Below are 64,445 nucleotides of genomic sequence, written 5' to 3' on the forward strand. Positions count from 1 at the left end.
TTTGGAGTATTGGAGTTTTGGAGTTTTGGAGTTTCGGAGTTTTGGAGTTTTGGAGTTTCGGAGTTTTGGAGTTTTGGAGTTTTGGAGTTTTGGAGTTTCGGAGTTTTGGAGTTTTGGAGTTTCGGAGTTTTGGAGTTTTGGAGTTTTGGAGATTCGGAGTTTTGGAGTTTCGGAGTTTTGGAGTTTCGGAGTTTTGGAGTTTTGGAGCTTTGGAGTTTTGGAGTTTCCGAGTTTTGGAGTTTCGGAGTTTTGGAGTTTCGGAGTTTCGGAGTTTTGGAGTTTTGCAGTTTTGGAGTTTTGGAGTTTTGGAGTTTCGGAGTTTCGGAGTTTTGGAGTATTGGAGTTTTGGAGTTTTGGAGTTTTGGAGTTTTCGAGTTTCGGAGTTTCGGAGTTTTGGAGTTTTGGAGTTTTGGAGTTTCGGAGTTTCGGTGTTTTGGAGTTTTGGAGTTTTGGAGTATTGGAGTTTTGGAGTTTCGGAGTTTTGGAGTTTCGGAGTTTTGGAGTATTGGAGTTTTGGAATTTCGGAGTTTCGGAGTTTTGGAGTTTCGGAGTTTTGGAGTTTTGGAGTTTCGGAGTTTTGGAGTTTTGGAGTTTTGGAGATTCGGAGTTTCGGAGTTTCGGAGTTTTGGAGTTTTGGAGTTTCGGAGTTTCAGAGTTTCGGAGTTTTGGAGTTTTGGAGTTTCGGAGTTTTGGAGTTTCGGAGTTTCGGAGTTTCGGAGTTTCGGAGTTTTGGAGTTTTGGAGTTTCGGAGTTTCGGAGTTTCGGAGTTTTGGAGTTTTGGAGTTTCGGAGTTTCGGAGTTTCGGAGTTTCGGAGTTTTGGAGTTTTGGAGTTTCGGAGTTTTGGAGTTTTGGAGTTTCGGAGTTTTGGAGTATTGGAGTTTTGGAGTTTCGGAGTTTCGGAGTTTTGGAGTATTGGAGTTTTGGAGTTTTGGAGTTTTCGAGTTTTGGAGTTTCGGAGTTTCGGAGTTTCGGAGTTTTGGAGTTTTGGAGTTTCGGAGTTTTGGAGTTTTGGAGTTTTGGAGTTTCGGAGTTTTGGAGTTTTGGAGTATTGGAGTTTTGGAGTTTTGGAGTTTCGGAGTTTTGGAGTTTCGGAGTTTTGGAGTTTCGGAGTTTTGGAGTTTTGGAGTTTTGGAGTTTTTGAGTTTTGGAGTTTTTGAGTTTTGGAGTTTTGGAGCTTTGGAGTTTTGGAGTTTTGGAGTTTCGGAGTTTTGGAGTTTTGGAGTTTTGGAGTTTTGGAGTTTTGGAGTTTTGGAGTTTTGGAGTTTTGGAGTTTCGGAGTTTTGGAGTTTTGGAGTTTTGGAGTTTCGGAGTATTGGAGTTTTGGAGTTTTGGAGTTTTGGAGTTTCCGAGTTTTGGAGATTCGGAGTTTTGGAGTTTTGGAGTTTTGGAGTTTCGGAGTTTCGGAGTTTCGGTGTTTTGGAGTTTTGGAGTTTTGGAGTATTGGAGTTTTGGAGTTTTGGAGTTTCGGAGTTTTGGAGTGTCGGAGTTTTGGAGTTTTGGAGTTTTGGAGTTTCGGAGTTTTGGAGTTTTGGAGTTTTGGAGTTTTGGAGTTTCGGAGTTTTGGAGTTTGGGAGTTTTGGAGTTTTGGAGATTCGGAGTTTTGGAGTTTCGGAGTTTTGGAGTTTCGGAGTTTTGGAGTTTCGGAGTTTTGGAGTTTCGGAGTTTTGGAGTTTCGGAGTTTTGGAGTTTTGGAGTTTTGGAGTTTTTGAGTTTTTGAGTTTTGGAGTTTCGGAGTTTTGGAGTATTGGAGTTTTGGAGTTTCGGAGTTTTGGAGTTTTGGAGTTTTGGAGTTTCGGAGTTTCGGAGTTTCGGTGTTTTGGAGTTTTGGAGTTTTGGAGTATTGGAGTTTTGGAGTTTTGGAGTTTCGGAGTTTTGGAGTTTCGGAGTTTTGGAGTTTTGGAGTTTTGGAGATTCGGAGTTTTGGAGTTTCGGAGTTTTGGAGTTTTGGAGATTCGGAGTTTTGAAGTTTCGGAGTTTTGGAGTTTCGGAGTTTTGGAGTTTCGGAGTTTCGGAGTTTTGGAGTTTCGGAGTTTTGGAGTTTTGGAGTTTCGGAGTTTTGGAGTTTTGGAGTTTCGGAGTTTTGGAGTTTCAGAGTTTTGGAGTATTGGAGTTTTGGAGTATTGGAGTTTTGGAGTTTCGGAGTTTTGGAGTTTCGGAGTTTTGGAGTTTTGGAGTATTGGAGTTTTGGAGTTTTGGAGTTTCGGAGTTTTGGAGTTTTGGAGTTTCGGAGTTTCGGAGTTTTGGAGTTTCGGAGTTTCGGAGTTTCGGCGTTTTGGAGTTTCGGAGTTTTGGAGTTTTGGAGTTTCGGAGTTTTGGAGTTTTGGAGTTTCGGAGTTTTGGAGTTTCGGAGTTTTGGAGTTTTGGAGTTTCGGAGTTTTGGAGTTTTGGAGTTTTGGAGATTCGGAGTTTTGGAGTTTCGGAGTTTTGGAGTTTCGGAGTTTTGGAGTTTTGGAGTTTTGGAGCTTTGGAGTTTTGGAGTTTCCGAGTTTTGGAGTTTCGGAGTTTTGGAGTTTCGGAGTTTCGGAGTTTTGGAGTGTCGGAGTTTTGGAGTTTTGGAGTTTTGGAGTTTCGGAGTTTTGGAGTTTTGGAGTTTTGGAGTTTTGGAGTTTCGGAGTTTTGGAGTTTGGGAGTTTTGGAGTTTTGGAGATTCGGAGTTTTGGAGTTTCGGAGTTTTGGAGTTTCGGAGTTTTGGAGTTTCGGAGTTTTGGAGTTTCGGAGTTTTGGAGTTTCGGAGTTTTGGAGTTTTGGAGTTTTGGAGTTTTTGAGTTTTTGAGTTTTGGAGTTTCGGAGTTTTGGAGTATTGGAGTTTTGGAGTTTCGGAGTTTTGGAGTTTTGGAGTTTTGGAGTTTCGGAGTTTCGGAGTTTCGGTGTTTTGGAGTTTTGGAGTTTTGGAGTATTGGAGTTTTGGAGTTTTGGAGTTTCGGAGTTTTGGAGTTTCGGAGTTTTGGAGTTTTGGAGTTTTGGAGATTCGGAGTTTTGGAGTTTCGGAGTTTTGGAGTTTTGGAGATTCGGAGTTTTGAAGTTTCGGAGTTTTGGAGTTTCGGAGTTTTGGAGTTTCGGAGTTTCGGAGTTTTGGAGTTTCGGAGTTTTGGAGTTTTGGAGTTTCGGAGTTTTGGAGTTTTGGAGTTTCGGAGTTTTGGAGTTTCAGAGTTTTGGAGTATTGGAGTTTTGGAGTATTGGAGTTTTGGAGTTTCGGAGTTTTGGAGTTTCGGAGTTTTGGAGTTTTGGAGTATTGGAGTTTTGGAGTTTTGGAGTTTCGGAGTTTTGGAGTTTTGGAGTTTCGGAGTTTCGGAGTTTTGGAGTTTCGGAGTTTCGGAGTTTCGGCGTTTTGGAGTTTCGGAGTTTTGGAGTTTTGGAGTTTCGGAGTTTTGGAGTTTTGGAGTTTCGGAGTTTTGGAGTTTCGGAGTTTTGGAGTTTTGGAGTTTCGGAGTTTTGGAGTTTTGGAGTTTTGGAGATTCGGAGTTTTGGAGTTTCGGAGTTTTGGAGTTTCGGAGTTTTGGAGTTTTGGAGTTTTGGAGCTTTGGAGTTTTGGAGTTTCCGAGTTTTGGAGTTTCGGAGTTTTGGAGTTTCGGAGTTTCGGAGTTTTGGAGTTTTGCAGTTTTGGAGTTTTGGAGTTTCGGAGTTTCGGAGTTTTGGAGTATTGGAGTTTTGGAGTTTTGGAGTTTTCGAGTTTTGGAGTTTCGGAGTTTTGGAGTTTTGGAGTTTTGGAGTTTTGGAGTTTCGGAGTTTCGGAGTATTGGAGTTTTGGAGTTTCGGAGTTTTGGAGTTTTGGAGTTTTGGAGTTTTGGAGTTTTGGAGTTTCGGAGTTTTGGAGTTTCGGAGTTTTGGAGTTTTGGAGTTTCGGAGTTTCGGAGTTTCGAAGTTTTGGAGTTTCGGAGTTTTGGAGTATTGGAGTTTTGGAATTTCGGAGTTTCGGAGTTTTGGAGTTTCGGAGTTTTGGAGTTTTGGAGTTTCGGAGTTTTGGAGTTTTGGAGTTTTGGAGATTCGGAGTTTCGGAGTTTCGGAGTTTTGGAGTTTTGGAGTTTCGGAGTTTCAGAGTTTCGGAGTTTTGGAGTTTTGGAGTTTCGGAGTTTCGGAGTTTTGGAGTTTTGGAGTTTCGGAGTTTCGGAGTTTCGGAGTTTTGGAGTTTCGGAGTTTCGGAGTTTTGGAGTTTTGGAGTTTTGGAGTTTCGGAGTTTCGGAGTTTCGGAGTTTTGGAGTTTTGGAGTTTCGGAGTTTTGGAGTTTTGGAGTTTCGGAGTTTTGGAGTATTGGAGTTTTGGAGTTTCGGAGTTTCGGAGTTTTGGAGTATTGGAGTTTTGGAGTTTTGGAGTTTTCGAGTTTTGGAGTTTCGGAGTTTCGGAGTTTTGGAGTTTTGGAGTTTTGGAGTTTTGGAGTATTGGAGTTTTGGAGTTTTGGAGATTCGGAGTTTTGAAGTTTTGGAGTATTGGAGTTTCGGAGTTTTGGAGTTTTGGAGTTTCGGAGTATTGGAGTATTGGAGTTTTGGAGTTTCGGAGTTTTGGAGTTTTGGAGTTTTGGAGTTTCGGAGTTTTTGAGTTTCGGAGTTTTGGAGTTTTGGAGTTTTGGAGTTTTGGAGTTTCGGAGTTTCGGTGTTTTGGAGTTTTGGAGTTTTGGAGTATTGGAGTTTTGGAGTTTTGGAGTTTCGGAGTTTTGGAGTTTCGGAGTTTTGGAGTATTGGAGTTTTGGAGTTTCGGAGTTTTGGAGTTTTGGAGTTTTGGAGTATTGGAGTTTTGGAGTTTTGGAGCTTTGGAGTTTTGGAGTTTTGGAGTTTCGGAGTTTTGGAGTTTTGGAGTATTGGAGTTTTGGAGTTTTGGAGTTTCGGAGTTTTGGAGTTTCGGAGTTTTGGAGTTTCGGAGTTTTGGAGTTTTGGAGTTTTGGAGTTTTTGAGTTTTGGAGTTTTTGAGTTTTGGAGTTTTGGAGCTTTGGAGTTTTGGAGTTTTGGAGTTTCGGAGTTTTGGAGTTTTGGAGTTTTGGAGTTTTGGAGTTTTGGAGTTTTGGAGTTTTGGAGTTTCGGAGTTTTGGAGTTTTGGAGTTTTGGAGTTTCGGAGTATTGGAGTTTTGGAGTTTTGGAGTTTCCGAGTTTTGGAGATTCGGAGTTTTGGAGTTTTGGAGTTTTGGAGTTTCGGAGTTTCGGAGTTTCGGTGTTTTGGAGTTTTGGAGTTTTGGAGTATTGGAGTTTTGGAGTTTTGGAGTTTCGGAGTTTTGGAGTGTCGGAGTTTCGGAGTTTCGGAGTTTTGGAGTTTTGGAGTTTCGGAGTTTCGGAGTTTCGGAGTTTCGGAGTTTCGGAGTTTTGGAGTTTTGGAGTTTCGGAGTTTTGGAGTTTTGGAGTTTCGGAGTTTTGGAGTTTTGGAGTTTCGGAGTTTTGGAGTTTTGGAGTTTCGGAGTTTTGGAGTTTTGGAGTTTTGGAGTTTTGGAGTTTTGGAGTTTTGGAGTTTCGGAGTTTTGGAGTTTTGGAGTTTTGGAGTTTTCGAGTTTTGGAGTTTTGGAGATTCGGAGTTTTGGAGTTTCGGAGTTTTGGAGTTTTGGAGATTCGGAGTTTTGAAGTTTTGGAGTATTGGAGTTTCGGAGTTTTGGAGTTTTGGAGTTTCGGAGTATTGGAGTATTGGAGTTTTGGTGTTTTGGAGTTTTGGAGTTTTGGAGTATTGGAGTTTTGGAGTTTCGGAGTTTTGGAGTTTCGGAGTTTTGGAGTATTGGAGTTTTGGAGTTTCGGAGTTTTGGAGTTTTGGAGTTTTGGAGTATTGGAGTTTTGGAGTTTTGGAGCTTTGGAGTTTTGGAGTTTTGGAGTTTCGGAGTTTTGGAGTTTTGGAGTATTGGAGTTTTGGAGTTTTGGAGTTTCGGAGTTTTGGAGTTTCGGAGTTTTGGAGTTTCGGAGTTTTGGAGTTTTGGAGTTTTGGAGTTTTTGAGTTTTGGAGTTTTTGAGTTTTGGAGTTTTGGAGCTTTGGAGTTTTAGAGTTTTGGAGTTTCGGAGTTTTGGAGTTTTGGAGTTTCGGAGTTTTGGAGTTTTGGAGTTTTGGAGATTCGGAGTTTCGGAGTTTCGGAGTTTTGGAGTTTTGGAGTTTCGGAGTTTCAGAGTTTCGGAGTTTTGGAGTTTTGGAGTTTCGGAGTTTTGGAGTTTCGGAGTTTCGGAGTTTCGGAGTTTCGGAGTTTTGGAGTTTTGGAGTTTCGGAGTTTCGGAGTTTCGGAGTTTTGGAGTTTTGGAGTTTTGGAGTTTCGGAGTTTCGGAGTTTCGGAGTTTCGGAGTTTTGGAGTTTTGGAGTTTCGGAGTTTTGGAGTTTTGGAGTTTCGGAGTTTTGGAGTATTGGAGTTTTGGAGTTTCGGAGTTTCGGAGTTTTGGAGTATTGGAGTTTTGGAGTTTTGGAGTTTTCGAGTTTTGCAGTTTCGGAGTTTCGGAGTTTTGGAGTTTTGGAGTTTTGGAGTTTCGGAGTTTCGGAGCTTTGGTGTTTCGGAGTTTTGGAGTTTTGGAGTTTTGGAGTTTCGGAGTTTTGGAGTTTTGGAGTTTTGGAGCTTTGGAGTTTTGGAGTTTTGGAGTTTCGGAGTTTTGGAGTTTTGGAGTATTGGAGTTTTGGAGTTTTGGAGATTCGGAGTTTTGGAGTTTCGGAGTTTCGGAGTTTCGGAGTTTTGGAGTTTTGGAGTTTTGGAGTTTTGTAGTTTTGGAGTTTTGGAGTTTCGGAGTTTCGGAGTTTTGGAGTTTTGGAGATTCGGAGTTTTGAAGTTTTGGAGTATTGGAGTTTCGGAGTTTTGGAGTTTTGGAGTTTCGGAGTATTGGAGTATTGGAGTTTTGGAGTTTCGGAGTTTTGGAGTTTTGGAGTTTTGGAGTTTCGGAGTTTTTGAGTTTCGGAGTTTTGGAGTTTTGGAGTTTTGGAGTTTTGGAGTTTCGGAGTTTCGGTGTTTTGGAGTTTTGGAGTTTTGGAGTATTGGAGTTTTGGAGTTTTGGAGTTTCGGAGTTTTGGAGTTTCGGAGTTTTGGAGTATTGGAGTTTTGGAGTTTCGGAGTTTTGGAGTTTTGGAGTTTTGGAGTATTGGAGTTTTGGAGTTTTGGAGCTTTGGAGTTTTGGAGTTTTGGAGTTTCGGAGTTTTGGAGTTTTGGAGTATTGGAGTTTTGGAGTTTTGGAGTTTCGGAGTTTTGGAGTTTCGGAGTTTTGGAGTTTCGGAGTTTTGGAGTTTTGGAGTTTTGGAGTTTTTGAGTTTTTGAGTTTTTGAGTTTTGGAGTTTTGGAGCTTTGGAGTTTTGGAGTTTTGGAGTTTCGGAGTTTTGGAGTTTTGGAGTTTTGGAGTTTTGGAGTTTTGGAGTTTTGGAGTTTCGGAGTTTTGGAGTTTTGGAGTTTTGGAGTTTCGGAGTATTGGAGTTTTGGAGTTTTGGAGTTTCCGAGTTTTGGAGATTCGGAGTTTTGGAGTTTTGGAGTTTTGGAGTTTCGGAGTTTCGGAGTTTCGGTGTTTTGGAGTTTTGGAGTTTTGGAGTATTGGAGTTTTGGAGTTTTGGAGTTTCGGAGTTTTGGAGTGTCGGAGTTTCGGAGTTTCGGAGTTTTGGAGTTTTGGAGTTTCGGAGTTTCGGAGTTTCGGAGTTTCGGAGTTTTGGAGTTTTGGAGTTTCGGAGTTTTGGAGTTTTGGAGTTTCGGAGTTTTGGAGTTTTGGAGTTTCGGAGTTTTGGAGTTTTGGAGTTTCGGAGTTTTGGAGTTTTGGAGTTTTGGAGTTTTGGAGTTTTGGAGTTTTGGAGTTTCGGAGTTTTGGAGTTTTGGAGTTTTGGAGTTTTCGAGTTTTGGAGTTTTGGAGATTCGGAGTTTTGGAGTTTCGGAGTTTTGGAGTTTTGGAGTTTTGGAGTTTTGTAGTTTTGGAGTTTTGGAGTTTCGGAGTTTCGGAGTTTTGGAGTTTTGGAGATTCGGAGTTTCGGTGTTTTGGAGTTTTGGAGTTTTGGAGTATTGGAGTTTTGGAGTTTCGGAGTTTTTGAGTTTGGGAGTTTTGGAGTTTTGGAGTTTTGGAGTTTCGGAGTTTCGGTGTTTTGGAGTTTTGGAGTTTTGGAGTATTGGAGTTTTGGAGTTTTGGAGTTTCGGAGTTTTGGAGTTTCGGAGTTTTGGAGTATTGGAGTTTTGGAGTTTCGGAGTTTTGGAGTTTTGGAGTTTTGGAGTATTGGAGTTTTGGAGTTTTGGAGCTTTGGAGTTTTGGAGTTTTGGAGTTTCGGAGTTTTGGAGTTTTGGAGTATTGGAGTTTTGGAGTTTTGGAGTTTCGGAGTTTTGGAGTTTCGGAGTTTTGGAGTTTCGGAGTTTTGGAGTTTTGGAGTTTTGGAGTTTTTGAGTTTTGGAGTTTTTGAGTTTTGGAGTTTTGGAGCTTTGGAGTTTTGGAGTTTTGGAGTTTCGGAGTTTTGGAGTTTTGGAGTTTTGGAGTTTTGGAGTTTTGGAGTTTTGGAGTTTTGGAGTTTCGGAGTTTTGGAGTTTTGGAGTTTTGGAGTTTCGGAGTATTGGAGTTTTGGAGTTTTGGAGTTTTGGAGTTTCCGAGTTTTGGAGATTCGGAGTTTTGGAGTTTTGGAGTTTTGGAGTTTCGGAGTTTCGGAGTTTCGGTGTTTTGGAGTTTTGGAGTTTTGGAGTATTGGAGTTTTGGAGTTTTGGAGTTTCGGAGTTTTGGAGTGTCGGAGTTTTGGAGTTTTGGAGTTTTGGAGTTTCGGAGTTTTGGAGTTTTGGAGTTTTGGAGTTTTGGAGTTTCGGAGTTTTGGAGTTTGGGAGTTTTGGAGTTTTGGAGATTCGGAGTTTTGGAGTTTCGGAGTTTTGGAGTTTCGGAGTTTTGGAGTTTCGGAGTTTTGGAGTTTCGGAGTTTTGGAGTTTCGGAGTTTTGGAGTTTTGGAGTTTTGGAGTTTTTGAGTTTTTGAGTTTTGGAGTTTCGGAGTTTTGGAGTATTGGAGTTTTGGAGTTTCGGAGTTTTGGAGTTTTGGAGTTTTGGAGTTTCGGAGTTTCGGAGTTTCGGTGTTTTGGAGTTTTGGAGTTTTGGAGTATTGGAGTTTTGGAGTTTTGGAGTTTCGGAGTTTTGGAGTATCGGAGTTTTGGAGTTTTGGAGTTTTGGAGATTCGGAGTTTTGGAGTTTCGGAGTTTTGGAGTTTTGGAGATTCGGAGTTTTGAAGTTTCGGAGTTTTGGAGTTTCGGAGTTTTGGAGTTTCGGAGTTTCGGAGTTTTGGAGTTTCGGAGTTTTGGAGTTTTGGAGTTTCGGAGTTTTGGAGTTTTGGAGTTTCGGAGTTTTGGAGTTTCAGAGTTTTGGAGTATTGGAGTTTTGGAGTATTGGAGTTTTGGAGTTTCGGAGTTTTGGAGTTTCGGAGTTTTGGAGTTTTGGAGTATTGGAGTTTTGGAGTTTTGGAGTTTCGGAGTTTTGGAGTTTTGGAGTTTCGGAGTTTCGGAGTTTTGGAGTTTCGGAGTTTCGGAGTTTCGGCGTTTTGGAGTTTCGGAGTTTTGGAGTTTTGGAGTTTCGGAGTTTTGGAGTTTTGGAGTTTCGGAGTTTTGGAGTTTCGGAGTTTTGGAGTTTTGGAGTTTCGGAGTTTTGGAGTTTTGGAGTTTTGGAGATTCGGAGTTTTGGAGTTTCGGAGTTTTGGAGTTTCGGAGTTTTGGAGTTTTGGAGTTTTGGAGCTTTGGAGTTTTGGAGTTTCCGAGTTTTGGAGTTTCGGAGTTTTGGAGTTTCGGAGTTTCGGAGTTTTGGAGTTTTGCAGTTTTGGAGTTTTGGAGTTTCGGAGTTTCGGAGTTTTGGAGTATTGGAGTTTTGGAGTTTTGGAGTTTTCGAGTTTTGGAGTTTCGGAGTTTTGGAGTTTTGGAGTTTTGGAGTTTTGGAGTTTCGGAGTTTCGGAGTATTGGAGTTTTGGAGTTTCGGAGTTTTGGAGTTTTGGAGTTTTGGAGTTTTGGAGTTTTGGAGTTTCGGAGTTTTGGAGTTTTGGAGTTTCGGAGTTTTGGAGTTTTGGAGTTTCGGAGTTTCGGAGTTTCGGAGTTTTGGAGTTTCGGAGTTTTGGAGTATTGGAGTTTTGGAATTTCGGAGTTTCGGAGTTTTGGAGTTTCGGAGTTTTGGAGTTTTGGAGTTTCGGAGTTTTGGAGTTTTGGAGTTTTGGAGATTCGGAGTTTCGGAGTTTCGGAGTTTTGGAGTTTTGGAGTTTCGGAGTTTCAGAGTTTCGGAGTTTTGGAGTTTTGGAGTTTCGGAGTTTTGGAGTTTCGGAGTTTCGGAGTTTCGGAGTTTTGGAGTTTTGGAGTTTCGGAGTTTCGGAGTTTCGGAGTTTTGGAGTTTTGGAGTTTTGGAGTTTCGGAGTTTCGGAGTTTCGGAGTTTTGGAGTTTTGGAGTTTCGGAGTTTTGGAGTTTTGGAGTTTCGGAGTTTTGGAGTATTGGAGTTTTGGAGTTTCGGAGTTTCGGAGTTTTGGAGTATTGGAGTTTTGGAGTTTTCGAGTTTTGGAGTTTCGGAGTTTCGGAGTTTTGGAGTTTTGGAGTTTTGGAGTTTCGGAGTTTTGGAGTTTTGGAGTTTTGGAGTTTTTGAGTTTTGGAGTTTTTGAGTTTTGGAGTTTTGGAGCTTTGGAGTTTTGGAGTTTTGGAGTTTCGGAGTTTTGGAGTTTTGGAGTTTTGGAGTTTTGGAGTTTTGGAGTTTTGGAGTTTTGGAGTTTCGGAGTTTTGGAGTTTTGGAGTTTTGGAGTTTCGGAGTATTGGAGTTTTGGAGTTTTGGAGTTTTGGAGTTTCCGAGTTTTGGAGATTCGGAGTTTTGGAGTTTTGGAGTTTTGGAGTTTCGGAGTTTCGGAGTTTCGGTGTTTTGGAGTTTTGGAGTTTTGGAGTATTGGAGTTTTGGAGTTTTGGAGTTTCGGAGTTTTGGAGTGTCGGAGTTTTGGAGTTTTGGAGTTTTGGAGTTTTGGAGTTTCGGAGTTTTGGAGTTTTGGAGTTTTGGAGTTTTGGAGTTTCGGAGTTTTGGAGTTTGGGAGTTTTGGAGTTTTGGAGATTCGGAGTTTTGGAGTTTCGGAGTTTTGGAGTTTCGGAGTTTTGGAGTTTCGGAGTTTTGGAGTTTCGGAGTTTTGGAGTTTCGGAGTTTTGGAGTTTTGGAGTTTTGGAGTTTTTGAGTTTTTGAGTTTTGGAGTTTCGGAGTTTTGGAGTATTGGAGTTTTGGAGTTTCGGAGTTTTGGAGTTTTGGAGTTTTGGAGTTTCGGAGTTTCGGAGTTTCGGTGTTTTGGAGTTTTGGAGTTTTGGAGTATTGGAGTTTTGGAGTTTTGGAGTTTCGGAGTTTTGGAGTTTCGGAGTTTTGGAGTTTTGGAGTTTTGGAGATTCGGAGTTTTGGAGTTTCGGAGTTTTGGAGTTTTGGAGATTCGGAGTTTTGAAGTTTCGGAGTTTTGGAGTTTCGGAGTTTTGGAGTTTCGGAGTTTCGGAGTTTTGGAGTTTCGGAGTTTTGGAGTTTTGGAGTTTCGGAGTTTTGGAGTTTTGGAGTTTCGGAGTTTTGGAGTTTCAGAGTTTTGGAGTATTGGAGTTTTGGAGTATTGGAGTTTTGGAGTTTCGGAGTTTTGGAGTTTCGGAGTTTTGGAGTTTTGGAGTATTGGAGTTTTGGAGTTTTGGAGTTTCGGAGTTTTGGAGTTTTGGAGTTTCGGAGTTTCGGAGTTTTGGAGTTTCGGAGTTTCGGAGTTTCGGCGTTTTGGAGTTTCGGAGTTTTGGAGTTTTGGAGTTTCGGAGTTTTGGAGTTTTGGAGTTTCGGAGTTTTGGAGTTTCGGAGTTTTGGAGTTTTGGAGTTTCGGAGTTTTGGAGTTTTGGAGTTTTGGAGATTCGGAGTTTTGGAGTTTCGGAGTTTTGGAGTTTCGGAGTTTTGGAGTTTTGGAGTTTTGGAGCTTTGGAGTTTTGGAGTTTCCGAGTTTTGGAGTTTCGGAGTTTTGGAGTTTCGGAGTTTCGGAGTTTTGGAGTTTTGCAGTTTTGGAGTTTTGGAGTTTCGGAGTTTCGGAGTTTTGGAGTATTGGAGTTTTGGAGTTTTGGAGTTTTCGAGTTTTGGAGTTTCGGAGTTTTGGAGTTTTGGAGTTTTGGAGTTTTGGAGTTTCGGAGTTTCGGAGTATTGGAGTTTTGGAGTTTCGGAGTTTTGGAGTTTTGGAGTTTTGGAGTTTTGGAGTTTTGGAGTTTCGGAGTTTTGGAGTTTCGGAGTTTTGGAGTTTTGGAGTTTCGGAGTTTCGGAGTTTCGGAGTTTTGGAGTTTCGGAGTTTTGGAGTATTGGAGTTTTGGAATTTCGGAGTTTCGGAGTTTTGGAGTTTCGGAGTTTTGGAGTTTTGGAGTTTCGGAGTTTTGGAGTTTTGGAGTTTTGGAGATTCGGAGTTTCGGAGTTTCGGAGTTTTGGAGTTTTGGAGTTTCGGAGTTTCAGAGTTTCGGAGTTTTGGAGTTTTGGAGTTTCGGAGTTTTGGAGTTTCGGAGTTTCGGAGTTTCGGAGTTTTGGAGTTTTGGAGTTTCGGAGTTTCGGAGTTTCGGAGTTTTGGAGTTTTGGAGTTTTGGAGTTTCGGAGTTTCGGAGTTTCGGAGTTTTGGAGTTTTGGAGTTTCGGAGTTTTGGAGTTTTGGAGTTTCGGAGTTTTGGAGTATTGGAGTTTTGGAGTTTCGGAGTTTCGGAGTTTTGGAGTATTGGAGTTTTGGAGTTTTGGAGTTTTCGAGTTTTGGAGTTTCGGAGTTTCGGAGTTTTGGAGTTTTGGAGTTTTGGAGTTTCGGAGTTTCGGAGTTTTGGTGTTTCGGAGTTTTGGAGTTTTGGAGTTTTGGAGTTTCGGAGTTTTGGAGTTTTGGAGTTTTGGAGCTTTGGAGTTTTGGAGTTTTGGAGTTTCGGAGTTTTGGAGTTTTGGAGTATTGGAGTTTTGGAGTTTTGGAGTTTCGGAGTTTTCGAGTTTTGGAGTTTTGGAGATTCGGAGTTTTGGAGTTTCGGAGTTTCGGAGTTTCGGAGTTTTGGAGTTTTGGAGTTTTGGAGTTTTGTAGTTTTGGAGTTTTGGAGTTTTGGAGTTTCGGAGTTTCGGAGTTTTGGAGTTTTGGAGATTCGGAGTTTTGAAGTTTTGGAGTATTGGAGTTTCGGAGTTTTGGAGTTTTGGAGTTTCGGAGTATTGGAGTATTGGAGTTTTGGAGTTTCGGAGTTTTGGAGTTTTGGAGTTTTGGAGTTTCGGAGTTTTTGAGTTTCGGAGTTTTGGAGTTTTGGAGTTTTGGAGTTTTGGAGTTTCGGAGTTTCGGTGTTTTGGAGTTTTGGAGTTTTGGAGTATTGGAGTTTTGGAGTTTTGGAGTTTCGGAGTTTTGGAGTTTCGGAGTTTTGGAGTATTGGAGTTTTGGAGTTTCGGAGTTTTGGAGTTTTGGAGTTTTGGAGTATTGGAGTTTTGGAGTTTTGGAGCTTTGGAGTTTTTGAGTTTTGGAGTTTTTGAGTTTTGGAGTTTTGGAGCTTTGGAGTTTTGGAGTTTTGGAGTTTCGGAGTTTTGGAGTTTTGGAGTTTTGGAGTTTTGGAGTTTTGGAGTTTTGGAGTTTTGGAGTTTCGGAGTTTTGGAGTTTTGGAGTTTTGGAGTTTCGGAGTATTGGAGTTTTGGAGTTTTGGAGTTTCCGAGTTTTGGAGATTCGGAGTTTTGGAGTTTTGGAGTTTTGGAGTTTCGGAGTTTCGGAGTTTCGGTGTTTTGGAGTTTTGGAGTTTTGGAGTATTGGAGTTTTGGAGTTTTGGAGTTTCGGAGTTTTGGAGTGTCGGAGTTTCGGAGTTTCGGAGTTTTGGAGTTTTGGAGTTTCGGAGTTTCGGAGTTTCGGAGTTTCGGAGTTTCGGAGTTTCGGAGTTTTGGAGTTTTGGAGTTTCGGAGTTTTGGAGTTTTGGAGTTTCGGAGTTTTGGAGTTTTGGAGTTTCGGAGTTTTGGAGTTTTGGAGTTTTGGAGTTTTGGAGTTTTGGAGTTTTGGAGTTTTGGAGTTTCGGAGTTTCGGAGTTTTGGAGTTTTGGAGATTCGGAGTTTTGAAGTTTTGGAGTATTGGAGTTTCGGAGTTTTGGAGTTTTGGAGTTTCGGAGTATTGGAGTATTGGAGTTTTGGAGTTTCGGAGTTTTGGAGTTTTGGAGTTTTGGAGTTTCGGAGTTTTTGAGTTTCGGAGTTTTGGAGTTTTGGAGTTTTGGAGTTTTGGAGTTTCGGAGTTTCGGTGTTTTGGAGTTTTGGAGTTTTGGAGTATTGGAGTTTTGGAGTTTTGGAGTTTCGGAGTTTTGGAGTTTCGGAGTTTTGGAGTATTGGAGTTTTGGAGTTTCGGAGTTTTGGAGTTTTGGAGTTTTGGAGTATTGGAGTTTTGGAGTTTTGGAGCTTTGGAGTTTTTGAGTTTTGGAGTTTTTGAGTTTTGGAGTTTTGGAGCTTTGGAGTTTTGGAGTTTTGGAGTTTCGGAGTTTTGGAGTTTTGGAGTTTTGGAGTTTTGGAGTTTTGGAGTTTTGGAGTTTTGGAGTTTCGGAGTTTTGGAGTTTTGGAGTTTTGGAGTTTCGGAGTATTGGAGTTTTGGAGTTTTGGAGTTTCCGAGTTTTGGAGATTCGGAGTTTTGGAGTTTTGGAGTTTTGGAGTTTCGGAGTTTCGGAGTTTCGGTGTTTTGGAGTTTTGGAGTTTTGGAGTATTGGAGTTTTGGAGTTTTGGAGTTTCGGAGTTTTGGAGTGTCGGAGTTTCGGAGTTTCGGAGTTTTGGAGTTTTGGAGTTTCGGAGTTTCGGAGTTTCGGAGTTTCGGAGTTTCGGAGTTTCGGAGTTTTGGAGTTTTGGAGTTTCGGAGTTTTGGAGTTTTGGAGTTTCGGAGTTTTGGAGTTTTGGAGTTTCGGAGTTTTGGAGTTTTGGAGTTTTGGAGTTTTGGAGTTTTGGAGTTTTGGAGTTTCGGAGTTTTGGAGTTTTGGAGTTTTGGAGTTTTCGAGTTTTGGAGTTTTGGAGATTCGGAGTTTTGGAGTTTCGGAGTTTTGGAGTTTTGGAGTTTTGGAGTTTTGTAGTTTTGGAGTTTTGGAGTTTCGGAGTTTCGGAGTTTTGGAGTTTTGGAGATTCGGAGTTTTGAAGTTTTGGAGTATTGGAGTTTCGGAGTTTTGGAGTTTTGGAGTTTCGGAGTATTGGAGTATTGGAGTTTTGGTGTTTTGGAGTTTTGGAGTTTTGGAGTATTGGAGTTTTGGAGTTTCGGAGTTTTGGAGTTTCGGAGTTTTGGAGTATTGGAGTTTTGGAGTTTCGGAGTTTTGGAGTTTTGGAGTTTTGGAGTATTGGAGTTTTGGAGTTTTGGAGCTTTGGAGTTTTGGAGTTTTGGAGTTTCGGAGTTTTGGAGTTTTGGAGTATTGGAGTTTTGGAGTTTTGGAGTTTCGGAGTTTTGGAGTTTCGGAGTTTTGGAGTTTCGGAGTTTTGGAGTTTTGGAGTTTTGGAGTTTTTGAGTTTTGGAGTTTTTGAGTTTTGGAGTTTTGGAGCTTTGGAGTTTTAGAGTTTTGGAGTTTCGGAGTTTTGGAGTTTTGGAGTTTCGGAGTTTTGGAGTTTTGGAGTTTTGGAGATTCGGAGTTTCGGAGTTTCGGAGTTTTGGAGTTTTGGAGTTTCGGAGTTTCAGAGTTTCGGAGTTTTGGAGTTTTGGAGTTTCGGAGTTTTGGAGTTTCGGAGTTTCGGAGTTTCGGAGTTTCGGAGTTTTGGAGTTTTGGAGTTTCGGAGTTTCGGAGTTTCGGAGTTTTGGAGTTTTGGAGTTTTGGAGTTTCGGAGTTTCGGAGTTTCGGAGTTTCGGAGTTTTGGAGTTTTGGAGTTTCGGAGTTTTGGAGTTTTGGAGTTTCGGAGTTTTGGAGTATTGGAGTTTTGGAGTTTCGGAGTTTCGGAGTTTTGGAGTATTGGAGTTTTGGAGTTTTGGAGTTTTCGAGTTTTGGAGTTTCGGAGTTTCGGAGTTTTGGAGTTTTGGAGTTTTGGAGTTTCGGAGTTTCGGAGTTTTGGTGTTTCGGAGTTTTGGAGTTTTGGAGTTTTGGAGTTTCGGAGTTTTGGAGTTTTGGAGTTTTGGAGCTTTGGAGTTTTGGAGTTTTGGAGTTTCGGAGTTTTGGAGTTTTGGAGTATTGGAGTTTTGGAGTTTTGGAGTTTCGGAGTTTTCGAGTTTTGGAGTTTTGGAGATTCGGAGTTTTGGAGTTTCGGAGTTTCGGAGTTTCGGAGTTTTGGAGTTTTGGAGTTTTGGAGTTTTGTAGTTTTGGAGTTTTGGAGTTTCGGAGTTTCGGAGTTTTGGAGTTTTGGAGATTCGGAGTTTTGAAGTTTTGGAGTATTGGAGTTTCGGAGTTTTGGAGTTTTGGAGTTTCGGAGTATTGGAGTATTGGAGTTTTGGAGTTTCGGAGTTTTGGAGTTTTGGAGTTTTGGAGTTTCGGAGTTTTTGAGTTTCGGAGTTTTGGAGTTTTGGAGTTTTGGAGTTTTGGAGTTTCGGAGTTTCGGTGTTTTGGAGTTTTGGAGTTTTGGAGTATTGGAGTTTTGGAGTTTTGGAGTTTCGGAGTTTTGGAGTTTCGGAGTTTTGGAGTATTGGAGTTTTGGAGTTTCGGAGTTTTGGAGTTTTGGAGTTTTGGAGTATTGGAGTTTTGGAGTTTTGGAGCTTTGGAGTTTTGGAGTTTTGGAGTTTCGGAGTTTTGGAGTTTTGGAGTATTGGAGTTTTGGAGTTTTGGAGTTTCGGAGTTTTGGAGTTTCGGAGTTTTGGAGTTTCGGAGTTTTGGAGTTTTGGAGTTTTGGAGTTTTTGAGTTTTGGAGTTTTTGAGTTTTGGAGTTTTGGAGCTTTGGAGTTTTGGAGTTTTGGAGTTTCGGAGTTTTGGAGTTTTGGAGTTTTGGAGTTTTGGAGTTTTGGAGTTTTGGAGTTTTGGAGTTTCGGAGTTTTGGAGTTTTGGAGTTTTGGAGTTTCGGAGTATTGGAGTTTTGGAGTTTTGGAGTTTCCGAGTTTTGGCGATTCGGAGTTTTGGAGTTTTGGAGTTTTGGAGTTTCGGAGTTTCGGAGTTTCGGTGTTTTGGAGTTTTGGAGTTTTGGAGTATTGGAGTTTTGGAGTTTTGGAGTTTCGGAGTTTTGGAGTGTCGGAGTTTCGGAGTTTCGGAGTTTTGGAGTTTTGGAGTTTCGGAGTTTCGGAGTTTCGGAGTTTCGGAGTTTCGGAGTTTTGGAGTTTTGGAGTTTCGGAGTTTTGGAGTTTTGGAGTTTCGGAGTTTTGGAGTTTTGGAGTTTCGGAGTTTTGGAGTTTTGGAGTTTCGGAGTTTTGGAGTTTTGGAGTTTTGGAGTTTTGGAGTTTTGGAGTTTTGGAGTTTCGGAGTTTTGGAGTTTTGGAGTTTTGGAGTTTTCGAGTTTTGGAGTTTTGGAGATTCGGAGTTTTGGAGTTTCGGAGTTTTGGAGTTTTGGAGTTTTGGAGTTTTGTAGTTTTGGAGTTTTGGAGTTTCGGAGTTTCGGAGTTTTGGAGTTTTGGAGATTCGGAGTTTTGAAGTTTTGGAGTATTGGAGTTTCGGAGTTTTGGAGTTTTGGAGTTTCGGAGTATTGGAGTATTGGAGTTTTGGTGTTTTGGAGTTTTGGAGTTTTGGAGTATTGGAGTTTTGGAGTTTCGGAGTTTTGGAGTTTCGGAGTTTTGGAGTATTGGAGTTTTGGAGTTTCGGAGTTTTGGAGTTTTGGAGTTTTGGAGTATTGGAGTTTTGGAGTTTTGGAGCTTTGGAGTTTTGGAGTTTTGGAGTTTCGGAGTTTTGGAGTTTTGGAGTATTGGAGTTTTGGAGTTTTGGAGTTTCGGAGTTTTGGAGTTTCGGAGTTTTGGAGTTTCGGAGTTTTGGAGTTTTGGAGTTTTGGAGTTTTTGAGTTTTGGAGTTTTTGAGTTTTGGAGTTTTGGAGCTTTGGAGTTTTAGAGTTTTGGAGTTTCGGAGTTTTGGAGTTTTGGAGTTTTGGAGTTTCGGAGTTTTGGAGTTTTGGAGTTTTGGAGTTTCGGAGTTTTGGAGTTTTGGAGTTTTGGAGATTCGGAGTTTTGGAGTTTCGGAGTTTTGGAGTTTCGGAGTTTTGGAGTTTTGGAGCTTTGGAGTTTTGGAGTTTCCGAGTTTTGGAGTTTCGGAGTTTTGGAGTTTCGGAGTTTCGGAGTTTTGGAGTTTTGCAGTTTTGGAGTTTTGGAGTTTTGGAGTTTTGGAGTTTCGGAGTTTCGGAGTTTTGGAGTATTGGAGTTTTGGAGTTTTGGAGTTTTCGAGTTTTCGAGTTTCGGAGTTTCGGAGTTTTGGAGTTTTGGAGTTTTGGAGTTTCGGAGTTTCGGTGTTTTGGAGTTTTGGAGTTTTGGAGTATTGGAGTTTTGGAGTTTTGGAGTTTCGGAGTTTTGGATTTTCGGAGTTTTGGAGTATTGGAGTTTTGGAATTTCGGAGTATTGGAGTTTTGGAGTTTTGGAGTTTCGGAGTTTTGGAGTTTCGGAGTTTTGGAGTTTTGGAGTTTTGGAGATTCGGAGTTTTGGAGTTTCGGAGTTTTGGAGTTTCGGAGTTTTGGAGTTTCGGAGTTTTGGAGTTTCGGAGTTTTGGAGTTTTGGAGTTTTTGAGTTTTGGAGTTTTGGAGTTTCGGAGTTTTGGAGTATTGGAGTTTTGGAGTTTCGGAGTTTTGGAGTTTTGGAGTTTTGGAGTTTCGGAGTTTTGGAGTTTCGGAGTTTTGGAGTTTTGGAGTTTTGGAGTTTTGGAGTTTCGGAGTTTCGGAGTTTCGGTGTTTTGGAGTTTTGGAGTTTTGGAGTATTGGAGTTTCGGAGTTTTGGAGTTTTGGAGTTTCGGAGTTTCGGAGTTTCGGAGTTTCGGAGTTTTGGAGTTTCGGAGTTTTGGAGTTTTGGAGTTTCGGAGATTCGGAGTTTTGGAGTTTTGGAGTTTTGGAGTTTCGGAGTTTCGGAGTTTTGGAGTTTTGGAGTTTCGGAGTTTCGGAGTTTCGGAGTTTTGGAGTTTTGGAGTTTCGGAGTTTTGGAGTTTTGGAGTTTCGGAGTTTCGGAGTTTCGGAGTTCTGGAGTTTTGGAGTTTCGGAGTTTTGGAGTTTCGGAGTTTCGGAGTTTCGGCGTTTTGGAGTTTCGGAGTTTTGGAGTTTTGGAGTTTTGGAGTTTCGGAGTTTTGGAGTTTTGGAGTTTCGGAGTTTTGGAGTTTCGGAGTTTTGGAGTTTTGGAGTTTCGGAGTTTTGGAGTTTTGGAGATTCGGAGTTTTGGAGTTTCGGAGTTTTGGAGTTTCGGAGTTTTGGAGTTTTGGAGTTTTGGAGCTTTGGAGTTTTGGAGTTTCCGAGTTTTGGAGTTTCGGAGTTTTGGAGTTTCGGAGTTTCGGAGTTTTGGAGTTTTGCAGTTTTGGAGTTTTGGAGTTTTGGAGTTTCGGAGTTGCGGAGTTTTGGAGTATTGGAGTTTTGGAGTTTTGGAGTTTTCGAGTTTTGGAGTTTCGGAGTTTCGGAGTTTTGGAGTTTTGGAGTTTTGGAGTTTCGGAGTTTCGGAGTATTGGAGTTTTGGAGTTTCGGAGTTTTGGAGTTTTGGAGTTTTGGAGTTTTGGAGTTTCGGAGTTTTGGAGTTTCGGAGTTTTGGAGTTTTGGAGTTTTGGAGTTTCGGAGTTCCGGAGTTTCGGTGTTTTGGAGTTTTGGAGTTTTGGAGTATTGGAGTTTTGGAGTTTTGGAGTTTCGGAGTTTTGGAGTTTCGGAGTTTTGGAGTTTTGGAGTTTTGGAGATTCGGAGTTTTGGAGTTTTGGAGTTTCGGAGTTTCGGAGTATTGGAGTTTTGGAGTTTCGGAGTTTTGGAGTTTTGGAGTTTTGGAGTTTTGGAGTTTTGGAGTTTCGGAGTTTCGGAGTTTTGGAGTATTGGAGTTTTGGAGTTTTGGAGTTTTCGAGTTTTCGAGTTTCGGAGTTTCGGAGTTTTGGAGTTTTGGAGTTTTGGAGTTTCGGAGTTTCGGTGTTTTGGAGTTTTGGAGTTTTGGAGTATTGGAGTTTTGGAGTTTTGGAGTTTCGGAGTTTTGGATTTTCGGAGTTTTGGAGTATTGGAGTTTTGGAATTTCGGAGTATTGGAGTTTTGGAGTTTTGGAGTTTCGGAGTTTTGGAGTTTCGGAGTTTTGGAGTTTTGGAGTTTTGGAGATTCGGAGTTTTGGAGTTTCGGAGTTTTGGAGTTTCGGAGTTTTGGAGTTTCGGAGTTTTGGAGTTTCGGAGTTTTGGAGTTTTGGAGTTTTTGAGTTTTGGAGTTTTGGAGTTTCGGAGTTTTGGAGTATTGGAGTTTTGGAGTTTCGGAGTTTTGGAGTTTTGGAGTTTTGGAGTTTCGGAGTTTTGGAGTTTCGGAGTTTTGGAGTTTTGGAGTTTTGGAGTTTTGGAGTTTCGGAGTTTCGGAGTTTCGGTGTTTTGGAGTTTTGGAGTTTTGGAGTATTGGAGTTTCGGAGTTTTGGAGTTTTGGAGTTTCGGAGTTTCGGAGTTTCGGAGTTTCGGAGTTTTGGAGTTTCGGAGTTTTGGAGTTTTGGAGTTTCGGAGATTCGGAGTTTTGGAGTTTTGGAGTTTTGGAGTTTCGGAGTTTCGGAGTTTTGGAGTTTTGGAGTTTCGGAGTTTCGGAGTTTCGGAGTTTTGGAGTTTTGGAGTTTCGGAGTTTTGGAGTTTTGGAGTTTCGGAGTTTCGGAGTTTCGGAGTTCTGGAGTTTTGGAGTTTCGGAGTTTTGGAGTTTCGGAGTTTCGGAGTTTCGGCGTTTTGGAGTTTCGGAGTTTTGGAGTTTTGGAGTTTTGGAGTTTCGGAGTTTTGGAGTTTTGGAGTTTCGGAGTTTTGGAGTTTCGGAGTTTTGGAGTTTTGGAGTTTCGGAGTTTTGGAGTTTTGGAGATTCGGAGTTTTGGAGTTTCGGAGTTTTGGAGTTTCGGAGTTTTGGAGTTTTGGAGTTTTGGAGCTTTGGAGTTTTGGAGTTTCCGAGTTTTGGAGTTTCGGAGTTTTGGAGTTTCGGAGTTTCGGAGTTTTGGAGTTTTGCAGTTTTGGAGTTTTGGAGTTTTGGAGTTTCGGAGTTGCGGAGTTTTGGAGTATTGGAGTTTTGGAGTTTTGGAGTTTTCGAGTTTTGGAGTTTCGGAGTTTCGGAGTTTTGGAGTTTTGGAGTTTTGGAGTTTCGGAGTTTCGGAGTATTGGAGTTTTGGAGTTTCGGAGTTTTGGAGTTTTGGAGTTTTGGAGTTTTGGAGTTTCGGAGTTTTGGAGTTTCGGAGTTTTGGAGTTTTGGAGTTTTGGAGTTTCGGAGTTCCGGAGTTTCGGTGTTTTGGAGTTTTGGAGTTTTGGAGTATTGGAGTTTTGGAGTTTTGGAGTTTCGGAGTTTTGGAGTTTCGGAGTTTTGGAGTTTTGGAGTTTTGGAGATTCGGAGTTTTGGAGTTTCGGAGTTTTGGAGTTTCGGAGTTTTGGAGTTTCGGAGTTTTGGAGTTTCGGAGTTTTGGAGTTTTGGAGTTTTGGAGTTTTTGAGTTTTGGAGTTTTGGAGTTTCGGAGTTTTGGAGTATTGGAGTTTTGGAGTTTCGGAGTTTTGGAGTTTTGGAGTTTTGGAGTTTCGGAGTTTTGGAGTTTCGGAGTTTTGGAGTTTTGGAGTTTTGGAGTTTTGGAGTTTCGGAGTTTCGGAGTTTCGGTGTTTTGGAGTTTTGGAGTTTTGGAGTATTGGAGTTTTGGAGTTTTCGAGTTTTGGAGTTTCGGAGTTTCGGAGTTTTGGAGTTTCGGAGTTTTGGAGTTTTGGAGTTTTGGAGTTTTGGAGTTTCGGAGTTTTGGAGTTTTGGAGTTTTGGAGTTTTGGAGTTTCCGAGTTTTGGAGTTTCGGAGTTTTGGAGTTTCGGAGTTTCGGAGTTTCGGAGTTCTGGAGTTTTGGAGTTTCGGAGTTTTGGAGTTTCGGAGTTTCGGAGTTTCGGCGTTTTGGAGTTTCGGAATTTTGGAGTTTTGGAGTTTTGGAGTTTTGGAGTTTCGGAGTTTTGGAGTTTTGGAGTTTCGGAGTTTTGGAGTTTCGGAGTTTTGGAGTTTTGGAGTTTCGGAGTTTTGGAGTTTTGGAGATTCGGAGTTTTGGAGTTTCGGAGTTTTGGAGTTTCGGAGTTTTGGAGTTTTGGAGTTTTGGAGCTTTGGAGTTTTGGAGTTTCCGAGTTTTGGAGTTTCGGAGTTTTGGAGTTTCGGAGTTTCGGAGTTTTGGAGTTTTGCAGTTTTGGAGTTTTGGAGTTTTGGAGTTTCGGAGTTGCGGAGTTTTGGAGTATTGGAGTTTTGGAGTTTTGGAGTTTTCGAGTTTTGGAGTTTCGGAGTTTCGGAGTTTTGGAGTTTTGGAGTTTTGGAGTTTCGGAGTTTCGGAGTATTGGAGTTTTGGAGTTTCGGAGTTTTGGAGTTTTGGAGTTTTGGAGTTTCGGAGTTTTGGAGTTTCGGAGTTTTGGAGTTTTGGAGTTTTGGAGTTTCGGAGTTTCGGAGTTTCGGTGTTTTGGAGTTTTGGAGTTTTGGAGTATTGGAGTTTTGGAGTTTTGGAGTTTCGGAGTTTTGGAGTTTCGGAGTTTTGGAGTTTTGGAGTTTTGGAGATTCGGAGTTTTGGAGTTTCGGAGTTTTGGAGTTTCGGAGTTTTGGAGTTTCGGAGTTTTGGAGTTTCGGAGTTTTGGAGTTTTGGAGTTTTGGAGTTTTTGAGTTTTGGAGTTTTGGAGTTTCGGAGTTTTGGAGTATTGGAGTTTTGGAGTTTCGGAGTTTTGGAGTTTTGGAGTTTTGGAGTTTCGGAGTTTTGGAGTTTCGGAGTTTTGGAGTTTTGGAGTTTTGGAGTTTTGGAGTTTCGGAGTTTCGGAGTTTCGGTGTTTTGGAGTTTTGGAGTTTTGGAGTATTGGAGTTTTGGAGTTTCGGAGTTTTGGAGTTTCGGAGTTTTGGAGTTTTGGAGTTTCGGAGTTTTGGAGTTTTGGAGTTTTGGAGTTTCGGAGTTTTGGAGTTTTGGAGTTTTGGAGTTTTGGAGTTTCGGAGTTTTGGAGTTTTGGAGTTTTGGAGTTTTGGAGTTTCGGAGTTTTGGAGTTTTGGAGTTTTGGAGTTTTGGAGTTTCGGAGTTTCGGAGTTTTGGAGTTTTGGAGTTTTGGAGTTTCGGAGTTTTGGAGTTTTGGAGTTTCGGAGTTTTGGAGTTTTGGAGTTTCGGAGTTTTGGAGTATTGGAGTTTTGGAGATTCGGAGTTTTGGAGTTTCGGAGTTTTGGAGTTTCGGAGTTTTGGAGTTTTGGAGTTTTGGAGTTTTGGAGTTTTGGAGTTTTGGAGTTTCCGAGTTTTGGAGTTTCGGAGTTTTGGAGTTTCGGAGTTTCGGAGTTTTGGATTTTTGCAGTTTTGGAGTTTTGGAGTTTTGGAGTTTCGGAGTTTCGGAGTTTTGGAGTATTGGAGTTTTGGAGTTTTGGAGTTTTGGAGTTTTGGAGTTTCGGAGTTTCGGAGTTTTGGAGTTTTGGAGTTTTGGAGTTTCGGAGTTTTGGAGTTTTGGAGTTTCGGAGTTTTGGAGTTTCGGAGTTTTGGAGTATTGGAGTTTTGGAGATTCGGAGTTTTGGAGTTTCGGAGTTTTGGAGTTTCGGAGTTTTGGAGTTTTGGAGTTTTGGAGTTTTGGAGTTTCCGAGTTTTGGAGTTTCGGAGTTTTGGAGTTTCGGAGTTTCGGAGTTTTGGAGTTTTGCAGTTCTGGAGTTTTGGAGTTTTGGAGTTTCGGAGTTTCGGAGTTTTGGAGTATTGGAGTTTTGGAGTTTTGGAGTTTCGGAGTTTTGGAGTATTGGAGTTTTGGAGTTTTGGAGTTTTGGAGTTTCGGAGTTTTGGAGTTTCGGAGTTTTGGAGTTTTGGAGTTTTGGAGTTTCGGAGTTTCGGAGTTTCGGTGTTTTGGAGTTTTGGAGTTTTGGAGTATTGGAGTTTTGGAGTTTTGGAGTTTCGGAGTTTTGGAGTTTTGGAGTTTCGGAGTTTTGGAGTTTTGGAGTTTTGGAGTTTTGGAGTTTCGGAGTTTTGGAGTTTTGGAGTTTTGGAGATTCGGAGTTTTGGAGTTTCGGAGTTTTGGAGTTTCGGAGTTTTGGAGTTTTGGAGTTTTGGAGCTTTGGAGTTTTGGAGTTTCCGAGTTTTGGAGTTTCGGAGTTTTGGAGTTTCGGAGTTTCGGAGTTTTGGAGTTTTGCAGTTTTGGAGTTTTGGAGTTTTAGAGTTTCGGAGTTGCGGAGTTTTGGAGTATTGGAGTTTTGGAGTTTTGGAGTTTTCGAGTTTTGGAGTTTCGGAGTTTCGGAGTTTTGGAGTTTTGGAGTTTTGGAGTTTCGGAGTTTCGGAGTATTGGAGTTTTGGAGTTTCGGAGTTTTGGAGTTTTGGAGTTTTGGAGTTTTGGAGTTTCGGAGTTTTGGAGTTTCGGAGTTTTGGAGTTTTGGAGTTTTGGAGTTTCGGAGTTCCGGAGTTTCGGTGTTTTGGAGTTTTGGAGTTTTGGAGTATTGGAGTTTTGGAGTTTTGGAGTTTCGGAGTTTTGGAGTTTCGGAGTTTTGGAGTTTTGGAGTTTTGGAGATTCGGAGTTTTGGAGTTTCGGAGTTTTGGAGTTTCGGAGTTTTGGAGTTTCGGAGTTTTGGAGTTTCGGAGTTTTGGAGTTTTGGAGTTTTGGAGTTTTTGAGTTTTGGAGTTTTGGAGTTTCGGAGTTTTGGAGTATTGGAGTTTTGGAGTTTCGGAGTTTTGGAGTTTTGGAGTTTTGGAGTTTCGGAGTTTTGGAGTTTCGGAGTTTTGGAGTTTTGGAGTTTCGGAGTTTTGGAGTATTGGAGTTTTGGAATTTCGGAGTTTCGGAGTTTTGGAGTTTCGGAGTTTTGGAGTTTTGGAGTTTCGGAGTTTTGGAGTTTTGGAGTTTTGGAGATTCGGAGTTTCGGAGTTTCGGAGTTTTGGAGTTTTGGAGTTTCGGAGTTTCAGAGTTTCGGAGTTTTGGAGTTTTGGAGTTTCGGAGTTTTGGAGTTTCGGAGTTTCGGAGTTTCGGAGTTTTGGAGTTTTGGAGTTTCGGAGTTTCGGAGTTTCGGAGTTTTGGAGTTTTGGAGTTTTGGAGTTTCGGAGTTTCGGAGTTTCGGAGTTTTGGAGTTTTGGAGTTTCGGAGTTTTGGAGTTTTGGAGTTTCGGAGTTTTGGAGTATTGGAGTTTTGGAGTTTCGGAGTTTCGGAGTTTTGGAGTATTGGAGTTTTGGAGTTTTGGAGTTTTCGAGTTTTGGAGTTTCGGAGTTTCGGAGTTTTGGAGTTTTGGAGTTTTGGAGTTTCGGAGTTTCGGAGTTTTGGTGTTTCGGAGTTTTGGAGTTTTGGAGTTTTGGAGTTTCGGAGTTTTGGAGTTTTGGAGTTTTGGAGCTTTGGAGTTTTGGAGTTTTGGAGTTTCGGAGTTTTGGAGTTTTGGAGTATTGGAGTTTTGGAGTTTTGGAGTTTCGGAGTTTTCGAGTTTTGGAGTTTTGGAGATTCGGAGTTTTGGAGTTTCGGAGTTTCGGAGTTTCGGAGTTTTGGAGTTTTGGAGTTTTGGAGTTTTGTAGTTTTGGAGTTTTGGAGTTTCGGAGTTTCGGAGTTTTGGAGTTTTGGAGATTCGGAGTTTTGAAGTTTTGGAGTATTGGAGTTTCGGAGTTTTGGAGTTTTGGAGTTTCGGAGTATTGGAGTATTGGAGTTTTGGAGTTTCGGAGTTTTGGAGTTTTGGAGTTTTGGAGTTTCGGAGTTTTTGAGTTTCGGAGTTTTGGAGTTTTGGAGTTTTGGAGTTTTGGAGTTTCGGAGTTTCGGTGTTTTGGAGTTTTGGAGTTTTGGAGTATTGGAGTTTTGGAGTTTTGGAGTTTCGGAGTTTTGGAGTTTCGGAGTTTTGGAGTATTGGAGTTTTGGAGTTTCGGAGTTTTGGAGTTTTGGAGTTTTGGAGTATTGGAGTTTTGGAGTTTTGGAGCTTTGGAGTTTTGGAGTTTTGGAGTTTCGGAGTTTTGGAGTTTTGGAGTATTGGAGTTTTGGAGTTTTGGAGTTTCGGAGTTTTGGAGTTTCGGAGTTTTGGAGTTTCGGAGTTTTGGAGTTTTGGAGTTTTGGAGTTTTTGAGTTTTGGAGTTTTTGAGTTTTGGAGTTTTGGAGCTTTGGAGTTTTGGAGTTTTGGAGTTTCGGAGTTTTGGAGTTTTGGAGTTTTGGAGTTTTGGAGTTTTGGAGTTTTGGAGTTTCGGAGTTTTGGAGTTTTGGAGTTTTGGAGTTTCGGAGTATTGGAGTTTTGGAGTTTTGGAGTTTTGGAGTTTTGGAGATTCGGAGTTTTGGAGTTTTGGAGTTTTGGAGTTTCGGAGTTTCGGAGTTTCGGTGTTTTGGAGTTTTGGAGTTTTGGAGTATTGGAGTTTTGGAGTTTTGGAGTTTCGGAGTTTTGGAGTGTCGGAGTTTCGGAGTTTCGGAGTTTTGGAGTTTTGGAGTTTCGGAGTTTCGGAGTTTCGGAGTTTCGGAGTTTCGGAGTTTTGGAGTTTTGGAGTTTCGGAGTTTTGGAGTTTTGGAGTTTCGGAGTTTTGGAGTTTTGGAGTTTCGGAGTTTTGGAGTTTTGGAGTTTCGGAGTTTTGGAGTTTTGGAGTTTTGGAGTTTTGGAGTTTTGGAGTTTTGGAGTTTCGGAGTTTTGGAGTTTTGGAGTTTTGGAGTTTTCGAGTTTTGGAGTTTTGGAGATTCGGAGTTTTGGAGTTTCGGAGTTTTGGAGTTTTGGAGTTTTGGAGTTTTGTAGTTTTGGAGTTTTGGAGTTTCGGAGTTTCGGAGTTTTGGAGTTTTGGAGATTCGGAGTTTTGAAGTTTTGGAGTATTGGAGTTTCGGAGTTTTGGAGTTTTGGAGTTTTGGAGTTTCGGAGTATTGGAGTATTGGAGTTTTGGTGTTTTGGAGTTTTGGAGTTTTGGAGTATTGGAGTTTTGGAGTTTCGGAGTTTTGGAGTTTCGGAGTTTTGGAGTATTGGAGTTTTGGAGTTTCGGAGTTTTGGAGTTTTGGAGTTTTGGAGTATTGGAGTTTTGGAGTTTTGGAGCTTTGGAGTTTTGGAGTTTTGGAGTTTCGGAGTTTTGGAGTTTTGGAGTATTGGAGTTTTGGAGTTTTGGAGTTTCGGAGTTTTGGAGTTTCGGAGTTTTGGAGTTTCGGAGTTTTGGAGTTTTGGAGTTTTGGAGTTTTTGAGTTTTGGAGTTTTTGAGTTTTGGAGTTTTGGAGCTTTGGAGTTTTAGAGTTTTGGAGTTTCGGAGTTTTGGAGTTTTGGAGTTTCGGAGTTTTGGAGTTTTGGAGTTTTGGAGATTCGGAGTTTCGGAGTTTCGGAGTTTTGGAGTTTTGGAGTTTCGGAGTTTCAGAGTTTCGGAGTTTTGGAGTTTTGGAGTTTCGGAGTTTTGGAGTTTCGGAGTTTCGGAGTTTCGGAGTTTCGGAGTTTTGGAGTTTTGGAGTTTCGGAGTTTCGGAGTTTCGGAGTTTTGGAGTTTTGGAGTTTTGGAGTTTCGGAGTTTCGGAGTTTCGGAGTTTCGGAGTTTTGGAGTTTTGGAGTTTCGGAGTTTTGGAGTTTTGGAGTTTCGGAGTTTTGGAGTATTGGAGTTTTGGAGTTTTGGAGTTTTCGAGTTTTGGAGTTTCGGAGTTTCGGAGTTTTGGAGTTTTGGAGTTTTGGAGTTTCGGAGTTTCGGAGTTTTGGTGTTTCGGAGTTTTGGAGTTTTGGAGTTTTGGAGTTTCGGAGTTTTGGAGTTTTGGAGTTTTGGAGCTTTGGAGTTTTGGAGTTTTGGAGTTTCGGAGTTTTGGAGTTTTGGAGTATTGGAGTTTTGGAGTTTTGGAGTTTCGGAGTTTTCGAGTTTTGGAGTTTTGGAGATTCGGAGTTTTGGAGTTTCGGAGTTTCGGAGTTTCGGAGTTTTGGAGTTTTGGAGTTTTGGAGTTTTGTAGTTTTGGAGTTTTGGAGTTTCGGAGTTTCGGAGTTTTGGAGTTTTGGAGATTCGGAGTTTTGAAGTTTTGGAGTATTGGAGTTTCGGAGTTTTGGAGTTTTGGAGTTTCGGAGTATTGGAGTATTGGAGTTTTGGAGTTTCGGAGTTTTGGAGTTTTGGAGTTTTGGAGTTTCGGAGTTTTTGAGTTTCGGAGTTTTGGAGTTTTGGAGTTTTGGAGTTTCGGAGTTTCGGTGTTTTGGAGTTTTGGAGTTTTGGAGTATTGGAGTTTTGGAGTTTTGGAGTTTCGGAGTTTTGGAGTTTCGGAGTTTTGGAGTATTGGAGTTTTGGAGTTTCGGAGTTTTGGAGTTTTGGAGTTTTGGAGTTTTGGAGTTTCGGAGTTTTGGAGTTTTGGAGTTTCGGAGTTTTGGAGTTTCGGAGTTTTGGAGTTTTGGAGTTTCGGAGTTTTGGAGTTTTGGAGATTCGGAGTTTTGGAGTTTCGGAGTTTTGGAGTTTCGGAGTTTTGGAGTTTTGGAGTTTTGGAGCTTTGGAGTTTTGGAGTTTCCGAGTTTTGGAGTTTCGGAGTTTTGGAGTTTCGGAGTTTCGGAGTTTTGGAGTTTTGCAGTTTTGGAGTTTTGGAGTTTTGGAGTTTCGGAGTTGCGGAGTTTTGGAGTATTGGAGTTTTGGAGTTTTGGAGTTTTCGAGTTTTGGAGTTTCGGAGTTTCGGAGTTTTGGAGTTTTGGAGTTTTGGAGTTTCGGAGTTTCGGAGTATTGGAGTTTTGGAGTTTCGGAGTTTTGGAGTTTTGGAGTTTTGGAGTTTTGGAGTTTCGGAGTTTTGGAGTTTCGGAGTTTTGGAGTTTTGGAGTTTTGGAGTTTCGGAGTTCCGGAGTTTCGGTGTTTTGGAGTTTTGGAGTTTTGGAGTATTGGAGTTTTGGAGTTTTGGAGTTTCGGAGTTTTGGAGTTTCGGAGTTTTGGAGTTTTGGAGTTTTGGAGATTCGGAGTTTTGGAGTTTCGGAGTTTTGGAGTTTCGGAGTTTTGGAGTTTCGGAGTTTTGGAGTTTCGGAGTTTTGGAGTTTTGGAGTTTTGGAGTTTTTGAGTTTTGGAGTTTTGGAGTTTCGGAGTTTTGGAGTATTGGAGTTTTGGAGTTTCGGAGTTTTGGAGTTTTGGAGTTTTGGAGTTTCGGAGTTTTGGAGTTTCGGAGTTTTGGAGTTTTGGAGTTTTGGAGTTTTGGAGTTTCGGAGTTTCGGAGTTTCGGTGTTTTGGAGTTTTGGAGTTTTGGAGTATTGGAGTTTTGGAGTTTTCGAGTTTTGGAGTTTCGGAGTTTCGGAGTTTTGGAGTTTCGGAGTTTTGGAGTTTTGGAGTTTTGGAGTTTTGGAGTTTCGGAGTTTTGGAGTTTTGGAGTTTTGGAGTTTTGGAGTTTCCGAGTTTTGGAGTTTCGGAGTTTTGGAGTTTCGGAGTTTCGGAGTTTCGGAGTTCTGGAGTTTTGGAGTTTCGGAGTTTTGGAGTTTCGGAGTTTCGGAGTTTCGGCGTTTTGGAGTTTCGGAATTTTGGAGTTTTGGAGTTTTGGAGTTTTGGAGTTTCGGAGTTTTGGAGTTTTGGAGTTTCGGAGTTTTGGAGTTTCGGAGTTTTGGAGTTTTGGAGTTTCGGAGTTTTGGAGTTTTGGAGATTCGGAGTTTTGGAGTTTCGGAGTTTTGGAGTTTCGGAGTTTTGGAGTTTTGGAGTTTTGGAGCTTTGGAGTTTTGGAGTTTCCGAGTTTTGGAGTTTCGGAGTTTTGGAGTTTCGGAGTTTCGGAGTTTTGGAGTTTTGCAGTTTTGGAGTTTTGGAGTTTTGGAGTTTCGGAGTTGCGGAGTTTTGGAGTATTGGAGTTTTGGAGTTTTGGAGTTTTCGAGTTTTGGAGTTTCGGAGTTTCGGAGTTTTGGAGTTTTGGAGTTTTGGAGTTTCGGAGTTTCGGAGTATTGGAGTTTTGGAGTTTCGGAGTTTTGGAGTTTTGGAGTTTTGGAGTTTCGGAGTTTTGGAGTTTCGGAGTTTTGGAGTTTTGGAGTTTTGGAGTTTCGGAGTTTCGGAGTTTCGGTGTTTTGGAGTTTTGGAGTTTTGGAGTATTGGAGTTTTGGAGTTTTGGAGTTTCGGAGTTTTGGAGTTTCGGAGTTTTGGAGTTTTGGAGTTTTGGAGATTCGGAGTTTTGGAGTTTCGGAGTTTTGGAGTTTCGGAGTTTTGGAGTTTCGGAGTTTTGGAGTTTCGGAGTTTTGGAGTTTTGGAGTTTTGGAGTTTTTGAGTTTTGGAGTTTTGGAGTTTCGGAGTTTTGGAGTATTGGAGTTTTGGAGTTTCGGAGTTTTGGAGTTTTGGAGTTTTGGAGTTTCGGAGTTTTGGAGTTTCGGAGTTTTGGAGTTTTGGAGTTTTGGAGTTTTGGAGTTTCGGAGTTTCGGAGTTTCGGTGTTTTGGAGTTTTGGAGTTTTGGAGTATTGGAGTTTTGGAGTTTCGGAGTTTTGGAGTTTCGGAGTTTTGGAGTTTTGGAGTTTTGGAGTTTCGGAGTTTTGGAGTTTTGGAGTTTTGGAGTTTCGGAGTTTTGGAGTTTTGGAGTTTTGGAGTTTTGGAGTTTCGGAGTTTTGGAGTTTTGGAGTTTTGGAGTTTTGGAGTTTCGGAGTTTTGGAGTTTTGGAGTTTTGGAGTTTTGGAGTTTCGGAGTTTCGGAGTTTTGGAGTTTTGGAGTTTTGGAGTTTCGGAGTTTTGGAGTTTTGGAGTTTCGGAGTTTTGGAGTTTTGGAGTTTCGGAGTTTTGGAGTATTGGAGTTTTGGAGATTCGGAGTTTTGGAGTTTCGGAGTTTTGGAGTTTCGGAGTTTTGGAGTTTTGGAGTTTTGGAGTTTTGGAGTTTTGGAGTTTTGGAGTTTCCGAGTTTTGGAGTTTCGGAGTTTTGGAGTTTCGGAGTTTCGGAGTTTTGGATTTTTGCAGTTTTGGAGTTTTGGAGTTTTGGAGTTTTGGAGTTTCGGAGTTTCGGAGTTTTGGAGTATTGGAGTTTTGGAGTTTTGGAGTTTTGGAGTTTTGGAGTTTCGGAGTTTCGGAGTTTTGGAGTTTTGGAGTTTTGGAGTTTCGGAGTTTTGGAGTTTTGGAGTTTCGGAGTTTTGGAGTTTCGGAGTTTTGGAGTATTGGAGTTTTGGAGATTCGGAGTTTTGGAGTTTCGGAGTTTTGGAGTTTCGGAGTTTTGGAGTTTTGGAGTTTTGGAGTTTTGGAGTTTCCGAGTTTTGGAGTTTCGGAGTTTTGGAGTTTCGGAGTTTCGGAGTTTTGGAGTTTTGCAGTTCTGGAGTTTTGGAGTTTTGGAGTTTCGGAGTTTCGGAGTTTTGGAGTATTGGAGTTTTGGAGTTTTGGAGTTTCGGAGTTTTGGAGTATTGGAGTTTTGGAGTTTTGGAGTTTTGGAGTTTCGGAGTTTTGGAGTTTCGGAGTTTTGGAGTTTTGGAGTTTTGGAGTTTCGGAGTTTCGGAGTTTCGGTGTTTTGGAGTTTTGGAGTTTTGGAGTATTGGAGTTTTGGAGTTTTGGAGTTTCGGAGTTTTGGAGTTTTGGAGTTTCGGAGTTTTGGAGTTTTGGAGTTTTGGAGTTTTGGAGTTTCGGAGTTTTGGAGTTTTGGAGTTTTGGAGATTCGGAGTTTTGGAGTTTCGGAGTTTTGGAGTTTCGGAGTTTTGGAGTTTTGGAGTTTTGGAGCTTTGGAGTTTTGGAGTTTCCGAGTTTTGGAGTTTCGGAGTTTTGGAGTTTCGGAGTTTCGGAGTTTTGGAGTTTTGCAGTTTTGGAGTTTTGGAGTTTTAGAGTTTCGGAGTTGCGGAGTTTTGGAGTATTGGAGTTTTGGAGTTTTGGAGTTTTCGAGTTTTGGAGTTTCGGAGTTTCGGAGTTTTGGAGTTTTGGAGTTTTGGAGTTTCGGAGTTTCGGAGTATTGGAGTTTTGGAGTTTCGGAGTTTTGGAGTTTTGGAGTTTTGGAGTTTTGGAGTTTCGGAGTTTTGGAGTTTCGGAGTTTTGGAGTTTTGGAGTTTTGGAGTTTCGGAGTTCCGGAGTTTCGGTGTTTTGGAGTTTTGGAGTTTTGGAGTATTGGAGTTTTGGAGTTTTGGAGTTTCGGAGTTTTGGAGTTTCGGAGTTTTGGAGTTTTGGAGTTTTGGAGATTCGGAGTTTTGGAGTTTCGGAGTTTTGGAGTTTCGGAGTTTTGGAGTTTCGGAGTTTTGGAGTTTCGGAGTTTTGGAGTTTTGGAGTTTTGGAGTTTTTGAGTTTTGGAGTTTTGGAGTTTCGGAGTTTTGGAGTATTGGAGTTTTGGAGTTTCGGAGTTTTGGAGTTTTGGAGTTTTGGAGTTTCGGAGTTTTGGAGTTTCGGAGTTTTGGAGTTTTGGAGTTTCGGAGTTTTGGAGTATTGGAGTTTTGGAATTTCGGAGTTTCGGAGTTTTGGAGTTTCGGAGTTTTGGAGTTTTGGAGTTTCGGAGTTTTGGAGTTTTGGAGTTTTGGAGATTCGGAGTTTCGGAGTTTCGGAGTTTTGGAGTTTTGGAGTTTCGGAGTTTCAGAGTTTCGGAGTTTTGGAGTTTTGGAGTTTCGGAGTTTTGGAGTTTCGGAGTTTCGGAGTTTCGGAGTTTTGGAGTTTTGGAGTTTCGGAGTTTCGGAGTTTCGGAGTTTTGGAGTTTTGGAGTTTTGGAGTTTCGGAGTTTCGGAGTTTCGGAGTTTTGGAGTTTTGGAGTTTCGGAGTTTTGGAGTTTTGGAGTTTCGGAGTTTTGGAGTATTGGAGTTTTGGAGTTTCGGAGTTTCGGAGTTTTGGAGTATTGGAGTTTTGGAGTTTTGGAGTTTTCGAGTTTTGGAGTTTCGGAGTTTCGGAGTTTTGGAGTTTTGGAGTTTTGGAGTTTCGGAGTTTCGGAGTTTTGGTGTTTCGGAGTTTTGGAGTTTTGGAGTTTTGGAGTTTCGGAGTTTTGGAGTTTTGGAGTTTTGGAGCTTTGGAGTTTTGGAGTTTTGGAGTTTCGGAGTTTTGGAGTTTTGGAGTATTGGAGTTTTGGAGTTTTGGAGTTTCGGAGTTTTCGAGTTTTGGAGTTTTGGAGATTCGGAGTTTTGGAGTTTCGGAGTTTCGGAGTTTCGGAGTTTTGGAGTTTTGGAGTTTTGGAGTTTTGTAGTTTTGGAGTTTTGGAGTTTCGGAGTTTCGGAGTTTTGGAGTTTTGGAGATTCGGAGTTTTGAAGTTTTGGAGTATTGGAGTTTCGGAGTTTTGGAGTTTTGGAGTTTCGGAGTATTGGAGTATTGGAGTTTTGGAGTTTCGGAGTTTTGGAGTTTTGGAGTTTTGGAGTTTCGGAGTTTTTGAGTTTCGGAGTTTTGGAGTTTTGGAGTTTTGGAGTTTTGGAGTTTCGGAGTTTCGGTGTTTTGGAGTTTTGGAGTTTTGGAGTATTGGAGTTTTGGAGTTTTGGAGTTTCGGAGTTTTGGAGTTTCGGAGTTTTGGAGTATTGGAGTTTTGGAGTTTCGGAGTTTTGGAGTTTTGGAGTTTTGGAGTATTGGAGTTTTGGAGTTTTGGAGCTTTGGAGTTTTGGAGTTTTGGAGTTTCGGAGTTTTGGAGTTTTGGAGTATTGGAGTTTTGGAGTTTTGGAGTTTCGGAGTTTTGGAGTTTCGGAGTTTTGGAGTTTCGGAGTTTTGGAGTTTTGGAGTTTTGGAGTTTTTGAGTTTTGGAGTTTTTGAGTTTTGGAGTTTTGGAGCTTTGGAGTTTTGGAGTTTTGGAGTTTCGGAGTTTTGGAGTTTTGGAGTTTTGGAGTTTTGGAGTTTTGGAGTTTTGGAGTTTCGGAGTTTTGGAGTTTTGGAGTTTTGGAGTTTCGGAGTATTGGAGTTTTGGAGTTTTGGAGTTTTGGAGTTTTGGAGATTCGGAGTTTTGGAGTTTTGGAGTTTTGGAGTTTCGGAGTTTCGGAGTTTCGGTGTTTTGGAGTTTTGGAGTTTTGGAGTATTGGAGTTTTGGAGTTTTGGAGTTTCGGAGTTTTGGAGTGTCGGAGTTTCGGAGTTTCGGAGTTTTGGAGTTTTGGAGTTTCGGAGTTTCGGAGTTTCGGAGTTTCGGAGTTTCGGAGTTTTGGAGTTTTGGAGTTTCGGAGTTTTGGAGTTTTGGAGTTTCGGAGTTTTGGAGTTTTGGAGTTTCGGAGTTTTGGAGTTTTGGAGTTTCGGAGTTTTGGAGTTTTGGAGTTTTGGAGTTTTGGAGTTTTGGAGTTTTGGAGTTTCGGAGTTTTGGAGTTTTGGAGTTTTGGAGTTTTCGAGTTTTGGAGTTTTGGAGATTCGGAGTTTTGGAGTTTCGGAGTTTTGGAGTTTTGGAGTTTTGGAGTTTTGTAGTTTTGGAGTTTTGGAGTTTCGGAGTTTCGGAGTTTTGGAGTTTTGGAGATTCGGAGTTTTGAAGTTTTGGAGTATTGGAGTTTCGGAGTTTTGGAGTTTTGGAGTTTTGGAGTTTCGGAGTATTGGAGTATTGGAGTTTTGGTGTTTTGGAGTTTTGGAGTTTTGGAGTATTGGAGTTTTGGAGTTTCGGAGTTTTGGAGTTTCGGAGTTTTGGAGTATTGGAGTTTTGGAGTTTCGGAGTTTTGGAGTTTTGGAGTTTTGGAGTATTGGAGTTTTGGAGTTTTGGAGCTTTGGAGTTTTGGAGTTTTGGAGTTTCGGAGTTTTGGAGTTTTGGAGTATTGGAGTTTTGGAGTTTTGGAGTTTCGGAGTTTTGGAGTTTCGGAGTTTTGGAGTTTCGGAGTTTTGGAGTTTTGGAGTTTTGGAGTTTTTGAGTTTTGGAGTTTTTGAGTTTTGGAGTTTTGGAGCTTTGGAGTTTTAGAGTTTTGGAGTTTCGGAGTTTTGGAGTTTTGGAGTTTCGGAGTTTTGGAGTTTTGGAGTTTTGGAGATTCGGAGTTTCGGAGTTTCGGAGTTTTGGAGTTTTGGAGTTTCGGAGTTTCAGAGTTTCGGAGTTTTGGAGTTTTGGAGTTTCGGAGTTTTGGAGTTTCGGAGTTTCGGAGTTTCGGAGTTTCGGAGTTTTGGAGTTTTGGAGTTTCGGAGTTTCGGAGTTTCGGAGTTTTGGAGTTTTGGAGTTTTGGAGTTTCGGAGTTTCGGAGTTTCGGAGTTTCGGAGTTTTGGAGTTTTGGAGTTTCGGAGTTTTGGAGTTTTGGAGTTTCGGAGTTTTGGAGTATTGGAGTTTTGGAGTTTTGGAGTTTTCGAGTTTTGGAGTTTCGGAGTTTCGGAGTTTTGGAGTTTTGGAGTTTTGGAGTTTCGGAGTTTCGGAGTTTTGGTGTTTCGGAGTTTTGGAGTTTTGGAGTTTTGGAGTTTCGGAGTTTTGGAGTTTTGGAGTTTTGGAGCTTTGGAGTTTTGGAGTTTTGGAGTTTCGGAGTTTTGGAGTTTTGGAGTATTGGAGTTTTGGAGTTTTGGAGTTTCGGAGTTTTCGAGTTTTGGAGTTTTGGAGATTCGGAGTTTTGGAGTTTCGGAGTTTCGGAGTTTCGGAGTTTTGGAGTTTTGGAGTTTTGGAGTTTTGTAGTTTTGGAGTTTTGGAGTTTCGGAGTTTCGGAGTTTTGGAGTTTTGGAGATTCGGAGTTTTGAAGTTTTGGAGTATTGGAGTTTCGGAGTTTTGGAGTTTTGGAGTTTCGGAGTATTGGAGTATTGGAGTTTTGGAGTTTCGGAGTTTTGGAGTTTTGGAGTTTTGGAGTTTCGGAGTTTTTGAGTTTCGGAGTTTTGGAGTTTTGGAGTTTTGGAGTTTCGGAGTTTCGGTGTTTTGGAGTTTTGGAGTTTTGGAGTATTGGAGTTTTGGAGTTTTGGAGTTTCGGAGTTTTGGAGTTTCGGAGTTTTGGAGTATTGGAGTTTTGGAGTTTCGGAGTTTTGGAGTTTTGGAGTTTTGGAGTATTGGAGTTTTGGAGTTTTGGAGCTTTGGAGTTTTGGAGTTTTGGAGTTTCGGAGTTTTGGAGTTTTGGAGTATTGGAGTTTTGGAGTTTTGGAGTTTCGGAGTTTTGGAGTTTCGGAGTTTTGGAGTTTCGGAGTTTTGGAGTTTTGGAGTTTTTGAGTTTTGGAGTTTTTGAGTTTTGGAGTTTTGGAGCTTTGGAGTTTTGGAGTTTTGGAGTTTCGGAGTTTTGGAGTTTTGGAGTTTTGGAGTTTTGGAGTTTTGGAGTTTTGGAGTTTCGGAGTTTTGGAGTTTTGGAGTTTTGGAGTTTCGGAGTATTGGAGTTTTGGAGTTTTGGAGTTTCCGAGTTTTGGAGATTCGGAGTTTTGGAGTTTTGGAGTTTTGGAGTTTCGGAGTTTCGGAGTTTCGGTGTTTTGGAGTTTTGGAGTTTTGGAGTATTGGAGTTTTGGAGTTTTGGAGTTTCGGAGTTTTGGAGTGTCGGAGTTTCGGAGTTTCGGAGTTTTGGAGTTTTGGAGTTTCGGAGTTTCGGAGTTTCGGAGTTTCGGAGTTTCGGAGTTTTGGAGTTTTGGAGTTTCGGAGTTTTGGAGTTTTGGAGTTTCGGAGTTTTGGAGTTTTGGAGTTTCGGAGTTTTGGAGTTTTGGAGTTTCGGAGTTTTGGAGTTTTGGAGTTTTGGAGTTTTGGAGTTTTGGAGTTTTGGAGTTTCGGAGTTTTGGAGTTTTGGAGTTTTGGAGTTTTCGAGTTTTGGAGTTTTGGAGATTCGGAGTTTTGGAGTTTCGGAGTTTTGGAGTTTTGGAGTTTTGGAGTTTTGTAGTTTTGGAGTTTTGGAGTTTCGGAGTTTCGGAGTTTTGGAGTTTTGGAGATTCGGAGTTTTGAAGTTTTGGAGTATTGGAGTTTCGGAGTTTTGGAGTTTTGGAGTTTCGGAGTATTGGAGTATTGGAGTTTTGGTGTTTTGGAGTTTTGGAGTTTTGGAGTATTGGAGTTTTGGAGTTTCGGAGTTTTGGAGTTTCGGAGTTTTGGAGTATTGGAGTTTTGGAGTTTCGGAGTTTTGGAGTTTTGGAGTTTTGGAGTATTGGAGTTTTGGAGTTTTGGAGCTTTGGAGTTTTGGAGTTTTGGAGTTTCGGAGTTTTGGAGTTTTGGAGTATTGGAGTTTTGGAGTTTTGGAGTTTCGGAGTTTTGGAGTTTCGGAGTTTTGGAGTTTCGGAGTTTTGGAGTTTTGGAGTTTTGGAGTTTTTGAGTTTTGGAGTTTTTGAGTTTTGGAGTTTTGGAGCTTTGGAGTTTTAGAGTTTTGGAGTTTCGGAGTTTTGGAGTTTTGGAGTTTTGGAGTTTCGGAGTTTTGGAGTTTTGGAGTTTTGGAGTTTCGGAGTTTTGGAGTTTTGGAGTTTTGGAGATTCGGAGTTTTGGAGTTTCGGAGTTTTGGAGTTTCGGAGTTTTGGAGTTTTGGAGCTTTGGAGTTTTGGAGTTTCCGAGTTTTGGAGTTTCGGAGTTTTGGAGTTTCGGAGTTTCGGAGTTTTGGAGTTTTGCAGTTTTGGAGTTTTGGAGTTTTGGAGTTTTGGAGTTTCGGAGTTTCGGAGTTTTGGAGTATTGGAGTTTTGGAGTTTTGGAGTTTTCGAGTTTTCGAGTTTCGGAGTTTCGGAGTTTTGGAGTTTTGGAGTTTTGGAGTTTCGGAGTTTCGGTGTTTTGGAGTTTTGGAGTTTTGGAGTATTGGAGTTTTGGAGTTTTGGAGTTTCGGAGTTTTGGAGTTTCGGAGTTTTGGAGTATTGGAGTTTTGGAATTTCGGAGTATTGGAGTTTTGGAGTTTTGGAGTTTCGGAGTTTTGGAGTTTCGGAGTTTTGGAGTTTTGGAGTTTTGGAGATTCGGAGTTTTGGAGTTTCGGAGTTTTGGAGTTTCGGAGTTTTGGAGTTTCGGAGTTTTGGAGTTTCGGAGTTTTGGAGTTTTGGAGTTTTTGAGTTTTGGAGTTTTGGAGTTTCGGAGTTTTGGAGTATTGGAGTTTTGGAGTTTCGGAGTTTTGGAGTTTTGGAGTTTTGGAGTTTCGGAGTTTTGGAGTTTCGGAGTTTTGGAGTTTTGGAGTTTTGGAGTTTTGGAGTTTCGGAGTTTCGGAGTTTCGGTGTTTTGGAGTTTTGGAGTTTTGGAGTATTGGAGTTTCGGAGTTTTGGAGTTTTGGAGTTTCGGAGTTTCGGAGTTTCGGAGTTTCGGAGTTTTGGAGTTTCGGAGTTTTGGAGTTTTGGAGTTTCGGAGATTCGGAGTTTTGGAGTTTTGGAGTTTTGGAGTTTCGGAGTTTCGGAGTTTTGGAGTTTTGGAGTTTCGGAGTTTCGGAGTTTCGGAGTTTTGGAGTTTTGGAGTTTCGGAGTTTTGGAGTTTTGGAGTTTCGGAGTTTCGGAGTTTCGGAGTTCTGGAGTTTTGGAGTTTCGGAGTTTTGGAGTTTCGGAGTTTCGGAGTTTCGGCGTTTTGGAGTTTCGGAGTTTTGGAGTTTTGGAGTTTTGGAGTTTCGGAGTTTTGGAGTTTTGGAGTTTCGGAGTTTTGGAGTTTCGGAGTTTTGGAGTTTTGGAGTTTCGGAGTTTTGGAGTTTTGGAGATTCGGAGTTTTGGAGTTTCGGAGTTTTGGAGTTTCGGAGTTTTGGAGTTTTGGAGTTTTGGAGCTTTGGAGTTTTGGAGTTTCCGAGTTTTGGAGTTTCGGAGTTTTGGAGTTTCGGAGTTTCGGAGTTTTGGAGTTTTGCAGTTTTGGAGTTTTGGAGTTTTGGAGTTTCGGAGTTGCGGAGTTTTGGAGTATTGGAGTTTTGGAGTTTTGGAGTTTTCGAGTTTTGGAGTTTCGGAGTTTCGGAGTTTTGGAGTTTTGGAGTTTTGGAGTTTCGGAGTTTCGGAGTATTGGAGTTTTGGAGTTTCGGAGTTTTGGAGTTTTGGAGTTTTGGAGTTTTGGAGTTTCGGAGTTTTGGAGTTTCGGAGTTTTGGAGTTTTGGAGTTTTGGAGTTTCGGAGTTCCGGAGTTTCGGTGTTTTGGAGTTTTGGAGTTTTGGAGTATTGGAGTTTTGGAGTTTTGGAGTTTCGGAGTTTTGGAGTTTCGGAGTTTTGGAGTTTTGGAGTTTTGGAGATTCGGAGTTTTGGAGTTTCGGAGTTTTGGAGTTTCGGAGTTTTGGAGTTTCGGAGTTTTGGAGTTTCGGAGTTTTGGAGTTTTGGAGTTTTTGAGTTTTTGAGTTTTGGAGTTTTGGAGTTTCGGAGTTTTGGAGTATTGGAGTTTTGGAGTTTCGGAGTTTTGGAGTTTTGGAGTTTTGGAGTTTCGGAGTTTTGGAGTTTCGGAGTTTTGGAGTTTTGGAGTTTTGGAGTTTTGGAGTTTCGGAGTTTCGGAGTTTCGGTGTTTTGGAGTTTTGGAGTTTTGGAGTATTGGAGTTTTGGAGTTTTCGAGTTTTGGAGTTTCGGAGTTTCGGAGTTTTGGAGTTTCGGAGTTTTGGAGTTTCGGAGTTTTGGAGTTTTGGAGTTTTGGAGTTTCGGAGTTTTGGAGTTTTGGAGTTTTGGAGTTTCGGAGTTTTGGAGTTTTGGAGTTTTGGAGTTTTGGAGTTTCGGAGTTTTGGAGTTTTGGAGTTTTGGAGTTTTGGAGTTTCGGAGTTTTGGAGTTTTGGAGTTTTGGAGTTTTGGAGTTTCGGAGTTTTGGAGTTTTGGAGTTTCGGAGTTTTGGAGTTTTGGAGTTTTGGAGTTTCGGAGTTTTGGAGTTTTGGAGTTTTGGAGTTTTGGAGTTTCGGAGTTTTGGAGTTTTGGAGTTTTGGAGTTTTGGAGTTTCGGAGTTTTGGAGTTTTGGAGTTTTGGAGTTTTGGAGTTTCCGAGTTTTGGAGTTTCGGAGTTTTGGAGTTTCGGAGTTTCGGAGTTTCGGAGTTCTGGAGTTTTGGAGTTTCGGAGTTTTGGAGTTTCGGAGTTTCGGAGTTTCGGCGTTTTGGAGTTTCGGAATTTTGGAGTTTTGGAGTTTTGGAGTTTTGGAGTTTCGGAGTTTTGGAGTTTTGGAGTTTCGGAGTTTTGGAGTTTCGGAGTTTTGGAGTTTTGGAGTTTCGGAGTTTTGGAGTTTTGGAGATTCGGAGTTTTGGAGTTTCGGAGTTTTGGAGTTTCGGAGTTTTGGAGTTTTGGAGTTTTGGAGCTTTGGAGTTTTGGAGTTTCCGAGTTTTGGAGTTTCGGAGTTTTGGAGTTTCGGAGTTTCGGAGTTTTGGAGTTTTGCAGTTTTGGAGTTTTGGAGTTTTGGAGTTTCGGAGTTGCGGAGTTTTGGAGTATTGGAGTTTTGGAGTTTTGGAGTTTTCGAGTTTTGGAGTTTCGGAGTTTCGGAGTTTTGGAGTTTTGGAGTTTTGGAGTTTCGGAGTTTCGGAGTATTGGAGTTTTGGAGTTTCGGAGTTTTGGAGTTTTGGAGTTTTGGAGTTTCGGAGTTTTGGAGTTTCGGAGTTTTGGAGTTTTGGAGTTTTGGAGTTTCGGAGTTTCGGAGTTTCGGTGTTTTGGAGTTTTGGAGTTTTGGAGTATTGGAGTTTTGGAGTTTTGGAGTTTCGGAGTTTTGGAGTTTCGGAGTTTTGGAGTTTTGGAGTTTTGGAGATTCGGAGTTTTGGAGTTTCGGAGTTTTGGAGTTTCGGAGTTTTGGAGTTTCGGAGTTTTGGAGTTTCGGAGTTTTGGAGTTTTGGAGTTTTGGAGTTTTTGAGTTTTGGAGTTTTGGAGTTTCGGAGTTTTGGAGTATTGGAGTTTTGGAGTTTCGGAGTTTTGGAGTTTTGGAGTTTTGGAGTTTCGGAGTTTTGGAGTTTCGGAGTTTTGGAGTTTTGGAGTTTTGGAGTTTTGGAGTTTCGGAGTTTCGGAGTTTCGGTGTTTTGGAGTTTTGGAGTTTTGGAGTATTGGAGTTTTGGAGTTTCGGAGTTTTGGAGTTTCGGAGTTTTGGAGTTTTGGAGTTTTGGAGTTTCGGAGTTTTGGAGTTTTGGAGTTTTGGAGTTTCGGAGTTTTGGAGTTTTGGAGTTTTGGAGTTTTGGAGTTTCGGAGTTTTGGAGTTTTGGAGTTTTGGAGTTTTGGAGTTTCGGAGTTTTGGAGTTTTGGAGTTTTGGAGTTTTGGAGTTTCGGAGTTTCGGAGTTTTGGAGTTTTGGAGTTTTGGAGTTTCGGAGTTTTGGAGTTTTGGAGTTTCGGAGTTTTGGAGTTTTGGAGTTTCGGAGTTTTGGAGTATTGGAGTTTTGGAGATTCGGAGTTTTGGAGTTTCGGAGTTTTGGAGTTTCGGAGTTTTGGAGTTTTGGAGTTTTGGAGTTTTGGAGTTTTGGAGTTTCCGAGTTTTGGAGTTTCGGAGTTTTGGAGTTTCGGAGTTTCGGAGTTTTGGATTTTTGCAGTTTTGGAGTTTTGGAGTTTTGGAGTTTTGGAGTTTCGGAGTTTCGGAGTTTTGGAGTATTGGAGTTTTGGAGTTTTGGAGTTTTGGAGTTTTGGAGTTTCGGAGTTTCGGAGTTTTGGAGTTTTGGAGTTTTGGAGTTTCGGAGTTTTGGAGTTTTGGAGTTTCGGAGTTTTGGAGTTTCGGAGTTTTGGAGTATTGGAGTTTTGGAGATTCGGAGTTTTGGAGTTTCGGAGTTTTGGAGTTTCGGAGTTTTGGAGTTTTGGAGTTTTGGAGTTTTGGAGTTTCCGAGTTTTGGAGTTTCGGAGTTTTGGAGTTTCGGAGTTTCGGAGTTTTGGCGTTTTGCAGTTTTGGAGTTTTGGAGTTTTGGAGTTTCGGAGTTTCGGAGTTTTGGAGTATTGGAGTTTTGGAGTTTTGGAGTTTCGGAGTTTTGGAGTATTGGAGTTTTGGAGTTTTGGAGTTTTGGAGTTTCGGAGTTTTGGAGTTTCGGAGTTTTGGAGTTTTGGAGTTTTGGAGTTTCGGAGTTTCGGAGTTTCGGTGTTTTGGAGTTTTGGAGTTTTGGAGTATTGGAGTTTTGGAGTTTTGGAGTTTCGGAGTTTTGGAGTTTTGGAGTTTCGGAGTTTTGGAGTTTTGGAGTTTTGGAGTTTTGGAGTTTCGGAGTTTTGGAGTTTTGGAGTTTTGGAGATTCGGAGTTTTGGAGTTTCGGAGTTTTGGAGTTTCGGAGTTTTGGAGTTTTGGAGTTTTGGAGCTTTGGAGTTTTGGAGTTTCCGAGTTTTGGAGTTTCGGAGTTTTGGAGTTTCGGAGTTTCGGAGTTTTGGAGTTTTGCAGTTTTGGAGTTTTGGAGTTTTAGAGTTTCGGAGTTGCGGAGTTTTGGAGTATTGGAGTTTTGGAGTTTTGGAGTTTTCGAGTTTTGGAGTTTCGGAGTTTCGGAGTTTTGGAGTTTTGGAGTTTTGGAGTTTCGGAGTTTCGGAGTATTGGAGTTTTGGAGTTTCGGAGTTTTGGAGTTTTGGAGTTTTGGAGTTTTGGAGTTTCGGAGTTTTGGAGTTTCGGAGTTTTGGAGTTTTGGAGTTTTGGAGTTTCGGAGTTCCGGAGTTTCGGTGTTTTGGAGTTTTGGAGTTTTGGAGTATTGGAGTTTTGGAGTTTTGGAGTTTCGGAGTTTTGGAGTTTCGGAGTTTTGGAGTTTTGGAGTTTTGGAGATTCGGAGTTTTGGAGTTTCGGAGTTTTGGAGTTTCGGAGTTTTGGAGTTTCGGAGTTTTGGAGTTTCGGAGTTTTGGAGTTTTGGAGTTTTGGAGTTTTTGAGTTTTGGAGTTTTGGAGTTTCGGAGTTTTGGAGTATTGGAGTTTTGGAGTTTCGGAGTTTTGGAGTTTTGGAGTTTTGGAGTTTCGGAGTTTTGGAGTTTCGGAGTTTTGGAGTTTTGGAGTTTTGGAGTTTTGGAGTTTTGGAGTTTCGGAGTTTCGGAGTTTCGGAGTTCTGGAGTTTTGGAGTTTCGGAGTTTTGGAGTTTTGGAGTTTCGGAGTTTCGGAGTTTCGGCGTTTTGGAGTTTCGGAATTTTGGAGTTTTGGAGTTTTGGAGTTTTGGAGTTTCGGAGTTTTGGAGTTTTGGAGTTTCGGAGTTTTGGAGTTTCGGAGTTTTGGAGTTTTGGAGTTTCGGAGTTTTGGAGTTTTGGAGATTCGGAGTTTTGGAGTTTCGGAGTTTTGGAGTTTCGGAGTTTTGGAGTTTTGGAGTTTTGGAGCTTTGGAGTTTTGGAGTTTCCGAGTTTTGGAGTTTCGGAGTTTTGGAGTTTCGGAGTTTCGGAGTTTTGGAGTTTTGCAGTTTTGGAGTTTTGGAGTTTTGGAGTTTCGGAGTTGCGGAGTTTTGGAGTATTGGAGTTTTGGAGTTTTGGAGTTTTCGAGTTTTGGAGTTTCGGAGTTTCGGAGTTTTGGAGTTTTGGAGTTTTGGAGTTTCGGAGTTTCGGAGTATTGGAGTTTTGGAGTTTCGGAGTTTTGGAGTTTTGGAGTTTTGGAGTTTTGGAGTTTCGGAGTTTTGGAGTTTCGGAGTTTTGGAGTTTTGGAGTTTTGGAGTTTCGGAGTTTCGGAGTTTCGGTGTTTTGGAGTTTTGGAGTTTTGGAGTATTGGAGTTTTGAAGTTTTGGAGTTTCGGAGTTTTGGAGTTTCGGAGTTTTGGAGTTTTGGAGTTTTGGAGATTCGGAGTTTTGGAGTTTCGGAGTTTTGGAGTTTCGGAGTTTTGGAGTTTCGGAGTTTTGGAGTTTCGGAGTTTTGGAGTTTTGGAGTTTTGGAGTTTTTGAGTTTTGGAGTTTTGGAGTTTCGGAGTTTTGGAGTATTGGAGTTTTGGAGTTTCGGAGTTTTGGAGTTTTGGAGTTTTGGAGTTTCGGAGTTTTGGAGTTTCGGAGTTTTGGAGTTTTGGAGTTTTGGAGTTTTGGAGTTTCGGAGTTTCGGAGTTTCGGTGTTTTGGAGTTTTGGAGTTTTGGAGTATTGGAGTTTTGGAGTTTCGGAGTTTTGGAGTTTCGGAGTTTTGGAGTTTTGGAGTTTTGGAGTTTCGGAGTTTTGGAGTTTTGGAGTTTTGGAGTTTCGGAGTTTTGGAGTTTTGGAGTTTTGGAGTTTTGGAGTTTCGGAGTTTTGGAGTTTTGGAGTTTTGGAGTTTTGGAGTTTCGGAGTTTTGGAGTTTTGGAGTTTTGGAGTTTTGGAGTTTCGGAGTTTCGGAGTTTTGGAGTTTTGGAGTTTTGGAGTTTCGGAGTTTTGGAGTTTTGGAGTTTCGGAGTTTTGGAGTTTTGGAGTTTCGGAGTTTTGGAGTATTGGAGTTTTGGAGATTCGGAGTTTTGGAGTTTCGGAGTTTTGGAGTTTCGGAGTTTTGGAGTTTTGGAGTTTTGGAGTTTTGGAGTTTTGGAGTTTTGGAGTTTCCGAGTTTTGGAGTTTCGGAGTTTTGGAGTTTCGGAGTTTCGGAGTTTTGGATTTTTGCAGTTTTGGAGTTTTGGAGTTTTGGAGTTTTGGAGTTTCGGAGTTTCGGAGTTTTGGAGTATTGGAGTTTTGGAGTTTTGGAGTTTTGGAGTTTCGGAGTTTCGGAGTTTTGGAGTTTTGGAGTTTTGGAGTTTCGGAGTTTTGGAGTTTTGGAGTTTCGGAGTTTTGGAGTTTCGGAGTTTTGGAGTATTGGAGTTTTGGAGATTCGGAGTTTTGGAGTTTCGGAGTTTTGGAGTTTCGGAGTTTTGGAGTTTTGGAGTTTTGGAGTTTCCGAGTTTTGGAGTTTCGGAGTTTTGGAGTTTCGGAGTTTCGGAGTTTTGGAGTTTTGCAGTTTTGGAGTTTTGGAGTTTTGGAGTTTCGGAGTTTCGGAGTTTTGGAGTATTGGAGTTTTGGAGTTTTGGAGTTTCGGAGTTTTGGAGTATTGGAGTTTTGGAGTTTTGGAGTTTTGGAGTTTCGGAGTTTTGGAGTTTCGGAGTTTTGGAGTTTTGGAGTTTTGGAGTTTCGGAGTTTCGGAGTTTCGGTGTTTTGGAGTTTTGGAGTTTTGGAGTATTGGAGTTTTGGAGTTTTGGAGTTTCGGAGTTTTGGAGTTTTGGAGTTTCGGAGTTTTGGAGTTTTGGAGTTTTGGAGTTTTGGAGTTTCGGAGTTTTGGAGTTTTGGAGTTTTGGAGATTCGGAGTTTTGGAGTTTCGGAGTTTTGGAGTTTCGGAGTTTTGGAGTTTTGGAGCTTTGGAGTTTTGGAGTTTCCGAGTTTTGGAGTTTCGGAGTTTTGGAGTTTCGGAGTTTCGGAGTTTTGGAGTTTTGCAGTTTTGGAGTTTTGGAGTTTTGGAGTTTCGGAGTTTCGGAGTTTTGGAGTATTGGAGTTTTGGAGTTTTGGAGTTTTCGAGTTTTCGAGTTTCGGAGTTTCGGAGTTTTGGAGTTTTGGAGTTTTGGAGTTTCGGAGTTTCGGTGTTTTGGAGTTTTGGAGTTTTGGAGTATTGGAGTTTTGGAGTTACGGAGTTTTGGAGTTTCGGAGTTTTGGAGTATTGGAGTTTTGGAATTTCGGAGTTTCGGAGTTTTGGAGTTTCGGAGTTTTGGAGTTTTGGAGTTTCGGAGTTTTGGAGTTTTGGAGTTTTGGAGATTCGGAGTTTCGGAGTTTCGGAGTTTTGGAGTTTTGGAGTTTCGGAGTTTCAGAGTTTCGGAGTTTTGGAGTTTTGGAGTTTCGGAGTTTTGGAGTTTCGGAGTTTCGGAGTTTCGGAGTTTCGGAGTTTTGGAGTTTTGGAGTTTCGGAGTTTCGGAGTTTCGGAGTTTTGGAGTTTTGGAGTTTCGGAGTTTCGGAGTTTCGGAGTTTCGGAGTTTTGGAGTTTTGGAGTTTCGGAGTTTTGGAGTTTTGGAGTTTCGGAGTTTTGGAGTATTGGAGTTTTGGAGTTTCGGAGTTTCGGAGTTTTGGAGTATTGGAGTTTTGGAGTTTTGGAGTTTTCGAGTTTTGGAGTTTCGGAGTTTCGGAGTTTCGGAGTTTTGGAGTTTTGGAGTTTCGGAGTTTTGGAGTTTTGGAGTTTCGGAGTTTTGGAGTTTTGGAGTTTCGGAGTTTTGGAGTTTTGGAGTTTTGGAGTTTCCGAGTTTCCGAGTTTCGGAGTTTTGGTGTTTCGGAGTTTTGGAGTTTTGGAGTTTTGGAGTTTCGGAGTTTTGGAGTTTTGGAGTTTTGGAGCTTTGGAGTTTTGGAGTTTTGGAGTTTCGGAGTTTTGGAGTTTTGGAGTATTGGAGTTTTGGAGTTTTGGAGTTTCGGAGTTTTCGAGTTTTGGAGTTTTGGAGATTCGGAGTTTTGGAGTTTCGGAGTTTCGGAGTTTCGGAGTTTTGGAGTTTTGGAGTTTTGGAGTTTTGTAGTTTTGGAGTTTTGGAGTTTCGGAGTTTCGGAGTTTTGGAGTTTTGGAGATTCGGAGTTTTGAAGTTTTGGAGTATTGGAGTTTCGGAGTTTTGGAGTTTTGGAGTTTTGGAGTTTCGGAGTTTTGAAGTTTTGGAGTATTGGAGTTTCGGAGTATTGGAGTATTGGAGTTTTGGAGTTTCGGAGTTTTGGAGTTTTGGAGTTTTGGAGTTTCGGAGTTTTTGAGTTTGGGAGTTTTGGAGTTTTGGAGTTTTGGAGTTTCGGAGTTTTGGAGTTTTGGAGTTTTGGAGTTTTGGAGTATTGGAGTTTTGGAGTTTTGGAGTTTCGGAGTTTTGGAGTTTTGGAGTTTTGGAGATTCGGAGTTTTGAAGTTTTGGAGTATTGGAGTTTCGGAGTATTGGAGTATTGGAGTTTTGGAGTTTCGGAGTTTTGGAGTTTTGGAGTTTTGGAGTTTTCCAGTATTGGAGTTTTGGAGTTTTGGAGTTTTGGAGTTTTTGAGTTTGGGAGTTTTGGAGTTTTGGAGTTTTGGAGTTTCGGAGTTTTTGAGTTTGGGAGTTTTGGAGTTTTGGAGTTTTGGAGTTTCGGAGTTTTGGAGTTTTGGAGTTTTGGAGTTTTGGAGTATTGGAGTTTTGGAGTATTGGAGTTTCGGAGTTTTGGAGTTTTGGAGTTTTGGAGATTCGGAGTTTTGAAGTTTTGGAGTATTGGAGTTTCGGAGTATTGGAGTATTGGAGTTTTGGAGTTTCGGAGTTTTGGAGTTTTGGAGTTTTGGAGTTTCGGAGTTTTTGAGTTTGGGAGTTTTGGAGTTTTGGAGTTTTGGAGTTTCGGAGTTTCGGTGTTTTGGAGTTTTGGAGTTTTGGAGTATTGGAGTTTTGGAGTTTTGGAGTTTCGGAGTTTTGGAGTTTCGGAGTTTTGGAGTATTGGAGTTTTGGAGTTTCGGAGTTTTGGAGTTTTGGAGTTTTGGAGTATTGGAGTTTTGGAGTTTTGGAGCTTTGGAGTTTTGGAGTTTTGGAGTTTCGGAGTTTTGGAGTTTTGGAGTATTGGAGTTTTGGAGTTTTGGAGTTTCGGAGTTTTGGAGTTTCGGAGTTTTGGAGTTTCGGAGTTTTGGAGTTTTGGAGTTTTGGAGTTTTTGAGTTTTGGAGTTTTTGAGTTTTGGAGTTTTGGAGCTTTGGAGTTTTGGAGTTTTGGAGTTTCGGAGTTTTGGAGTTTTGGAGTTTTGGAGTTTTGGAGTTTTGGAGTTTTGGAGTTTTGGAGTTTTGGAGTTTTGGAGTTTCGGAGTTTTGGAGTTTTGGAGTTTTGGAGTTTTGGAGTTTCGGAGTATTGGAGTTTTGGAGTTTTGGAGTTTTGGAGTTTCCGAGTTTTGGAGATTCGGAGTTTTGGAGTTTTGGAGTTTTGGAGTTTCGGAGTTTCGGAGTTTCGGTGTTTTGGAGTTTTGGAGTTTTGGAGTATTGGAGTTTTGGAGTTTTGGAGTTTCGGAGTTTTGGAGTGTCGGAGTTTTGGAGTTTTGGAGTTTTGGAGTTTCGGAGTTTTGGAGTTTTGGAGTTTTGGAGTTTTGGAGTTTCGGAGTTTTGGAGTTTGGGAGTTTTGGAGTTTTGGAGATTCGGAGTTTTGGAGTTTCGGAGTTTTGGAGTTTCGGAGTTTTGGAGTTTCGGAGTTTTGGAGTTTCGGAGTTTTGGAGTTTCGGAGTTTTGGAGTTTTGGAGTTTTGGAGTTTTTGAGTTTTTGAGTTTTGGAGTTTCGGAGTTTTGGAGTATTGGAGTTTTGGAGTTTCGGAGTTTTGGAGTTTTGGAGTTTTGGAGTTTCGGAGTTTCGGAGTTTCGGTGTTTTGGAGTTTTGGAGTTTTGGAGTATTGGAGTTTTGGAGTTTTGGAGTTTCGGAGTTTTGGAGTTTCGGAGTTTTGGAGTTTTGGAGTTTTGGAGATTCGGAGTTTTGGAGTTTCGGAGTTTTGGAGTTTTGGAGATTCGGAGTTTTGAAGTTTCGGAGTTTTGGAGTTTCGGAGTTTTGGAGTTTCGGAGTTTCGGAGTTTTGGAGTTTCGGAGTTTTGGAGTTTTGGAGTTTCGGAGTTTTGGAGTTTTGGAGTTTCGGAGTTTTGGAGTTTCGGAGTTTTGGAGTTTTGGAGTTTCGGAGTTTTGGAGTTTTGGAGTTTTGGAGATTCGGAGTTTTGGAGTTTTGGAGTTTTGGAGTTTTGGAGTTTCGGAGTTTTGGAGTTTTGGAGTTTTGGAGTTTTGGAGTTTCGGAGTTTTGGAGTTTGGGAGTTTTGGAGTTTTGGAGATTCGGAGTTTTGGAGTTTCGGAGTTTTGGAGTTTCGGAGTTTTGGAGTTTCGGAGTTTTGGAGTTTCGGAGTTTTGGAGTTTCGGAGTTTTGGAGTTTTGGAGTTTTGGAGTTTTGGAGTTTTGGAGTTTTGGAGTTTCGGAGTTTTGGAGTTTTGGAGTTTTGGAGTTTTGGAGTATTGGAGTTTTGGAGTTTTGGAGTTTCGGAGTTTTGGAGTTTTGGAGTTTTGGAGATTCGGAGTTTTGAAGTTTTGGAGTATTGGAGTTTCGGAGTATTGGAGTATTGGAGTTTTGGAGTTTCGGAGTTTTGGAGTTTTGGAGTTTTGGAGTTTTGGAGTATTGGAGTTTTGGAGTTTTGGAGTTTTGGAGTTTTTGAGTTTGGGAGTTTTGGAGTTTTGGAGTTTCGGAGTTTCGGAGTTTTTGAGTTTGGGAGTTTTGGAGTTTTGGAGTTTTGGAGTTTCGGAGTTTTGGAGTTTTGGAGTTTTGGAGTTTTGGAGTATTGGAGTTTTGGAGTATTGGAGTTTCGGAGTTTTGGAGTTTTGGAGTTTTGGAGATTCGGAGTTTTGAAGTTTTGGAGTATTGGAGTTTCGGAGTATTGGAGTATTGGAGTTTTGGAGTTTCGGAGTTTTGGAGTTTTGGAGTTTTGGAGTTTCGGAGTTTTTGAGTTTGGGAGTTTTGGAGTTTTGGAGTTTTGGAGTTTCGGAGTTTCGGTGTTTTGGAGTTTTGGAGTTTTGGAGTATTGGAGTTTTGGAGTTTTGGAGTTTCGGAGTTTTGGAGTTTCGGAGTTTTGGAGTATTGGAGTTTTGGAGTTTCGGAGTTTTGGAGTTTTGGAGTTTTGGAGTATTGGAGTTTTGGAGTTTTGGAGCTTTGGAGTTTTGGAGTTTTGGAGTTTCGGAGTTTTGGAGTTTTGGAGTATTGGAGTTTTGGAGTTTTGGAGTTTCGGAGTTTTGGAGTTTCGGAGTTTTGGAGTTTCGGAGTTTTGGAGTTTTGGAGTTTTGGAGTTTTTGAGTTTTGGAGTTTTTGAGTTTTGGAGTTTTGGAGCTTTGGAGTTTTGGAGTTTTGGAGTTTCGGAGTTTTGGAGTTTTGGAGTTTTGGAGTTTTGGAGTTTTGGAGTTTTGGAGTTTTGGAGTTTCGGAGTTTTGGAGTTTTGGAGTTTTGGAGTTTCGGAGTATTGGAGTTTTGGAGTTTTGGAGTTTTGGAGTTTCCGAGTTTTGGAGATTCGGAGTTTTGGAGTTTTGGAGTTTTGGAGTTTCGGAGTTTCGGAGTTTCGGTGTTTTGGAGTTTTGGAGTTTTGGAGTATTGGAGTTTTGGAGTTTTGGAGTTTCGGAGTTTTGGAGTGTCGGAGTTTTGGAGTTTTGGAGTTTTGGAGTTTTGGAGTTTCGGAGTTTTGGAGTTTTGGAGTTTTGGAGTTTTGGAGTTTCGGAGTTTTGGAGTTTGGGAGTTTTGGAGTTTTGGAGATTCGGAGTTTTGGAGTTTCGGAGTTTTGGAGTTTCGGAGTTTTGGAGTTTCGGAGTTTTGGAGTTTTGGAGTTTTGGAGTTTTGGAGTATTGGAGTTTTGGAGTTTTGGAGTTTTGGAGTTTTTGAGTTTGGGAGTTTTGGAGTTTTGGAGTTTTGGAGTTTCGGAGTTTTTGAGTTTGGGAGTTTTGGAGTTTTGGAGTTTTGGAGTTTCGGAGTTTTGGAGTTTTGGAGTTTTGGAGTTTTGGAGTATTGGAGTTTTGGAGTATTGGAGTTTCGGAGTTTTGGAGTTTTGGAGTTTTGGAGATTCGGAGTTTTGAAGTTTTGGAGTATTGGAGTTTCGGAGTATTGGAGTATTGGAGTTTTGGAGTTTCGGAGTTTTGGAGTTTTGGAGTTTTGGAGTTTCGGAGTTTTTGAGTTTGGGAGTTTTGGAGTTTTGGAGTTTTGGAGTTTCGGAGTTTCGGTGTTTTGGAGTTTTGGAGTTTTGGAGTATTGGAGTTTTGGAGTTTTGGAGTTTCGGAGTTTTGGAGTTTCGGAGTTTTGGAGTATTGGAGTTTTGGAGTTTCGGAGTTTTGGAGTTTTGGAGTTTTGGAGTATTGGAGTTTTGGAGTTTTGGAGCTTTGGAGTTTTGGAGTTTTGGAGTTTCGGAGTTTTGGAGTTTTGGAGTATTGGAGTTTTGGAGTTTTGGAGTTTCGGAGTTTTGGAGTTTCGGAGTTTTGGAGTTTCGGAGTTTTGGAGTTTTGGAGTTTTGGAGTTTTTGAGTTTTGGAGTTTTTGAGTTTTGGAGTTTTGGAGCTTTGGAGTTTTGGAGTTTTGGAGTTTCGGAGTTTTGGAGTTTTGGAGTTTTGGAGTTTTGGAGTTTTGGAGTTTTGGAGTTTTGGAGTTTTGGAGTTTCGGAGTTTTGGAGTTTTGGAGTTTTGGAGTTTTGGAGTTTCGGAGTATTGGAGTTTTGGAGTTTTGGAGTTTTGGAGTTTCCGAGTTTTGGAGATTCGGAGTTTTGGAGTTTTGGAGTTTTGGAGTTTCGGAGTTTCGGAGTTTCGGTGTTTTGGAGTTTTGGAGTTTTGGAGTATTGGAGTTTTGGAGTTTTGGAGTTTCGGAGTTTTGGAGTGTCGGAGTTTTGGAGTTTTGGAGTTTTGGAGTTTTGGAGTTTCGGAGTTTTGGAGTTTTGGAGTTTTGGAGTTTTGGAGTTTCGGAGTTTTGGAGTTTGGGAGTTTTGGAGTTTTGGAGATTCGGAGTTTTGGAGTTTCGGAGTTTTGGAGTTTCGGAGTTTTGGAGTTTCGGAGTTTTGGAGTTTCGGAGTTTTGGAGTTTCGGAGTTTTGGAGTTTTGGAGTTTTGGAGTTTTTGAGTTTTTGAGTTTTTGAGTTTTGGAGTTTCGGAGTTTTGGAGTATTGGAGTTTTGGAGTTTCGGAGTTTTGGAGTTTTGGAGTTTTGGAGTTTCGGAGTTTCGGAGTTTCGGTGTTTTGGAGTTTTGGAGTTTTGGAGTATTGGAGTTTTGGAGTTTTGGAGTTTCGGAGTTTTGGAGTTTCGGAGTTTTGGAGTTTTGGAGTTTTGGAGATTCGGAGTTTTGGAGTTTCGGAGTTTTGGAGTTTTGGAGATTCGGAGTTTTGAAGTTTCGGAGTTTTGGAGTTTCGGAGTTTTGGAGTTTCGGAGTTTCGGAGTTTTGGAGTTTCGGAGTTTTGGAGTTTTGGAGTTTCGGAGTTTTGGAGTTTTGGAGTTTCGGAGTTTTGGAGTTTCGGAGTTTTGGAGTTTTGGAGTTTCGGAGTTTTGGAGTTTTGGAGTTTTGGAGATTCGGAGTTTTGGAGTTTTGGAGTTTTGGAGTTTTGGAGTTTCGGAGTTTTGGAGTTTTGGAGTTTTGGAGTTTTGGAGTTTCGGAGTTTTGGAGTTTGGGAGTTTTGGAGTTTTGGAGATTCGGAGTTTCGGAGTTTCGGAGTTTTGGAGTTTCGGAGTTTTGGAGTTTCGGAGTTTTGGAGTTTCGGAGTTTTGGAGTTTCGGAGTTTTGGAGTTTTGGAGTTTTGGAGTTTTGGAGTTTTGGAGTTTCGGAGTTTTGGAGTTTTGGAGTTTTGGAGTTTTGGAGTATTGGAGTTTTGGAGTTTTGGAGTTTCGGAGTTTTGGAGTTTTGGAGTTTTGGAGATTCGGAGTTTTGAAGTTTTGGAGTATTGGAGTTTCGGAGTATTGGAGTATTGGAGTTTTGGAGTTTCGGAGTTTTGGAGTTTTGGAGTTTTGGAGTTTTGGAGTATTGGAGTTTTGGAGTTTTGGAGTTTTGGAGTTTTTGAGTTTGGGAGTTTTGGAGTTTTGGAGTTTCGGAGTTTCGGAGTTTTTGAGTTTGGGAGTTTTGGAGTTTTGGAGTTTTGGAGTTTCGGAGTTTTGGAGTTTTGGAGTTTTGGAGTTTTGGAGTATTGGAGTTTTGGAGTATTGGAGTTTCGGAGTTTTGGAGTTTTGGAGTTTTGGAGATTCGGAGTTTTGAAGTTTTGGAGTATTGGAGTTTCGGAGTATTGGAGTATTGGAGTTTTGGAGTTTCGGAGTTTTGGAGTTTTGGAGTTTTGGAGTTTCGGAGTTTTTGAGTTTGGGAGTTTTGGAGTTTTGGAGTTTTGGAGTTTCGGAGTTTCGGTGTTTTGGAGTTTTGGAGTTTTGGAGTATTGGAGTTTTGGAGTTTTGGAGTTTCGGAGTTTTGGAGTTTCGGAGTTTTGGAGTATTGGAGTTTTGGACTTTCGGAGTTTTGGAGTTTTGGAGTTTTGGAGTATTGGAGTTTTGGAGTTTTGGAGCTTTGGAGTTTTGGAGTTTTGGAGTTTCGGAGTTTTGGAGTTTTGGAGTATTGGAGTTTTGGAGTTTTGGAGTTTCGGAGTTTTGGAGTTTCGGAGTTTTGGAGTTTCGGAGTTTTGGAGTTTTGGAGTTTTGGAGTTTTGGAGTTTTGGAGTTTTTGAGTTTTGGAGTTTTGGAGCTTTGGAGTTTTGGAGTTTTGGAGTTTCGGAGTTTTGGAGTTTTGGAGTTTTGGAGTTTTGGAGTTTTGGAGTTTTGGAGTTTTGGAGTTTCGGAGTTTTGGAGTTTTGGAGTTTTGGAGTTTCGGAGTATTGGAGTTTTGGAGTTTTGGAGTTTTGGAGTTTCCGAGTTTTGGAGATTCGGAGTTTTGGAGTTTTGGAGTTTTGGAGTTTCGGAGTTTCGGAGTTTCGGTGTTTTGGAGTTTTGGAGTTTTGGAGTATTGGAGTTTTGGAGTTTTGGAGTTTCGGAGTTTTGGAGTGTCGGAGTTTTGGAGTTTTGGAGTTTTGGAGTTTTGGAGTTTCGGAGTTTTGGAGTTTTGGAGTTTTGGAGTTTTGGAGTTTCGGAGTTTTGGAGTTTGGGAGTTTTGGAGTTTTGGAGATTCGGAGTTTTGGAGTTTCGGAGTTTTGGAGTTTCGGAGTTTTGGAGTTTCGGAGTTTTGGAGTTTCGGAGTTTTGGAGTTTCGGAGTTTTGGAGTTTTGGAGTTTTGGAGTTTTTGAGTTTTTGAGTTTTTGAGTTTTGGAGTTTCGGAGTTTTGGAGTATTGGAGTTTTGGAGTTTCGGAGTTTTGGAGTTTTGGAGTTTTGGAGTTTCGGAGTTTCGGAGTTTCGGTGTTTTGGAGTTTTGGAGTTTTGGAGTATTGGAGTTTTGGAGTTTTGGAGTTTCGGAGTTTTGGAGTTTCGGAGTTTTGGAGTTTTGGAGTTTTGGAGATTCGGAGTTTTGGAGTTTCGGAGTTTTGGAGTTTTGGAGATTCGGAGTTTTGAAGTTTCGGAGTTTTGGAGTTTCGGAGTTTTGGAGTTTCGGAGTTTCGGAGTTTTGGAGTTTCGGAGTTTTGGAGTTTTGGAGTTTCGGAGTTTTGGAGTTTTGGAGTTTCGGAGTTTTGGAGTTTCGGAGTTTTGGAGTTTTGGAGTTTCGGAGTTTTGGAGTTTTGGAGTTTTGGAGATTCGGAGTTTTGGAGTTTTGGAGTTTTGGAGTTTTGGAGTTTCGGAGTTTTGGAGTTTTGGAGTTTTGGAGTTTTGGAGTTTCGGAGTTTTGGAGTTTGGGAGTTTTGGAGTTTTGGAGATTCGGAGTTTTGGAGTTTCGGAGTTTTGGAGTTTCGGAGTTTTGGAGTTTCGGAGTTTTGGAGTTTCGGAGTTTTGGAGTTTCGGAGTTTTGGAGTTTTGGAGTTTTTGAGTTTTTGAGTTTTTGAGTTTTTGAGTTTTGGAGTTTCGGAGTTTTGGAGTATTGGAGTTTTGGAGTTTCGGAGTTTTGGAGTTTTGGAGTTTTGGAGTTTCGGAGTTTCGGAGTTTCGGTGTTTTGGAGTTTTGGAGTTTTGGAGTATTGGAGTTTTGGAGTTTTGGAGTTTCGGAGTTTTGGAGTTTCGGAGTTTTGGAGTTTTGGAGTTTTGGAGATTCGGAGTTTTGGAGTTTCGGAGTTTTGGAGTTTTGGAGATTCGGAGTTTTGAAGTTTCGGAGTTTTGGAGTTTCGGAGTTTTGGAGTTTCGGAGTTTCGGAGTTTTGGAGTTTCGGAGTTTTGGAGTTTTGGAGTTTCGGAGTTTTGGAGTTTTGGAGTTTCGGAGTTTTGGAGTTTCAGAGTTTTGGAGTATTGGAGTTTTGGAGTATTGGAGTTTTGGAGTTTCGGAGTTTTGGAGTTTCGGAGTTTTGGAGTATTGGAGTTTTGGAGTATTGGAGTTTTGGAGTTTCGGAGTTTTGGAGTTTCGGAGTTTTGGAGTTTCGGAGTTTTGGAGTATTGGAGTTTTGGAGTTTCGGAGTTTTGGAGTTTTGGAGTTTTGGAGTATTGGAGTTTTGGAGTTTTGGAGCTTTGGAGTTTTGGAGTTTTGGAGTTTCGGAGTTTTGGAGTTTTGGAGTATTGGAGTTTTGGAGTTTTGGAGTTTCGGAGTTTTGGAGTTTCGGAGTTTTGGAGTTTCGGAGTTTTGGAGTTTTGGAGTTTTGGAGTTTTTGAGTTTTGGAGTTTTTGAGTTTTGGAGTTTTGGAGCTTTGGAGTTTTGGAGTTTTGGAGTTTCGGAGTTTTGGAGTTTTGGAGTTTTGGAGTTTTGGAGTTTTGGAGTTTTGGAGTTTTGGAGTTTTGGAGTTTTGGAGTTTCGGAGTTTTGGAGTTTTGGAGTTTTGGAGTTTTGGAGTTTCGGAGTATTGGAGTTTTGGAGTTTTGGAGTTTTGGAGTTTCCGAGTTTTGGAGATTCGGAGTTTTGGAGTTTTGGAGTTTTGGAGTTTCGGAGTTTCGGAGTTTCGGTGTTTTGGAGTTTTGGAGTTTTGGAGTATTGGAGTTTTGGAGTTTTGGAGTTTCGGAGTTTTGGAGTGTCGGAGTTTTGGAGTTTTGGAGTTTTGGAGTTTTGGAGTTTCGGAGTTTTGGAGTTTTGGAGTTTTGGAGTTTTGGAGTTTCGGAGTTTTGGAGTTTGGGAGTTTTGGAGTTTTGGAGATTCGGAGTTTTGGAGTTTCGGAGTTTTGGAGTTTCGGAGTTTTGGAGTTTCGGAGTTTTGGAGTTTCGGAGTTTTGGAGTTTCGGAGTTTTGGAGTTTTGGAGTTTTGGAGTTTTTGAGTTTTTGAGTTTTTGAGTTTTGGAGTTTCGGAGTTTTGGAGTATTGGAGTTTTGGAGTTTCGGAGTTTTGGAGTTTTGGAGTTTTGGAGTTTCGGAGTTTCGGAGTTTCGGTGTTTTGGAGTTTTGGAGTTTTGGAGTATTGGAGTTTTGGAGTTTTGGAGTTTCGGAGTTTTGGAGTTTCGGAGTTTTGGAGTTTTGGAGTTTTGGAGATTCGGAGTTTTGGAGTTTCGGAGTTTTGGAGTTTTGGAGATTCGGAGTTTTGAAGTTTCGGAGTTTTGGAGTTTCGGAGTTTTGGAGTTTCGGAGTTTCGGAGTTTTGGAGTTTCGGAGTTTTGGAGTTTTGGAGTTTCGGAGTTTTGGAGTTTTGGAGTTTCGGAGTTTTGGAGTTTCGGAGTTTTGGAGTTTTGGAGTTTCGGAGTTTTGGAGTTTTGGAGTTTTGGAGATTCGGAGTTTTGGAGTTTTGGAGTTTTGGAGTTTTGGAGTTTCGGAGTTTTGGAGTTTTGGAGTTTTGGAGTTTTGGAGTTTCGGAGTTTTGGAGTTTGGGAGTTTTGGAGTTTTGGAGATTCGGAGTTTCGGAGTTTCGGAGTTTTGGAGTTTCGGAGTTTTGGAGTTTCGGAGTTTTGGAGTTTCGGAGTTTTGGAGTTTCGGAGTTTTGGAGTTTTGGAGTTTTGGAGTTTTGGAGTTTTGGAGTTTCCGAGTTTTGGAGTTTTGGAGTTTTGGAGTTTTGGAGTATTGGAGTTTTGGAGTTTTGGAGTTTCGGAGTTTTGGAGTTTTGGAGTTTTGGAGATTCGGAGTTTTGAAGTTTTGGAGTATTGGAGTTTCGGAGTATTGGAGTATTGGAGTTTTGGAGTTTCGGAGTTTTGGAGTTTTGGAGTTTTGGAGTTTTGGAGTATTGGAGTTTTGGAGTTTTGGAGTTTTGGAGTTTTTGAGTTTGGGAGTTTTGGAGTTTTGGAGTTTCGGAGTTTCGGAGTTTTTGAGTTTGGGAGTTTTGGAGTTTTGGAGTTTTGGAGTTTCGGAGTTTTGGAGTTTTGGAGTTTTGGAGTTTTGGAGTATTGGAGTTTTGGAGTATTGGAGTTTCGGAGTTTTGGAGTTTTGGAGTTTTGGAGATTCGGAGTTTTGAAGTTTTGGAGTATTGGAGTTTCGGAGTATTGGAGTATTGGAGTTTTGGAGTTTCGGAGTTTTGGAGTTTTGGAGTTTTGGAGTTTCGGAGTTTTTGAGTTTGGGAGTTTTGGAGTTTTGGAGTTTTGGAGTTTCGGAGTTTCGGTGTTTTGGAGTTTTGGAGTTTTGGAGTATTGGAGTTTTGGAGTTTTGGAGTTTCGGAGTTTTGGAGTTTCGGAGTTTTGGAGTATTGGAGTTTTGGACTTTCGGAGTTTTGGAGTTTTGGAGTTTTGGAGTATTGGAGTTTTGGAGTTTTGGAGCTTTGGAGTTTTGGAGTTTTGGAGTTTCGGAGTTTTGGAGTTTTGGAGTATTGGAGTTTTGGAGTTTTGGAGTTTCGGAGTTTTGGAGTTTCGGAGTTTTGGAGTTTCGGAGTTTTGGAGTTTTGGAGTTTTGGAGTTTTTGAGTTTTGGAGTTTTTGAGTTTTGGAGTTTTGGAGCTTTGGAGTTTTGGAGTTTTGGAGTTTCGGAGTTTTGGAGTTTTGGAGTTTTGGAGTTTTGGAGTTTTGGAGTTTTGGAGTTTTGGAGTTTCGGAGTTTTGGAGTTTTGGAGTTTTGGAGTTTCGGAGTATTGGAGTTTTGGAGTTTTGGAGTTTTGGAGTTTCCGAGTTTTGGAGATTCGGAGTTTTGGAGTTTTGGAGTTTTGGAGTTTCGGAGTTTCGGAGTTTCGGTGTTTTGGAGTTTTGGAGTTTTGGAGTATTGGAGTTTTGGAGTTTTGGAGTTTCGGAGTTTTGGAGTGTCGGAGTTTTGGAGTTTTGGAGTTTTGGAGTTTTGGAGTTTCGGAGTTTTGGAGTTTTGGAGTTTTGGAGTTTTGGAGTTTCGGAGTTTTGGAGTTTGGGAGTTTTGGACTTTTGGAGATTCGGAGTTTTGGAGTTTCGGAGTTTTGGAGTTTCGGAGTTTTGGAGTTTCGGAGTTTTGGAGTTTCGGAGTTTTGGAGTTTCGGAGTTTTGGAGTTTTGGAGTTTTGGAGTTTTTGAGTTTTTGAGTTTTTGAGTTTTGGAGTTTCGGAGTTTTGGAGTATTGGAGTTTTGGAGTTTCGGAGTTTTGGAGTTTTGGAGTTTTGGAGTTTCGGAGTTTCGGAGTTTCGGTGTTTTGGAGTTTTGGAGTTTTGGAGTATTGGAGTTTTGGAGTTTTGGAGTTTCGGAGTTTTGGAGTTTCGGAGTTTTGGAGTTTTGGAGTTTTGGAGATTCGGAGTTTTGGAGTTTCGGAGTTTTGGAGTTTTGGAGATTCGGAGTTTTGAAGTTTCGGAGTTTTGGAGTTTCGGAGTTTTGGAGTTTCGGAGTTTCGGAGTTTTGGAGTTTCGGAGTTTTGGAGTTTTGGAGTTTCGGAGTTTTGGAGTTTTGGAGTTTCGGAGTTTTGGAGTTTCGGAGTTTTGGAGTTTTGGAGTTTCGGAGTTTTGGAGTTTTGGAGTTTTGGAGATTCGGAGTTTTGGAGTTTTGGAGTTTTGGAGTTTTGGAGTTTCGGAGTTTTGGAGTTTTGGAGTTTTGGAGTTTTGGAGTTTCGGAGTTTTGGAGTTTGGGAGTTTTGGAGTTTTGGAGATTCGGAGTTTTGGAGTTTCGGAGTTTTGGAGTTTCGGAGTTTTGGAGTTTCGGAGTTTTGGAGTTTCGGAGTTTTGGAGTTTCGGAGTTTTGGAGTTTTGGAGTTTTGGAGTTTTTGAGTTTTTGAGTTTTTGAGTTTTGGAGTTTCGGAGTTTTGGAGTATTGGAGTTTTGGAGTTTCGGAGTTTTGGAGTTTTGGAGTTTTGGAGTTTCGGAGTTTCGGAGTTTCGGTGTTTTGGAGTTTTGGAGTTTTGGAGTATTGGAGTTTTGGAGTTTTGGAGTTTCGGAGTTTTGGAGTTTCGGAGTTTTGGAGTTTTGGAGTTTTGGAGATTCGGAGTTTTGGAGTTTCGGAGTTTTGGAGTTTTGGAGATTCGGAGTTTTGAAGTTTCGGAGTTTTGGAGTTTCGGAGTTTTGGAGTTTCGGAGTTTCGGAGTTTTGGAGTTTCGGAGTTTTGGAGTTTTGGAGTTTCGGAGTTTTGGAGTTTTGGAGTTTCGGAGTTTTGGAGTTTCAGAGTTTTGGAGTATTGGAGTTTTGGAGTATTGGAGTTTTGGAGTTTCGGAGTTTTGGAGTTTCGGAGTTTTGGAGTTTTGGAGTATTGGAGTTTTGGAGTTTTGGAGTTTCGGAGTTTTGGAGTTTTGGAGTTTCGGAGTTTCGGAGTTTTGGAGTTTCGGAGTTTCGGAGTTTCGGCGTTTTGGAGTTTCGGAGTTTTGGAGTTTTGGAGTTTCGGAGTTTTGGAGTTTTGGAGTTTCGGAGTTTTGGAGTTTCGGAGTTTTGGAGTTTTGGAGTTTCGGAGTTTTGGAGTTTTGGAGTTTTGGAGATTCGGAGTTTTGGAGTTTCAGAGTTTTGGAGTTTCGGAGTTTTGGAGTTTTGGAGTTTTGGAGCTTTGGAGTTTTGGAGTTTCCGAGTTTTGGAGTTTCGGAGTTTTGGAGTTTCGGAGTTTCGGAGTTTTGGAGTTTTGCAGTTTTGGAGTTTTGGAGTTTCGGAGTTTCGGAGTTTTGGAGTATTGGAGTTTTGGAGTTTTGGAGTTTTCGAGTTTTCGAGTTTCGGAGTTTTGGAGTTTTGGAGTTTTGGAGTTTTGGAGTTTCGGAGTTTCGGAGTATTGGAGTTTTGGAGTTTCGGAGTTTTGGAGTTTTGGAGTTTTGGAGTTTTGGAGTTTCGGAGTTTTGGAGTTTCGGAGTTTTGGAGTTTTGGAGTTTTGGAGTTTCGGAGTTTCGGAGTTTCGGAGTTTTGGAGTTTCGGAGTTTTGGAGTATTGGAGTTTTGGAATTTCGGAGTTTCGGAGTTTTGGAGTTTCGGAGTTTTGGAGTTTTGGAGTTTCGGAGTTTTGGAGTTTTGGAGTTTTGGAGATTCGGAGTTTCGGAGTTTCGGAGTTTTGGAGTTTTGGAGTTTCGGAGTTTCAGAGTTTCGGAGTTTTGGAGTTTTGGAGTTTCGGAGTTTTGGAGTTTCGGAGTTTCGGAGTTTCGGTGTTTTGGAGTTTTGGAGTTTTGGAGTATTGGAGTTTTGGAGTTTTGGAGTTTCGGAGTTTTGGAGTTTCGGAGTTTTGGAGTTTTGGAGTTTTGGAGATTCGGAGTTTTGGAGTTTCGGAGTTTTGGAGTTTTGGAGATTCGGAGTTTTGAAGTTTCGGAGTTTTGGAGTTTCGGAGTTTTGGAGTTTCGGAGTTTCGGAGTTTTGGAGTTTCGGAGTTTTGGAGTTTTGGAGTTTCGGAGTTTTGGAGTTTTGGAGTTTCGGAGTTTTGGAGTTTCGGAGTTTTGGAGTTTTGGAGTTTCGGAGTTTTGGAGTTTTGGAGTTTTGGAGATTCGGAGTTTTGGAGTTTTGGAGTTTTGGAGTTTTGGAGTTTCGGAGTTTTGGAGTTTTGGAGTTTTGGAGTTTTGGAGTTTCGGAGTTTTGGAGTTTGGGAGTTTTGGAGTTTTGGAGATTCGGAGTTTTGGAGTTTCGGAGTTTTGGAGTTTCGGAGTTTTGGAGTTTCGGAGTTTTGGAGTTTCGGAGTTTTGGAGTTTCGGAGTTTTGGAGTTTTGGAGTTTTGGAGTTTTGGAGTTTTTGAGTTTTTGAGTTTTGGAGTTTCGGAGTTTTGGAGTATTGGAGTTTTGGAGTTTCGGAGTTTTGGAGTTTTGGAGTTTTGGAGTTTCGGAGTTTCGGAGTTTCGGTGTTTTGGAGTTTTGGAGTTTTGGAGTATTGGAGTTTTGGAGTTTTGGAGTTTCGGAGTTTTGGAGTTTCGGAGTTTTGGAGTTTTGGAGTTTTGGAGATTCGGAGTTTTGGAGTTTCGGAGTTTTGGAGTTTTGGAGATTCGGAGTTTTGAAGTTTCGGAGTTTTGGAGTTTCGGAGTTTTGGAGTTTCGGAGTTTCGGAGTTTTGGAGTTTCGGAGTTTTGGAGTTTTGGAGTTTCGGAGTTTTGGAGTTTTGGAGTATCGGAGTTTTGGAGTTTCAGAGTTTTGGAGTATTGGAGTTTTGGAGTATTGGAGTTTTGGAGTTTCGGAGTTTTGGAGTTTCGGAGTTTTGGAGTTTTGCAGTATTGGAGTTTTGGAGTTTTGGAGTTTCGGAGTTTTGGAGTTTTGGAGTTTCGGAGTTTCGGAGTTTTGGAGTTTCGGAGTTTCGGAGTTTCGGCGTTTTGGAGTTTCGGAGTTTTGGAGTTTTGGAGTTTCGGAGTTTTGGAGTTTTGGAGTTTCGGAGTTTTGGAGTTTCGGAGTTTTGGAGTTTTGGAGTTTCGGAGTTTTGGAGTTTTGGAGTTTTGGAGATTCGGAGTTTTGGAGTTTCAGAGTTTTGGAGTTTCGGAGTTTTGGAGTTTTGGAGTTTTGGAGCTTTGGAGTTTTGGAGTTTCCGAGTTTTGGAGTTTCGGAGTTTTGGAGTTTCGGAGTTTCGGAGTTTTGGAGTTTTGCAGTTTTGGAGTTTTGGAGTTTTGGAGTTTCGGAGTTTCGGAGTTTTGGAGTATTGGAGTTTTGGAGTTTTGGAGTTTTCGAGTTTTCGAGTTTCGGAGTTTTGGAGTTTTGGAGTTTTGGAGTTTTGGAGTTTCGGAGTTTCGGAGTATTGGAGTTTTGGAGTTTCGGAGTTTTGGAGTTTTGGAGTTTTGGAGTTTTGGAGTTTCGGAGTTTTGGAGTTTCGGAGTTTTGGAGTTTTGGAGTTTTGGAGTTTCGGAGTTTCGGAGTTTCGGAGTTTTGGAGTTTCGGAGTTTTGGAGTATTGGAGTTTTGGAATTTCGGAGTTTCGGAGTTTTGGAGTTTCGGAGTTTTGGAGTTTTGGAGTTTCGGAGTTTTGGAGTTTTGGAGTTTTGGAGATTCGGAGTTTCGGAGTTTCGGAGTTTTGGAGTTTTGGAGTTTCGGAGTTTCAGAGTTTCGGAGTTTTGGAGTTTTGGAGTTTCGGAGTTTTGGAGTTTCGGAGTTTCGGAGTTTCGGCGTTTTGGAGTTTCGGAGTTTTGGAGTTTTGGAGTTTCGGAGTTTTGGAGTTTTGGAGTTTCGGAGTTTTGGAGTTTCGGAGTTTTGGAGTTTTGGAGTTTCGGAGTTTTGGAGTTTTGGAGTTTTGGAGATTCGGAGTTTTGGAGTTTCGGAGTTTTGGAGTTTCGGAGTTTTGGAGTTTTGGAGTTTTGGAGCTTTGGAGTTTTGGAGTTTCCGAGTTTTGGAGTTTCGGAGTTTTGGAGTTTCGGAGTTTCGGAGTTTCGGAGTTTTGGAGTTTTGGAGTTTTGGAGTTTTGTAGTTTTGGAGTTTTGGAGTTTCGGAGTTTCGGAGTTTTGGAGTTTTGGAGATTCGGAGTTTTGAAGTTTTGGAGTATTGGAGTTTCGGAGTTTTGGAGTTTTGGAGTTTCGGAGTATTGGAGTATTGGAGTTTTGGAGTTTCGGAGTTTTGGAGTTTTGGAGTTTTGGAGTTTCGGAGTTTTTGAGTTTCGGAGTTTTGGAGTTTTGGAGTTTTGGAGTTTTGGAGTTTCGGAGTTTCGGTGTTTTGGAGTTTTGGAGTTTTGGAGTATTGGAGTTTTGGAGTTTTGGAGTTTCGGAGTTTTGGAGTTTCGGAGTTTTGGAGTATTGGAGTTTTGGAGTTTCGGAGTTTTGGAGTTTTGGAGTTTTGGAGTATTGGAGTTTTGGAGTTTTGGAGCTTTGGAGTTTTGGAGTTTTGGAGTTTCGGAGTTTTGGAGTTTTGGAGTATTGGAGTTTTGGAGTTTTGGAGTTTCGGAGTTTTGGAGTTTCGGAGTTTTGGAGTTTCGGAGTTTTGGAGTTTTGGAGTTTTGGAGTTTTTGAGTTTTGGAGTTTTTGAGTTTTGGAGTTTTGGAGCTTTGGAGTTTTGGAGTTTTGGAGTTTCGGAGTTTTGGAGTTTTGGAGTTTTGGAGTTTTGGAGTTTTGGAGTTTTGGAGTTTTGGAGTTTCGGAGTTTTGGAGTTTTGGAGTTTCGGAGTATTGGAGTTTTGGAGTTTTGGAGTTTCCGAGTTTTGGAGATTCGGAGTTTTGGAGTTTTGGAGTTTTGGAGTTTCGGAGTTTCGGAGTTTCGGTGTTTTGGAGTTTTGGAGTTTTGGAGTATTGGAGTTTTGGAGTTTTGGAGTTTCGGAGTTTTGGAGTGTCGGAGTTTCGGAGTTTCGGAGTTTTGGAGTTTTGGAGTTTCGGAGTTTCGGAGTTTCGGAGTTTCGGAGTTTCGGAGTTTTGGAGTTTTGGAGTTTCGGAGTTTTGGAGTTTTGGAGTTTCGGAGTTTTGGAGTTTTGGAGTTTCGGAGTTTTGGAGTTTTGGAGTTTCGGAGTTTTGGAGTTTTGGAGTTTTGGAGTTTTGGAGTTTTGGAGTTTTGGAGTTTCGGAGTTTTGGAGTTTTGGAGTTTTGGAGTTTTCGAGTTTTGGAGTTTTGGAGATTCGGAGTTTTGGAGTTTCGGAGTTTTGGAGTTTTGGAGTTTTGGAGTTTTGTAGTTTTGGAGTTTTGGAGTTTCGGAGTTTCGGAGTTTTGGAGTTTTGGAGATTCGGAGTTTTGAAGTTTTGGAGTATTGGAGTTTCGGAGTTTTGGAGTTTTGGAGTTTCGGAGTATTGGAGTATTGGAGTTTTGGTGTTTTGGAGTTTTGGAGTTTTGGAGTATTGGAGTTTTGGAGTTTCGGAGTTTTGGAGTTTCGGAGTTTTGGAGTATTGGAGTTTTGGAGTTTCGGAGTTTTGGAGTTTTGGAGTTTTGGAGTATTGGAGTTTTGGAGTTTTGGAGCTTTGGAGTTTTGGAGTTTTGGAGTTTCGGAGTTTTGGAGTTTTGGAGTATTGGAGTTTTGGAGTTTTGGAGTTTCGGAGTTTTGGAGTTTCGGAGTTTTGGAGTTTCGGAGTTTTGGAGTTTTGGAGTTTTGGAGTTTTTGAGTTTTGGAGTTTTTGAGTTTTGGAGTTTTGGAGCTTTGGAGTTTTAGAGTTTTGGAGTTTCGGAGTTTTGGAGTTTTGGAGTTTTGGAGTTTCGGAGTTTTGGAGTTTTGGAGTTTTGGAGTTTCGGAGTTTTGGAGTTTTGGAGTTTTGGAGATTCGGAGTTTTGGAGTTTCGGAGTTTTGGAGTTTCGGAGTTTTGGAGTTTTGGAGCTTTGGAGTTTTGGAGTTTCCGAGTTTTGGAGTTTCGGAGTTTTGGAGTTTCGGAGTTTCGGAGTTTTGGAGTTTTGCAGTTTTGGAGTTTTGGAGTTTTGGAGTTTTGGAGTTTCGGAGTTTCGGAGTTTTGGAGTATTGGAGTTTTGGAGTTTTGGAGTTTTCGAGTTTTCGAGTTTCGGAGTTTCGGAGTTTTGGAGTTTTGGAGTTTTGGAGTTTCGGAGTTTCGGTGTTTTGGAGTTTTGGAGTTTTGGAGTATTGGAGTTTTGGAGTTTTGGAGTTTCGGAGTTTTGGAGTTTCGGAGTTTTGGAGTATTGGAGTTTTGGAATTTCGGAGTATTGGAGTTTTGGAGTTTTGGAGTTTCGGAGTTTTGGAGTTTCGGAGTTTTGGAGTTTTGGAGTTTTGGAGATTCGGAGTTTTGGAGTTTCGGAGTTTTGGAGTTTCGGAGTTTTGGAGTTTCGGAGTTTTGGAGTTTCGGAGTTTTGGAGTTTTGGAGTTTTGGAGTTTTTGAGTTTTGGAGTTTTGGAGTTTCGGAGTTTTGGAGTATTGGAGTTTTGGAGTTTCGGAGTTTTGGAGTTTTGGAGTTTTGGAGTTTCGGAGTTTTGGAGTTTCGGAGTTTTGGAGTTTTGGAGTTTTGGAGTTTTGGAGTTTCGGAGTTTCGGAGTTTCGGTGTTTTGGAGTTTTGGAGTTTTGGAGTATTGGAGTTTCGGAGTTTTGGAGTTTTGGAGTTTCGGAGTTTCGGAGTTTCGGAGTTTCGGAGTTTTGGAGTTTCGGAGTTTTGGAGTTTTGGAGTTTCGGAGATTCGGAGTTTTGGAGTTTTGGAGTTTTGGAGTTTCGGAGTTTCGGAGTTTTGGAGTTTTGGAGTTTCGGAGTTTCGGAGTTTCGGAGTTTTGGAGTTTTGGAGTTTCGGAGTTTTGGAGTTTTGGAGTTTCGGAGTTTCGGAGTTTCGGAGTTCTGGAGTTTTGGAGTTTCGGAGTTTTGGAGTTTCGGAGTTTCGGAGTTTCGGCGTTTTGGAGTTTCGGAGTTTTGGAGTTTTGGAGTTTTGGAGTTTCGGAGTTTTGGAGTTTTGGAGTTTCGGAGTTTTGGAGTTTCGGAGTTTTGGAGTTTTGGAGTTTCGGAGTTTTGGAGTTTTGGAGATTCGGAGTTTTGGAGTTTCGGAGTTTTGGAGTTTCGGAGTTTTGGAGTTTTGGAGTTTTGGAGCTTTGGAGTTTTGGAGTTTCCGAGTTTTGGAGTTTCGGAGTTTTGGAGTTTCGGAGTTTCGGAGTTTTGGAGTTTTGCAGTTTTGGAGTTTTGGAGTTTTGGAGTTTCGGAGTTGCGGAGTTTTGGAGTATTGGAGTTTTGGAGTTTTGGAGTTTTCGAGTTTTGGAGTTTCGGAGTTTCGGAGTTTTGGAGTTTTGGAGTTTTGGAGTTTCGGAGTTTCGGAGTATTGGAGTTTTGG

Source organism: Amblyomma mixtum, unplaced genomic scaffold (genome assembly GCF_055824585.1).
Source record: "Amblyomma mixtum isolate Tamu unplaced genomic scaffold, ASM5582458v1 scaffold_12, whole genome shotgun sequence".
In the NCBI taxonomy this organism is placed as follows: domain Eukaryota; kingdom Metazoa; phylum Arthropoda; class Arachnida; order Ixodida; family Ixodidae; genus Amblyomma; species Amblyomma mixtum.